The 72,089-nt window shown below is 40.4% G+C and overlaps 2 protein-coding genes across 2 annotated transcripts; one reads left to right on the top strand and one right to left on the bottom strand.

Annotated features, from left to right (window-relative positions):
• Positions 1-283: 283 nt before the first annotated feature.
• Positions 284-2,053, bottom strand: LOC128641640 (NADH-ubiquinone oxidoreductase chain 5-like). The gene has a single exon (XM_053694176.1). It carries the CDS (start codon positions 2,051-2,053, stop codon positions 284-286), a length of 1,770 nt encoding a protein of 589 aa, XP_053550151.1.
• Positions 2,054-23,843: 21,790 nt separating this feature from the next.
• On the top strand, positions 23,844-67,587 carry NFATC2IP (nuclear factor of activated T cells 2 interacting protein). The gene is made up of 9 exons (XM_053694295.1): positions 23,844-23,982; positions 25,630-25,737; positions 27,458-27,545; positions 30,280-30,394; positions 30,481-30,561; positions 37,711-37,870; positions 46,151-46,295; positions 48,054-48,169; positions 66,156-67,587. The coding sequence occupies exons 1-9, from the start codon at positions 23,914-23,916 to the stop codon at positions 66,315-66,317; spliced, it is 1,044 nt and encodes a 347-aa protein (XP_053550270.1). The 5' UTR covers positions 23,844-23,913; the 3' UTR covers positions 66,318-67,587.
• The last annotated feature ends 4,502 nt before the right edge of the window (positions 67,588-72,089 follow it).

Below are 72,089 nucleotides of genomic sequence, written 5' to 3'. Positions count from 1 at the left end.
GCATGTAGGGAAACAGAAGGATACAGATGGCACCTAGCATGTAGTAGAACAGAAGGATACAAATGCACCTGGCATGTAGTGGAACAGAAGGATACAGATGGCACCTAGCATGTAGTAGAACAGAAGGATACAAATGCACCTGGCATGTAGTGGAGCAGAAGGATACAGATGGCACCTAGCATGTAGTGGAACAGAAGGATACAGATGACACCTAGCATGTAGTGAAACAGAAGGATACAGATGACACCTAGCATGTAGGGAAACAGAAGGATACAGATGGCACCTAGCATGTAGTAGAACAGAAGGATACAAATGCACCTGGCATGCAGTGGAACAGAAGGATACAGATGGTACATAGCATGCAGTGGAACAGAGGGATACAAATGGCACCTAGCATGTAGTGGAACAGAAGGATACAGATTGTAACTAGCATGTAGTGGAACAGAGGGATACAGATGGCACCTAGCATGTAGTGGAACAGAAGGATAAAGATGACACCTAGCATGTAGTGGAACAGAGGGATACAGATGGCACCTAGCATGTAGTGGAACAGAAGGATAAAGATGACACCTAGCATGTAGTGGAACAGAGGGATACAGATGGCACCTAGCATGTAGTAGAACATAAGGATAAAGATGACACCTAGCATGTAGTAGAACAGAAGGATACAGATGACACCTAGCATGTAGTGGAACAGAGGGATACAGATGGCACCTAGCATGTAGTGGAACAGAAGGATACAGATGACACCTAGCATGTAGTAGAACAGAAGGATACAGATGACACCTAGCATGTAGTGGAACAGATGGATACAGATGGCACCTAGCATGTAGTAGAACAGAAGGATACAGATGACACCTAGCATGTAGTGGAACATAGGGATACAGATGGCACCTAGCATGTAGTGGAACAGAAGGATAAAGATGACACCTAGCATGTAGTAGAACAGGAGGATACAGATGGCACCTAGCATGTAGTAGAACAGAAGGATACAGATGGCAGCTAGCATGTAGTGGAACAGAAGGATAAAGATGACACCTAGCATGTAGTAGAAAAGAAGGATACAGATGGCACCTAGCATGTACTGGAACAGAGGGATACAGATGGCACCTAGCATGTAGTAGAACAGAAGGATACAGATGGTACCTAGCATGTAGTGGAACAGAGGGATACAGATGGAACCTAGCATGTAGTAGAACAGAAGGATACAGATGGTACCTAGCATGTAGTGGAACAGAAGGATACAGATGGCACCTAGCATGCAGTGGAACAGAAGGATAAAGATGACACCTAGCCTGTAGTGGAACATAAGGATAAAGATGACACCTAGCATGTAGTAGAACAGAAGGATACAGATGACACCTAGCATGTAGTGGAACAGAAGGATAAAGATGACACCTAGCATGTAGTAGAACATAAGGATAAAGATGACACCTAGCATGTAGTAGAACAGAAGGATACAGATGGCACCTAGCATGTAGTGGAACAGAAGGATAAAGATGACACCTAGCATGTAGTAGAACATAAGGATAAAGATGACACCTAGCATGTAGTGGAACAGAAGGATACAGATGGCACCTAGCATGTAGTAGAACAGAAGGATACTGATGGCACATAGCATGTAGTAGAACAGAAGGATACTGATGGCACATAGCATGTAGTAGAACAGAAGGATACAGATGGCACCTAGCATGTAGTAGAACAGAAGGATACTGATGGCACATAGCATGTAGTAGAACAGAAGGATACAGATGGCACCTAGCATGTAGTGGAACAGAGGGATACAGATGGCACCTAGCATGTAGTAGAACAGAAGGATAAAGATGGCACCTAGCATGTAGTGGAACAGAAGGATAAAGATGGCACCTAGCATGTAGTGGAACAGAAGGATACTGATGGCACATAGCATGTAGTAGAACAGAAGGATACAGATGGCACCTAGCATGTAGTGGAACAGAGGGATACAGATAGCACCTAGCATGTAGTAGAACAGAAGGATAAAGATGGCACCTAGCATGTAGTGGAACAGAAGGATAAAGATGGCATTTAACATGTACTGGATCAATGATCAGGATGACCTGAAGTTAGACTGCACCTAACATGTACTGGATCAGATAATCAGGCGACCTGCAGTTAGACTGCACCTTACATGTACTGGATCAGATGGTCAGGTGACCTGGAGTCAGACTGCACCTAACATGTACTGGATCAGATAATCAGGTGACATGGAGTCAGACTGCACCTTACATGTACTGGATCAGATGATCAGGTGACCTGGAGTCAGACTGCACCTAACATGTACTGGATCAGATAATCAGGTGACCTGCAGTTAGACTGCACCTTACATGTACTGGATCAGATGGTCAGGTGACCTGGAGTCAGACTGCACCTAACATGTACTGGATCAGATAATCAGGTGACATGGAGTCAGACTGCACCTTACATGTACTGGATCAGATAATCAGGTGACCTGGAGTCAGACTGCACCTTACATGTACTGGATCAGATGATCAGGTGACCTGGAGTCAGACTGCACCTAACATGTACTGGATCAGATAATCAGGCGACCTGCAGTTAGACTGCACCTTACATGTACTGGATCAGATGGTCAGGTGACCTGGAGTCAGACTGCACCTAACATGTACTGGATCAAATAATCAGGTGACATGGAGTCAGACTGCACCTTACATGTACTGGATCAGATGATTAGGTGACCTGGAGTCAGACTGCACCTAACATGTACTGGATCAGATAATCAGGTGACCTGGAGTCAGACTGCACCTTACATGTACTGGATCAGATGATCAGGTGACCTGGAGTCAGACTGCACCTAACATGTACTGGATCAGATAATCAGGTGACATGGAGTCAGACTGCACCTTACATGTACTGGATCAGATGATCAGGTGACATGGAGTCAGACTGCACCTTACATGTACTGGATCAGATGATCAGGTGACATGGAGTCAGACTGCACCTTACATGTACTGGATCAGATGGTCAGGTGACCTGGAGTCAGACTGCACCTTAGATGTACTGGTTCAGATTGTCAGGTGACCTGGAGTTAGACTGCACCTTACATGTACTGGTTCAGATTGTCAGGTGACCTGGAGTCAGACTGCACCTTACAAGTACTGTATCAGATGATCAGGCGACCTGGAGTTAGACTGCACCTTACATGTACTGGATCAGATGATCAGGTGACCTCGTGTTAGACTGCACCTTACATGTACTGGATCAGATGATCAGGTGACCTGGAGTCAGGCTGCACCTTACATGTACTGGATCAGATGATCAGGTGACCTGGAGTCAGACTGCACCTTACATGTACTGTATCAGATGATCAGGCAGCTGGAGTTAGACTGCACCTTACATGTACTGGTTCAGATGATCAGGTGACCTGGAGTCAGACTGCACCTTACAAGTACTGTATCAGATGATCAGGCGACCTGGAGTTAGACTGCACCTTACATGTACTGGATCAGATGATCAGGTGACCTCGTGTTAGACTGCACCTTACATGTACTGGATCAGATGATCAGGTGACCTGGAGTCAGGCTGCACCTTACATGTACTGGATCAGATGATCAGGTGACCTGGAGTCAGACTGCACCTTACATGTACTGTATCAGATGATCAGGCAACCTGGAGTTAGACTGCACCTTACATGTACTGGATCAGATGATCAGGTGACCTGGAGTCAGACTGCACCTTACATGTACTGGATCAGATGATCAGGTGACCTGGAGTTAGACTGCACCTTACATGTACTGGATCAGGTGACCTGGAGTCAGACTGCACCTTACATGTACTGGATCAGGTGATCAGGTGAACTGGTGTTAGACTGCACCTTACATGTACTGGATCAGATGACCTGGAGTCAGACTGCACCTTACATGTACTGGATCAGATGATCAGGCGACCTGGAGTTAGACTGCACCTTACATGTACTGGATCAGATGACCTGGAATCAGACTGCACCTTACATGTACTGGATCAGATGATCAGGCGACCTGGAGTTAGACTGCACCTAACATGTACTGGATCAGATGATCAGGCGACCTGGAGTTAGACTGCACCTTACATGTACTGGATCAGATGACCTGGAATCAGACTGCACCTTACATGTACTGGATCAGATGATCAGGCGACCTGGAGTTAGACTGCACCTTACATATACTGGATCAGATGATCAGGTGACCTGAAGTTAGACTGAATGCACTGAATCAAATTGGAAAGAATCAGCTGCTGTGTTTTTTGCCATTACAGGTGTTAATAGTAAATGCCTAATTAGCAGTCTTTGCTACCTCTATATAAAGGTTACTGTGGAATGTTTAGGGGCTTATGAAGGAGGCAAAATGGGTAAAAGAAAAAAGTGGAAATGTACAAGAAGGGTAAGTACAGAGTCTGACAGAGTAGGGTTATGTCTAGGCAATATGTGATTTATTCTGTTTATTAAAGAACAAGCCCATATATCCCCCTGTCAGGGAGCAGGACTGACTCTCCATACAATGTTGTACAAAGCTATGCTTTACATCTCTACTCCAGTACAATGAGTTGTTTATTGTGAAAGTGAAGCTGGATCCCACAGGAAATATTATTTATTATTATAAAACATAATCTGCGCAATTGGCAGCTTTCCTGGCTATTATTTATGATGAGATCTAAAATGTTAAGGCATTCTGGTGTAAACTATTCTGGGGGCTCTGCTAGGTTTGAATAGCAAATTTGCAATATATCTGCAGTTTAAAAAAAATAAAATATCTATATATATCTATATATATCTATATATATCTATATATATATATATATATCAGTTTAAACAATAAATCAAAACTCCAAGCTTGGCATTCACCAGGCAGCATCCACAGCCTTTGTGATTTGTGTATACGCTCCCACCACAAGCTTATATTCACAGTATTCATGGTGCATACAATGCTTTGAGATTGGCACTTCATGTGCCCACTACAGTGCCAATATTACAAACTCTTTGGGAGCTATGGAACCCGCATTAGTTTGTGCTGGACTGTCCCTTTAAAGGCTGGACCCTTTGGGTGTGATGCCACAGACATATTGTGTATATGACACCTGTGTACCAGAAACAATGCTTAAAATACTAATTCCAAATCATTTCTAATGTAGTAATCTACTTCTGTTTAAAGGGCTATGAAACACAAACTTATAATCTTCTGTGATTGAGACAGAACATACTATTTAAACGTTTCCAATCTTCTTCCATTATCAAATTTGTTTCATTCCCGTGATATTCTGTGTTGAAGAGATACCCAGGTAGGCATCTGGGGCACTACATGCAGGAAATAGCACTCTCCCTAGTGTTCTTGCAAATGGATAACTTTCTTTCAAAACTGCTGCCATACAGTGCACAAGAAATGGGCTGGCTCCTAAGCTTTACGTCCTTGCTTTTCAACCAAAGATACAAAGAGAGAGAAGAAATCTTGATGAAAGAAGTATATTAGGAAGTTGTTTAAAATTGCTGCTCTATCTGAATCATGAAAGAAACATTTTGGGTTTTATACCCCCTTAGCGTAAAACGTTGTTTTGATTACAAGTGGATCAGAAATTCATAAGCTTGTCCAGACGAAGATCTGGGGGGCACAATGCAGCCCCTTCTTCTGAATGAATTCTGTGCTATAGACAGTGACTGTGTTTATGCTGCCTGTGCAATACTGTTGCAGTCAATGTTGTCAAACTCCTGTTAACCCTTTGGATACCAGAAAGATGACAAACAGCCTTTTCTAGTGTGTAGGGGTTAAACCCAGCCGTAACTGGCAAAAATCACACAACCACAATGACAAATTGTCTGACCTTATTGCACCAAGATGCCGTGAGTGGGGATAACCTAGCTTCATACACCTGATTGTTGCTGGTGATCTCACTATATTAGAATTGTGTAGAATACCCAGGGATATCTAAGGCAGGAATTTTCAGTACTTTGGTTAAATGCCTCTGATCTAAGGGCTCGATTTATCAAGCCTCTACGGCTGCAAGTTCTCAAAAGAACTTGCTCGCCGTGATTTATCAAGCAACGGTCACCAGACCGCTTCTTCCCTAAGATCTTCGCCACCTCTATTGTGGCGAAATTCAATCTCCTCGCTCCAATCCGACCGAGGAGATTGACAGCTCCTGCCCGCGCGTGATTGGCTGTGCATGGGCAGGGGGCGGGATTGCACACGAGCGCAAAATTGCGCTCTTGTGCAAAGTCGAATACCTGCGGGTATTTTTGCCCCGCCACAGGCGAGCTGAGGCGTACAGGAGCACGTATACGCGCCCCTGTATGCCTCAGCTTTAATAAATCTAGCCCTAAGTTGGAAACTTCCAAAATGTCTTCAGTAAATGTATCCAATAGTTGCAACTTGCTTGTAATTAAAGGGATACGGAACCCATATTTTTTTTTTTCTTTCATGATTCAGATACAACATGCAATTTTAAGCAACTTTCTATTTTACTCCTATTATCAATTTTTCTTTCTTTTGGTATCTTTATTTGAAAAAGCAGGAATGTAAAGCTTACGAGCCGGCCCATTTGTGCTTGCTGATTGATGGATAAATGTGCCCACCAATTTGCAAGCGCTATCCAGGGTGCTGAACCAAAAATGAGCCGGCTTGTAAGCTTACATTCCTGCTTTTCAAATAAGGATACCAAGAGAATGAAGAAATTCATAATAGGAGTAAAATAGAAAGTTGCTTAAAATTGCATGCTCTATCTGAATCATGAAAGAAAAAAAATTGGGTTCAGTCTTTTACCTACAAGCAAGCTGCATCATTTGGATAGATTTATTGAAGATTTTTTGGAAGTTTCCTACTTAGATCAGAGGCATTTGAAGGTTTCGTTATTTACACAAGGACTTTATGTGCACACTTTATTTTAAGGTTTTGGGGGTTTTTTTGTTTATCATTTTAATTATAATATTTTTGTGAATATACACTGTGTGCCTTATCTTTTATATCACTGCTCATGATTATACATTTTATATTATGTTCCTTTTAACTGTTTGCATTCTTGATTGACCACTCCTTGTACAAAACCTTCTGTAAAGTTGTATAACTGCAGAACTATATTCAGCATCAGTGCATGATCATGTTAAAGCATTTTTTTTCTCCCCATTGTCCAGCATCTATTTCTTATGAATGCAGCAGTTTCTTTGAGTATTCAGTGCTTGCGTTCAGTAGGTCAGAAATGTGCACAGAATGTTTATATTAACACTGAGTGAATAACAATGTCTGTGCCAAGCTGTAAGTTATTTCTGAAGTGGTGCTGCCCCCATTTGGCTGCAAATGTTAAAATTACTCACTGAAATTCTAATTAAAGGGATATAGGTTTGCTAGCTATTGTTTATCAAATAAAAAGGCAAATGCTGTTTGCTTAGAAGCCAGTTGTGTATAGATATAGGCAAACTAATAAAAGCAATGCCAACCTGGTTAATGATTAAACTGTTACAGCTTTTACTAGATGTTTGTATTCTATTTTTTTGTCCCACATGAGACCCATCATTGCATGTACAAAACCATATATAAAGCTGTGCAGCTCTGCATTCATATTCAGCATCGGTGCATGATCATGTTAAAGGGACTCTAAACCCAAACATTTTCTTTCATGATTCAGGTCGAGAATACCATTTTAACCCAATATTCCAATTTACTTCTATTTAATTTGCTTTATTCTTCAGATATCCCTTGTTGAAGAAATGGCAATGCACATTGTGAGCCAATCACATGAAGCATATATGTGCAGCCACCAATCAGCAGCTACTGAGCCTATCTAGATATGCTTTTCAGCGAGGATATCAAGAGAATGACGCAAATTTGATAATAGAAGAAAATAAAAAGCTGTTTAAAATTGCTGCTCTTTTAAAATCATGAAAGAAAAAAGTTGGGTTTCATTTCCCTTTAAGCTTTTTTCTTTTCATCCCTTACAGTATCTATTTCCTATAAATGCAGTAATTTCTGGGAGTATTCAGTGCCTGGGTCCATTAGTTCACGGATGTGCACAGAAGGTTTCTATTAACAAACAGTGAGTGAATAATAATTTCTGTGCCCAGCTGTCATTTCTGTTGTGTTGCTGCCCCCATCTGGCTGAAAATGATAACATTACTGACTACTGTGCTGAAGTTGTATCATCGCCTTGGGTGTTTAAAGGGACATAGTGGTAGCTTGTTTGTTAAAGAAAAAGGTAGTTGGGCATAAAGCAAGTACTGGTTGTATGCTCTGTATTTAGGAGCCAGTTGTGTGAAGTTACATGAGAACTAATAAAAGCTATGCCAAGCTGGTAAATGATTTAACTGTCATATTATCTGTTTGTATTCAATGTATTTATTTGTTGGTCCCATATCATGAGACCACTCATTGCATGTACAAAACCATCTGTAAGGCTGTACAGCTCTGCACTCACATTCAGCTTTTTTTTTTTTTTTTTTGGGGGGGGGGGGGGGTGTTATATTAGTTTCCATTTCCCATAAATGCAGCCGGTTCTGGGAGTATTCAGTGCTTGAGTTCAGTAGGTCAGGGATGTGCACAGAAGGTTTCTATTAACACTGAATAATACTGTCTCTGTGCCAAGCTGAGAGTTGTTAGGTGTTGCTGCCCCCCTCTGGCTGCAAAGGGTAAAATTACTAGATCTTCAGTTTGTATGCTTTAAGAAACATACATTTAGTAACTTCTATTTATTAAAGGGACATGAAATGAGAAAAAAAAAATCAGGATTCAAATAAAAGAACGAAGCAAATTAGATAATAGGAGTAAATTGAAAATATACTTTGATATACTTTGTTGAAAAGAATACCTAGGTAGGCTCAGGCACTTGGAGCTAGCTGCTTATTGGTGGCTGCGCATATATACCTATTGGTTTACTGGTGTCTTCAATTAGCTCCCAGTAGAGAATGATCAAAAATTGTAATAGAAGTAAACGGTGAGGGGGTGTTTAAAATTGTATGCTCTATCTGAATCATTAAATAGACGTTTTTGGGTTTCATGTCCCTTAAAAGAAAGGGGAAAAAAAACTGTTAGGCAGAGACAAAATGAATGCAAGGGAAAGCTAGGAACCAAATAGATGCCTAACATAAGGGATCATTTTGTGCTTTTGGGAAGATAGGAGACATTATCCGTAGTGGTGCTTTGATGTCAGCAGAAGTAGAGGGGAGCATAAGGTTTATTAGTCGCTGCAGGAAGTAGGTCTCCTTGTTCGTTCTCTCCTATCCCCACACACCTTTTCTACTTTGCTGAGTTTTTATTTTACAGATGGTTCCTGGTCAGAGGTGATAGACATCATGTGCTGTGCTTTTTAGCTTCTTTGTCCTGGCTGAAGTGAATATTCATTCAGACCTTTAAGTCTGGGACTGTGGGACCTCCCTTTGGGACAAAACTGTCTTAGATTGAGGACTATAGATTTAGTAGTGTTGGTGTATGCTTTCCTTTTAGGCAAAAAGAGGTGTGGCAATTCTGGGGGTTTCTGCCTGGCCCGCCCTAGAGGAGAGGGACAGGTGGTGTATTATGACATCAGTTGCTGGAGGGCTGACGGTAGGTGGCATAAAACTATTTCCCCTGGCACTGGTCAAGTGGGCGAGAGGAGGGTGACCTTCTTACATATGGTGTTTTTCACACCCCATATAGTGTGTGTTTTGTAGGTCTAGGAGGTCTTGCCAGGCAGAGTTTAACTTACTTCAACATATATAGTGAAATTTAACTTCTGTGCAAACTTAAACTTAACTTTACATCCAAATAAAGTGGTTTGTGTTTATGTTTTGGGATATTATGGATCTTTGGTTTGTTTTCCAGCAGGAGGCAAGCTAAACAATGTATACTCTTATGCATATTTGTTAATATTCTGTGTTCTGTGCACAATCCATAACTTCCTGTCAGTATCAAACAAGCATACACAGGGAACACATGAGGCAGCCTTTATGTACTGCAAAACTGCATTCACAATGTTATATTGCCCCTTTGTTTAAAGTGCTCTGTAGTTAAATAAGTCAAGACAGACCTTAATCCAGAGCTCTAAGTAGTCAAGCTTTATATATAAATATAATTGTATCCATGTCAAATAGCAAATGTCTGGATCCTGTAGCATTTAGATCAGTGATTTTCAACCACTGTGCCGCCGCACACTAGTGTGCCGTGAGAGATCGTCAGGTGTGCCCCCGTGAATTGGTCCCTTCTTGCTTAAATGCACTCCCGAAGTGAAACAGAAGCCGGTTGCTGCTGCTAAATATATATATATATATATATATATATATATATATATATATATATATATATATATACCGCAAAATTTTTAATGTAAAAAAAAAAGGTTGAAAATCACTGATTTAGATGACCCTTCACTGGAACTAAAGGAGTCTAAACAGCCCAGACAACTATCCCTCCTCCACCAAAGTTTACAGCAGGAACTGGGCATTCTGACAATCGTACACAAAATTCCCAAACTCCAGCATGTGCTGCTGACTTCACTTCTGAAGCTTAGTTAAACAAGTCCTTGATGACTGTAAATGCCCTCCCGTAATGAGATCATTTAAATAAGCAAAAGGTAGGGGACAGCAGCCAAACAATTAGGCACAGGAGGCAGCCACCTCATCCACATCAAATGAAACTCCAAAAGAAAGGGTGCTCCAGCGGCCTGTATGCATGTAATGAGATCGTTGGCAGCTAGGTATACACATTAGAGAATAATCCCCTCTCACCGGATTATCACCGTCACTGTGCTCCAGTATATGCGGTCTGGGTCCCCGCTCCAATTAACCTTGTTCCAATTAGTTTGCCTTCTTGCTGCAAAGTTTGATTAGAAATTAGGATCTGAGCTACCTAGGTTTAGCTTTCAACTAAGAATAGCAAGAGAACAAAAGCAAATTTGATGATAAAATTAAATTAGAATGTTGTTTAAAATGTCATGTCCTATCTGAATCATGAAAGTTTAATTTGGACTTTACTTTCCCTTTAAGTGAATGCACAGTTGGTCAGAAAATTTCAAGAACTGACTTGTCAGGTCAGTGCAGTCCATTGCATTGCCAATGTGTTTCTATGGCGATTTTATGGTGTCTGAAACACTTTAACTCCATAATTACTAGTAGGGGTGTTACATAAGTTTTGCCATATAGTGTCATGTCCTTATTTCACTTATAGTATCTTAGTATTTTGTACTTGGGTGATAGTCTCTCATGTCACTATTCCTGTGCTCCGCAATTACTATTGTCCTGTATGCATGTGCTATACAATTGGTCCAAAGACTATGTTCACCAGGGCTTGCAAGCCATAAGTCACGTTTACACCCTTACCAAATAAAGAGGGGGCAGCAGAATACACCACGATTAAAGGGACAGTACAGTCAAAATTAAATTGTCACAAATCAGATGGGACGTGCAATTTTTTAACAACTTTCCATTTTACTTTTATCCTCAAATTAGTTTTGTTCTCTTGGTATTTGTTGAAAGTTAAACCTAGGTAGATGCATATGCTAATTTCTAAGCTTTTGAAGGTTGCCCCTTATTTTCGTGTATTTTAACAGTTTTTCGGGCTGTGCTAGATTATCTCTGCCATATAGGTAATATTATGCTCACTCCAGTGGAGTTATGATTCAGTACGGATTGGCTAAAATGAAAGTCTTTAAATATAACTGAAATAAGGGGCAGTTGCAAGGGCTTAGATATAAGGTAATCGGAGGTAAAAAGTATATTCATATAAGCAAAACTGGGGAATGGGTAATAAAGGGATTATCTATCTTTTTAAACAAACATTCCCAGGTACTGTCCCTTTAAGGCAGTGTTTTCATCTCTCACAGTATCTATTTCCTATAAATGCAGCCATTTCCGGGAGTGTTCAGTAGGTCAGGGAAATCGGAAGTGCACAGATTACGGTCTGTGCCAAACTGTAAATTTGTGGTTTCGCTGACCTCATCTGCCTGCAAAATGTAAAATTACTCGATCTGTGCTGAAGTTATAGAATGTGTTTTTTAAAGGGTGTGGGACGTGTTTGGTAGCTCCTGTTTATTAAAGGAAAAAATCATAATGTGCTCCTAAGGAATATTATGCTGTAACGGTGCTTACAATGTGTAATGTTTCCAATAGTGTACGTATGTATTCTCTTTACCTCTCTACCTCGCAACACTGAAAATAAAAATACTGTAGTAATCTGTATACAGATACTATAAGAGGCAACAACAGAAATCGGCCTCCCAACAGGGGTGGTAAAAGCCAGAGATAGCTATTCCAGACATCCCAACTCTCCCTGAAGTTCAGGGAGTCTCCCTGATTTTAATAGCGGCTCCCTGATGCCAGCAAATGGAGTGCAATCTCCCTGAAACTCTAAGTACCATGATCCAATGTGGTCCAAAAACGGAAAAGTGTTTCTTTAAGGAATGCCTTTAGTTGCTGGGACGTTATAGAACTCTCAAAGTATGCATCAGTAACCAAAAAGCCCCCCCGCCCCGATTTTAATAAAATAAAACACTAATACTACCTTATTTATTGCACGTAATTAAACTTCGGATCACTGGAAAATAGGTTTGTTGTATGTGATTGTGCAATAAAGCTACTTTTTATGTGACTTTATTGGGAAGGTACTTTAATGATGTCTCTATCTTATTTAGGGTTTCAAGGTGTCCAATATATAAGGGGGGGGCGCAGTAGCGGCTGAAGCCACCTCCCTGAAATGAGTTTTTGCAGGTTGGGATGTCTGGATATTCCCTTTTATTAAAGTTTAGTTTTTCACACCACACCCTCTTTTTCTAGTCCAGATCTTTTAAATAAATGTCATGTGCCGTACAACTGCTTTAGAATCTTGAATGAGACTTAATAGCACATGAAAGTCAAAATTACACTTTAATGGTTAGAGCGTGCAATTGTAAGACTTGTTAATGTACTTCTATTAAACCTTATTATCTGCTTATCCTTTGTTAAAAAGCATAACCAGTAGCAGCAATTCACTAGTGGGAGCTAGCTGGTGATTGGTGACTACACTTATGCTTCTTGTCATTGGTTCACCAAGTGTGCATAGCTAGCTCCCAGTGGTAAATAGCTGCTGGGAAGCACTTTAACTATGCATTTAACCCGTTTGCTTGCATATTATGTAGGTATTAAACCAATGAAATGATGCAATAGGAACATGCTCATATATTACATCTTATATTTTTATGTCCCTTAAAAGATCTTGAGTCTGCCTCTAAAGTGCTCCTCTAGACAGGGGAACCATTCTGTGGGTTAGAGGTTGCTTCTAGGATCAGTCTGAGGTTTCCATATATTGGCACTGGGGTAGTTGCACTCAGACACCACGTTCTGCAGTTTTACAGGGAACATACAGGTTATATCCCTAAACCATTAGATGATTATGTAGCACAGCTGTATCCACAGGAAATCTGCTTCACTTATCACAAGGTTTTCTTTATGTGGGGGATTTCCAGCCCTGTAAATGCAAGAACGGCTGATATGAATTGTGTAGATTAAAAAACAGCTCTTTTTTAAATTCCAAATAAAGATATAATACAGTGCTGGTGACTCTACATTTGTTGCTATATATTTGGGGAAATAGCAGTTTTTTACCCCAGTCTCTCGAGCACTTTGACAAAAGCAGCTGTGCTGATATTCTGTTTTTATTGAAGATGAATTCTGTAGATGTTACCGTCTCTACTGGGGGTCAGAATTTTATATAGCACAGTTTACCCCACCCCTTACCAACCCGCTGTGGGTAAGCTGGCACTGTGTGGGTAAGCTGGCACTATGTATGCTGTGGGTAAGCTAGCACTGTGAATGAGCTGACACTATATATGTTGTGGGTAAGCTGGCACTGTGAATGAGCTGGCACTATGTATGTTGTGGGTAAGCTGGCACTGTGTGGGTAAGCTGGCACTATGTATGCTTGTGGGTAAGCTAGCACTGTGAATGAGCTGACACTATATATGTTGTGGGTAAGCTGGCACTGTGAATGAGCTGGCACTATATATGTTGTGGGTAAGCTGGCACTGAATAAGCTGGCACTGTGTACGTTATGGGTAAGCCGGCACTGTGTGGGTAAGCTGGCACTGTGAATGAGCTGGCACTATGTATGTTGTGGGTAAGCTGGCACTGTGGGTAAGTTGGCGCTGTATACTGTCAACAAGTACTCAAACTGGGCAATTGCCTAAGCTTTTTTTTTTTTTTTTTTCTTCAGATCTCTGAACTAGTTTTCAACACAATTTAAAGGGACATTAAACACTTTGAGATGGTAATATAAAATGATACATTGTATATATAAAACAACTCTGCAATATACTTTCATTATTTATTTTGTCCCTGTTTCCTGTAATTCCATTCTGAAATTGTGAGCTTTTCAGTTCCTGTTAGAAATGAAAGTGCAGAACACTGTTAAATCCAGCACAACCATTGGCTGCACACTCTAATGACCTATGTATAACTGTCCCTAATTGGCCACAGCAGAGAAGGTAACACAAGTTACAACATGGCAGCTCCCAGTGTTTTATAGACACTAAAACTTTACTTATTTTGTCACTTTTTAAACAACTAATGAAACTTTAAAAAATACATCTACATGTTAGTCATGGACTGATCTTTTCTTTGCATGCATCATTCTATCTAGCATGTATTTAGTGTTTAATGTCCCTTTAATAGGACAGTAAAGAACAATGTCATGATTAAAGGGATATGAAACCCAAATGTTTTCTTTCTTGATTCAGAGAGCAGCAACTTTCTAACTTCTGTTATTAATTTGTCTTCATTCTCTTGGTTTTTTTTTTTGCTTGTTTTTTAAGCAGGAATGTAAGCTTAGGAGCCAGCCCACTTTTTTTGTTCAGCACTCTGGGTAAAGCTTACGAATTAATGGCAAAATGTAGCTTACATTCCTGCTTTTTGAAATAAAGATACCAAGAGAACGATGAAAAATTGATAATAGGAGTAAATTAGAAAGTTGCTTAAAATCTCAGCTCTATCTGAATCATGAGAGAAAAATTTGGGTTTCATATCCCTTTAAGAAAGCATGCAATTTTTAAACAACTTATCTTATTTGCTTTCTATTGGCATCCTTTGTGTGAAAGCATACCTAGGCAGGCTCAAGAGCTGCAGTGCACAACTGGGAGCTAGCTACTGATTGGTGGCTGCACATAGTTGCCTCTTGTCATTGACTCATGTTCAGCTAGCTCCCAGTAGTACACTGCTGCTCCTTCAGCTAAAGATACCAAGAGACTGAACAAAATTAGATAATAGAAGTAAATTGGAAAGAGGTTAAACTTGTATGTTCTATCTGAATCCTGAAAGAAAAATGTTGTTTCATGGCCCTTTAAGATCCCTTTAACAATTTGCATTAACTTTTTTTTTTTTTTTAGCCTCACTATAATTCTGCATCATTTGTAAAATGCTGTTTTAGTGCATTCTGATCCCAGTCAAGTCATCTGTTTTACATTAATGTTAGTTACACTGGAACAAGCTTGTTAAAAAGGTCAGGAACGTGAACACAAGTTTGTATTCAAACTGAGAAAAACATGGCTTTTTATTTCTGAAGTGTTGCTGCCCCCATCTGGTTGCAAATGGTAAAACAAATTAGATTAATTGTAAAGCAGAAGTGACATTATCACTATCAGTTTTTACTGTTACAATCTGGTAGCATCCTGTGTGCCATCTTATTTGTGATAGGTTTGTTTATAGACACCCTGTACCTTTGTTTTTAAAAAAAAAAAAAAAAGAAATCAAGAGAACGGATAAAAATTGATAGGTGTAAATTAAAGGGACACTGAACCCAAATTTTTTTTGTTTCATGATTCACATAGAGCATGCAATTTTAAGCAACTTTCTAATTTACTCCTATTAGCAATTTTTCTTTGTTCTCTTGCTATCTTTATTTGAAAAAGAAAGCATCGAAGTTTGTTTGTTTCAGTACTCTGGACAGCACTCTTTTATTGGTGGACGAATTTATCCACCAATCAGCAAGGACAACCCAGGTTGTTCACCAAAAATGGGCCGGCATCTAAACTTACATTTTTACAGTTCAAATAAAGATACCAAGAGAATGAAGAAAATTTGATAATAGGAGTAAATTAGAAAGTTGCTTAAAATGTCATGCTCTATCTGAATCACAAAAGAGAAAATTTGGGTACAGTGTCCCTTTAAGTTCTCAATTGTTGCTCTATGCGAATCATGAGGGAAAAAAATGTGGGTTTCATATCCTCTGTCTTTGCCTCTGTGTCTGTCTCATCTGTCAGTCTTGTATAAAGCAGATACGATTTAAAAAGTATTGTGATTTTTATAAATATTACACAGCAATTGGGGAATGAAGAATCCTTTTTATTTTACAATTCCTTATGAGGAACAATGATCTACTATTTGTAACAATGCCACTCCTGCTTTGTGATCAGATAACTATCTGACAACTCAAACATCAAGGTATCTACAGTTTTGTAAATAAATCAAAGGGACATTAAACATAATGTTATAATACTGCACTAGTACAGAATTTATATAACATTATCTTAGTGACAGCTTTCAAAATAGAAGTATTTTAGATGTCAAAGTTGCACTTACCGGTTCTCCTCTCCATAATCTTTTGATTGGGTCTTCTTTTTCGAAAGCACTACTGAACTGAATGTAGCGCACTTCCACTTCCAGAGCGTTTTACATTCAGTTTAATAGCCCGATCGGGCATGCTGTGATTAGACCTAATCAGAAGATCATGGAGAGCAACTTTGACAGCTAAAACAGCTTACGTATTATAACAAACACAAACTCTCACATAGTTATTCATACACTAACTCTCATACGCACGCATGTGCACTCTCAAACTTGTGCTCACACCACAGCTAAGCATCATGTAGGATCACTGACAAGAATAGTGCAACTACTATACACCTTAAATTTGCACCACATTTCCCACCAAACCTGGACATTTGCATGTCGGTGTGACTAAGCTTCAAACCTGGGACACGCAAATATCCAGGTTATTTTCGCACAGGTGACAAAACCCTAAGCTAGAATAAAAAAAGGGAACCTATTCGGGGTATATACAATATAATAGACTGTGGGTACAATAGAATTTGCAAGTGATGGGTATCCTGTAGGGATGGGCGAATGTGTTTATTTAAATTCGAATGTTAGAACGAATGTTATTGTAGAAATTCAATTTACATAATAGAATTTTGATAAGAATGAATATTCTTAAATTCTATTATCGAATGTTATTTAGTTTTCGAATGTCACATTCAAATTAGACTATTACATTTCTAAAACGCAGTATTAGACTAGAAATACTATTTCGAATTCGAATATTACATTTATTAAACCGTTTTAGACTAGAAATACTATTTTGAATATTACATTTCGAAATTGAATGCAATATCAAATACATAGCTAAGCATTCTATTCGAACGAATATTTACAAATGTTATTGAAAAATTCGAAAACGAAAATTTGAAAATAGAATATTAGAATGTTATATAAACATTCGCAATTCAATACGAACGAATATATCAAAATTAGTTTTAAATATCTATTTATTTTTTTATATTTTTTTTTCTTTTTAAGAAACATTAGCCCATCCCTATTGTGGCATTTTGTGAGCAATTTTAGACCCATTTCATTCATTCAAAACCCACCTAGTAGCCGCTTTATCACATGGTTATAAAACGTGTTAATGACGGTATTAATTAAAAATAAATATATAAGCATAGCTCAAAACTAAAGCTTGTGCAATAAAATTGCTAATGGACAAATTGAGAACAATGTTCCTTCAACGTTCAACAGTCAGTTATGTAAAAGGGACAGTAAACATCTTGATATTTTAATGTTTTATACATAGTAAAACAGCTTTGCAATATACTTTAAACCCTTATAACGTTCTAACCGCACTGGGCTTTAAAGCCTTTAGGACAGCATAGAACGTCATAGCCGTTTGGCTGTACTAAAGCCAAAGGCTCTTCCTAAATGGGATCGCGGGAGGGTGGGCCTAGCATCATAGGCACTTCCCACTGACCCAATCGCATTAATGATTGGGTGATTTTAATTTTTTTACTTTTAACATCAGAACTTTGATCCGATGTAGACTAATAAGTAAGGACAGGAGGTGGTTAATTTGTCCTCCATGTAATTTAGCTCTGAAAATTGTTTTGTTTTGGGTTTTTTTGTTTGTTTTTATTCTCAGACTTGAAAAATCACTTCTCAAGGCTAACCCTTCTACATACCTGCCTGACTAACAGATCACTGCAAAATAATGTACTTCATACTGATATTATGACCATGGTTAGCCTTGTTGTCCGCAAACTCAATCCTGGATTTGCTCCTCAAATTAACTCAAATGGTAGGTGGAGTTCAGCTATTAAAGGTACATGAAAACATTTATTTTTTCTTGATTCAGAGAGCGTGTGATTCTAAAGAACATTCAGCTTACTTCATTTTTGTTCTTTGTATAATTTATTTATGTAATACCTAGCTAGGCTCAGGGGCTGCTGATTGGTGGCTGCACATATATGGCTCACCCAATGCATTTAGCTATCTCCCAGTAGTCCATTGCTGCTTCTTTTACAAAGGATCCCAAGTAAATGAAGCAAATCGGATAATGTCATTTTAAACAACTTTTCAATGTGCTTCTATTATCTATCTGAATTCTGATAAAAAACATTTGGGTTTGATGTCCCTTTTAAACCTTGTTTCCTGCACTTGTTTTTTATTTTAAAACCTGTTTTAAACTTGGCTGATATTTTATAGGAAGAGAGCAAATATATTGTAATTACAAGGGGTTTACTCTACTTTAACTAACTTATTGGTAGCTGATTTTGCATGCTCTACAGGGGTTACAATAAAGATAAAACCAGTAAGGCAGGCTGGGACAGATGGATTATTGGTTATTTGTAGAGCGCCAACAGATTCCGCAGCGCTCTACTTGCCCGAGAGCTAACAATCTGAGTGATAGATGGAGACAAAAGGTGGGATATAAGGTTTATTTAGCAAACAAATGTTTTCTGTATAAACAGCGTTCGAGGAGAAGACAAAGAGCCCCTATCTGCCAAAATGTCGTCAAAGAAGAGACCGAGCAGCAGGCTGGAGAGAGTGCGCAGGTTAACACAAATGTGACAGCTGTTAACACATTTCCAGACTTTTTGGATGATGAACCAAAAGATGTTAATGAACCACAAACTGGACTACCTGACTCTTCTGACTCACCTTGTACTGAGCCCCAAACTGAATCCATTAGCCACGCAGACCAGACACCCTGCTCACCTCACAGGTATGAGTCGGTAGGTAATACATTCTGTTGCTTATGTGACTTGGCCAAACTGTATCCACCTAAACTGTAGACTACTATGCAAAGTGCTGAGAATAGATATACAGGAAAATAAGAAAAAAGCCATATATATCTATTTCTGAACAAAGGGGATCCTAGAGAAACTTTTACTATTTGTTTCATGATTGAACAAGCAGTATGTAAATAGTTTCTGTGAGGAACCCAAAGTTTGTGAAAAAAGTAATTTTTTTTTTTTTATTGAATTGCATTTGGCGGTGAGATGGTGGCATGAAATATACCAAAATGGGCCTAGATCAATACCTTGGGTTGTCTAATTAAAAAAAAAATAGTGTGTGTTTTGACAGAAAAATAAAAAACAATGCTCCATGTTTGGCATCACTCCATTTAAACAGAAATAATCTGGTATTTTGGGCAAGTTTTTGTCTGAAAGTCCCGGTAGTGAAGGGGTTAAGTAAATTGAATTTATTAAGCCTTTCGTAAGCATAAAAATGCCAGTTGCCACGTGGAATGCATTTTCAAGATTAATGTATACACCATGGGTAGGCTTGCCAAATGTCCATCACACAATACTGAACAACTAAACACTTGCAAAAAAAGTCATAACATAATTTTTTTCATAAAATCTGATTATCAGAGATGTGTATTCTGCTTAGGACAAACACAAATGTTGTCTGAATTTGTATTGATTCAGTCTTGACACAAACAACCAAATACAACACAAAGCAGCTGATTAGCCATGCCCTTCCTGCCTCTTTTTTTGGCACAGATGTATGGAGGTTCTGTCAATTCATGTGTCCATCGTCCCCTATCCAATCCTGCCATGTTATTAATACTAACTGAAGTTAGGAACAGCTAGTCAGGCACTAAATATTGTATTTTCAAAAAGAGAGAAGAGAAATAAAGATATCTCACACCAGCACTCTTGGTCCAATATGTTTTACTTAGTTTTAAGCAAATGTGAACTATCTTTTACTATCTACTGTGCACAGTTAACACAACTAATACTAAGGCAGGACTTTTGTAACAGGTATATACACCCTATTACCATTCAAAATAAATATTGAAACAGAAAAAGGAAATGATAAAAATAACATTAAATTCTGAGGAAACCACTCGCAAGTAGAGTAACTAACAAATGTGGATAAATAATAAAGTTCATAAGATGCAAAACAGCAAAAATATACTTATCGTTGGCCAACGTTAGTGCTGTATAGTTGCTGTCCTTAAAGTAACAAAGTATCACATGAACCGGTCATCAAAGATTTATCCGCGTGATTTGTAATCCGTCTGTGACTGTTCCTTAGGTGAAAAACAGGATATTCTCTGTAACAAAGTGATCCTGGAGGGAGCTGCGCTCCACAGCCGAAGGCCGGTTGATCCCAGCACACACAAGCCGTGGCGTGTAATGTCAACGTAGCGGTGATTCCTCCCTCTACACTTCGTTACTTGCTTACTTGCTGCTTGACAGGAAATCCTCCCAACGGAAATGTACACTGCTTTGTAACTTGACAGTTGTACAGGCTACTCTGGGCGTTCTCCTCACTGTCGCTCAGATCAAACTGAGCCGTTATAGCCGACGTACGTTTCACCAATTCTTTGGCTTCATCCGGGCAATTGTATGTTTGTATTTGGTGCCGTCCTCATTTAAAGGGATATTGAGTGCCATTACCTCCGGAAACATAGCTGGTGAATATTGGTTCCTATTCACTGGATTTCATTAATAAACATATCTTTAAAATGAAAACTCTTCTGTTTCAATATAATATTTGTAACCATTTACAAACAGCAACATAATAATTGCTGAGTGTCAACCATATTGGTGTGTATTAACATACTACTATTCACTTTATAGTTGACTACTTTGTGCAGAGGCAAATTCACTTACAGTAACAGCGACTTTCAATCAGATGCCACCTCAATTTCTAAATTTAACCTTAGGGCTACATCTTATATTTAAGACCTTTTCAATTCAACTCAAAATAATATACAGTCACAGACATTATTTATATACAATCATAGAAAATGACCTAAATTATTCTCTTCATTCAGACCTTGGGGCGTGAGGGTTCCCAGGTTGAAAATCCACTTACTTTCTCGCTGTAGCAATATTTTGTCTACATCCCCACCGCGAATACCTAAGTGGACCTTATCAATACCTATAAGCCTAAAGCAGTTAGGGGACGAATTATGATATTCTGTAAAATGTCTCGCCACACTTGAAGTTATGACATCTTGTTCTATGTCTCTTACATGTTCAAGTGTGCGATCTCGTAGAGCCCTTGTGGTTTTCCCCACATAATATTGGGGACAGTTGCATTTTGCTAGGTATACTAGGCCCTCCGTTCTACAAGTTATCTTAGAGTGAATCCTATAAATTTTACCTTTCCTATCAGAGAAAAAACGTATTTTTTCTATGTAGTTGCAGGCTTTGCATTTTTTACATGGATAACACCCTGGCTCCATACTCTTCCTGTCCAGCCAATTTCCATCCAATTGTGGCCGAACATAATGACTATGGACCAGGCTGTCACGTAAATTAGGAGCCCTACGTGTAGTCATTAGGGGTTCTGGAGTCAAAATTTCACATAGTTTAGTGTCCGTCATAAGAATATGCCAATATCTTCGCATTATTTTCCTCAAGTCCTCCCAACTTTCATTATATCTTGATATAAATCTTATTGGTCCACTCTGTCTTTTATTAGGTTTTTTAGCTGTAGCATTAAAGATACTCTCTTCCTGTGTTCGCTTATATTGACGTTGATATGCTGTACTTATCATTTTTTTGGGGTACCCCCTGTCTCTAAAACGTTTTGTCAGCTCCTGTGATTCTTTAATAAACTCCTCATCTGTTGTGCAGTTCCTTCGTGCCCTAAAAAACTGTGATACTGGAATGCCTTTTATTTGATGTTTAGGGTGAAAGCTGTCAGCCCTTAACAGGCTATTGGTGGAAGTTATTTTACGATAGACTTTTGTAGTCAGAATACCTTGATAGGCCATTACTGTCACATCCAAGAAATTGATAGTTAGAGTCACAAGTAAGTGTAAATTTCAAATTGAATGTCTCATTGTTCAAAGATTCAACATACGACTTCAATTGTAATTTTGTACCCCGCCACAGGAGGAACACGTTGTCTATGTAGCGAAGCCACATAGAGACGTGCTCACTCACTGTGGCAGAGTCCAAAACATACATATTTTCCCAAAAACCCAGATAGAGGCACGCATATGAGGGCGCAAATTTCGCCCCCATAGCCGTGCCTCGTATCTGCAGGAAATACCTGTCATCATACACAAAGAGGTTATTTGTAAGTGCAAATTCCAATAAGTCACAAACAAAGTTTGTGTGTCTCTGAAAAGCACTCCCCCTTTGCTGCAGAAAGAATCATGTAGCCTGCATTCCCTTTTCATGGGGAATGCTAGAATACAGCGACTCAACATCAATAGTTGCCAAAATTGTATCCTCTTCAATACTAATGCCACTGATCTTTCTTAGAAAGTCAGGGGTGTCCTGGACATAGGTTGTAAGATATTGGACAAATGGTAAATATTGTATTTTACTCATACAAGTTTATTGAATCAAGCCTTAAAGGGACAGTATACACCAATTTTCATTTAATCACATGTAATAGACACTACTCTAAAGAATAGTATGCACAGATACTGATATAAAAATTTAGTATAAAACTTTTTAAACTTAGAAGCTCCCAATTTAGCACTGTTGATTAGATTGGTCTGGAACACCCACTTAAAGGGGTTGAGAGCAGACCCTCCCCATATGAATAGACCCATTATACAAACAGAAGCAATGTGATGTCTGTAGACATCAGTATATATCTAAAATGCTGGGGCTTGGTTAGGAGTCTGAAAATCAGCACAATGTTATTTAGAAATAAGAAAGTGTACATTTTTACAAAAACACCTACAGATGGGCTATATATCATGGATCATCTACAACACATTTATGCAAAGAACAATCTAGTGTACAATTATTATCTATTTGTAAAGAGCCGCCAAATTCCGTAGCGCTGGGTACAATGATAGGGGTACACAATGACAAAGATACAATGTCCCTTTAACCTAGATTAGGGAGGTGTGAGATTAGGGGAAACAGACCTTTACCATGACTAGACCTATTGGAATATGCAATTGTGTGATTTCTGTAACCTAGCCACTGACTCAAATTCAGCCAAGTTGCTGAAATATGGCTTGGAACCGTTTAAATTTAAGCAGCAAAAAAGCTCAAAATCATTGGTGGGAAAGACTTGGCAGTTAATGTGTATCCTTTTTAGTGCAATTACTGATGTACACTACACATAAATATGTATACAGTGGAATAAATTGTTATGAACAAATGCACAAGTAAAAGCAAAAATCAGTATTGTTGCACAAATACACTTCAGAATATTCGCTAGTCACACCCTGTCTCATATTTCCCGCTTTTTACAGACGTTTTTCAAGCACTATTTTGTTTGCTTTTTGTTTCTTTCTATACTTTGTGGGAATGATCCCACTAGAAGAACCGCCTCTGCCCAGGTATTTATTTTATAGGCGGGGCTGGTGCAGGAACTAGTAATTAGGCCACGTGGGTTTAAAGACCTGAAAACTACAGCTCCCAGTGTCACTTGCGACAACATAGGCCTTGAGCTTAGTAATGCTGACCCGAATAGGAGCGTTGTGATTGGCGGTGGCGATGGCCGTTTGGCCAATGAGCATGGAGGGGTATTGTTATAAACTAAAAGGAAGAGAAATGGCGGAGATAGTAAGTGTGGTAAAAAAAAATATTGTGCAATGGTGCGTGCGGTGTCCGAGTCCGGCAAGGTAAAGTGAGCGGCACTGGTGTTATCTAACAGGCTACCTGCTAGATACACGCAGCGATGTCGGCGTATTCGGATACCCTTTACTTTGGGGATAACCTTTTGTGGTTACCAAATACCTGGGTATTTGGGTAGATTGTGCCTGCTACTGTGGGGTTGTGTAGTACCCACCTGTGTGCCTCACATGTGGTAATATAGTGCCTGGTGTTGTGGGGTTGTGTAGTACCCACCTGTGTGCCTCATATGTGGTTATATAGTGCCTGGTGTTGTGGGGTTGTGTAGTACCCACCTGTGTGCCTCATATGTGGTTATATAGTACCTGGTGCTGTGGGGTTGTGTAGTACCCACCTGTGTGCCTCACATGGGGTTATATAGTACCTGTGTGCCTCACATGTGGTTATATAGTACCTGTGTGCCTCACATGTGGTAATATAGTGCCTGGTGTTGTGGGGTTGTGTAGTACCCACCTGTGTGCCTCACATGTGGTTATATAGTGCCTGGGGTTGTGTAGTACCCACCTGTGTGCCTCACATGTGGTTATATAGTGCCTGGTGTTGTGGGGTTGTGTAGTACCCACCTGTGTGCCTCACATGTGGTTATATAGTGCCTGGTGTTGTGGGGTTGTGTAGTACCCACCTGTGTGCCTCACATGTGGTTATATAGTACCTGTGTGCCTCACATGGGGTTATATAGTGCCTGGTGCTGTGGGGTTGTGTAGTACCCACCTGTGTGCCTCACATGTGGTTATATAGTGCCTGGTGTTGTGGGGTTGTGTAGTACCCACCTGTGTGCCTCACATGTGGTAATATAGTGCCTGGTGCTGTGGGGTTGTGTAGTACCCACCTGTGTGCCTCACCTGGGGTTATATAGTACCTGTGTGCCTCACCTGGGGTTATATAGTACCTGTGTGCCTCACCTGGGGTTATATAGTACCTGTGTGCCTCACCTGGGGTTATATAGTACCTGTGTGCCTCACATGTGGTTATATAGTGCCTGGGGTTGTGTAGTACCCACCTGTGTGCCTCACATGTGGTTATATAGTACCTGGTGTTGTGGGGTTGTGTAGTACCCACCTGTGTGCCTCATGTGGTTATATAGTACCTGTGTGCCTCACATGTGGTTACATAGAAGCATAGATATTGACGGCAGATAAGCACCATAGTCTGCCCGACCTTATATAGTGCCTGGTGTTGTGTAGTACCCACCTGTGTGCCTCATATGGGGTTGTGTAGTACCCACCTGTGTGCCTCATATGGGGTTAGGTGGTGCCTGCTGCTGTGGTGGTTACATGGTTAGACAGCTTTAAATGTCTTTGTGTAACCAGAAGAGCCCCTTGAGGACTTGCATGCTGGAGTTCTGGATATCAGAACACAGGCAGCAGATCTGCAAGAGGCATGTTTAATATCTAACCTGCCGTAAAGCTACAGCTGAAGTGTATAAAATACAGGATGATGATTCTCCTCAGTCACTTGTCCTGATTCTCACCCTTTGTCATTTACTTTACTCTATCTGCTTAAAGTTACAATTCTTTATTTGTACATGGATATTTGTTTCTGTCACTCTAATCTGGTGACTCATGTTTTGTCCTACAGAGTGACAGCAGTGATAGTGATGTGGAGCTGATAAGACCCCGTTACGTGAAGCGAAGGAGGATCCTCCCTGCAACACTTCCAGTCACGGTCTCTGTCTACTCAAACAAGGTAGGTGTCATCCCTGTGAGATAGGTGTGTGTGTGTATATAGTAAACGGGATTCGGGCATACTTGCTTAGCTTGTCTGTCTAGCTAGATGTATAAGACTTACTATTAGATGTAACATTGTACATGTTCTACAGGTTAAATGTATCCCCAATGTTACATCCAATAGTAAATCTTTTTAGTTTTTCAAATCTCCCAAAACGGGCGAGAGTAAGGATTTTTTTACATGACAGAGCAAGTGGGAACAGCGTATCGGCAGAGGATATGCCAGGGTTTGCACTTGCTCTTTCACATAGGAAAATCCTTACTCTGCCCTGTTTTGGGACATTTGGGAGATGACAAACACTGCTAAAGGACTTCTGATCATCATGATTGCTAAGAAATGTTGCAGATTTGTCCTCGGTAAGTGAATCTTTAGTCTGACAAGTTCAAGCAATTATACTGTAGTACCGTGTCAGGAATGATGGCGACTAAGATGGCAATTACAGGAACCAATATGGCATCTTTATTTGGTGACAAGCCTTTGCTTAAAGGGACAGTCAACTCCAAAAAATGTTTGTTTAAAAAGTTAATCCCTTTATTACACATTTAATTAGTTTTACACAACCAACATTTTTATATTAATATGCTTTTTTTTTTACCTCTGATTACCTTGTATCTTAGTCATGTGATCAGGGGGCTGTCAGATGCTATTATCTATTGACTTGCATTTTAGCCAGTTAGTGCAGTGTCATCCACAACCCTCAGGCGTTGGCACAACTATCTATATGGCCCACATGAACTAAGTCTCTTGTGAAAAGCTAATAAAAAGCATGTGATAAGAGGAAATTTAGTGGTTTAAAGGTTAATAAAGTGTTTTAATATAACAATGTTAATTGTGCAAAGCAGGGGAATTGGTAGTAAAGGAGTTGTCTGTCTTTAACAATAACAATTCTGGAGTAGATTGTCGTTTGTTTTTAAAAAAAAAAAAAAAAAAATCAACGGAGTAGATTTGCATAATCAACAAATGCAAGATAAGACAATGCAGTAGCACTTAGTCTGTACTTCAAATGAGTTGTAGGTTTTTTGTTTTCTGACAATTTTAAGTGTTCTATTCCCACTCCCCCTGTACCATGTGACAGCCATCAGCCAATCACAAATGCATACATGTACCATGTGACAACCATCAGCCAATCACAAATGCATACTCTTATTCTGTGAATTTTTGCACATGCTCAGTAGGAGCTGGTGACTTAAAGTTTAGATATAAAGACTGTGTGCACATTTTGTTAAATTGGAAAGTCGTTTAAAATTACATGCTCTATCTGAATTGGGAAAGTTTTAATTTTGACTTGTGTCCCTTTAAGCTACTAGCTCTCCTGCTGACTCACTGAACATTTTAGTTAATTTGCTTATGAGCTCATTCTAAAGATCAGTCTTGGAACCTCCGGCATTGGCATTTACCTCTGTTCCCATCACAAGCCTTCTCCTTATGACTTTGGGTTTATAAGTAAGCAAGTAATTACTCTGATTTCATATTACAATTTCTTTAGCTTTATTCCATACTGGCAGTACTTGCCAAACTCTGTTCTGTATATTTGTGCAGTAAACCTCTGCTCTGGAAAAGACCGCATTTAGTATGCTTTATATAAATGGGTGTTCTGATTAGACCTTGCTTCTAGGATTGTGTCTCTTTAGCTATGCATTTATTCTGGTGCTGCTAGTGATTGTTTTCTCCTCTGCAGGTGAACAGCTGCCTTAAACTGCTCCCAAAGGACTCCAGTGAACTGGTTCAGTTGGCAGAGGAGCTGGAGAGGGTTAAAGACTCTGAAGGTGAGTGTAAACTAAATCCCTCCTTACCAATGAGCTGGAAATATAGGGCTCTTGCTGAGCAGAAAGAGGGGAAATGAGTGTAGTTAAATGAAACACACTGCACAAAGGATGTATAAAGTACACGTTTGAATATATTAGTAGTAAATAACAAATACAGAACAAGTCAGTCGTTTAGCAAATTTGCTTTTCCATGGATGGATCTAAATACCACTTTCTTAAAGGGGAAACTGAACCCAAATTTTTTTCTTTCATGATTCAGAGTATGAAATTTTAAGCTTTCTAATTTACTCCTATTAAGTTTTTCTTTGTTCTCTTGCTATCTTTATTTTAAAAGCAGGAATGTAAATCTTAGCAGCTAGCCCATTTTAGGTTCAGCACCATGGATAGCGCTTGCTTATTGGGGGCTTTCATTTACCCACCAATAAGCAAGCATAACCCAGGTTCTCAACCGAAAATGGGCCAGCTCCTATGCATCACATTTCTGCTTTTTAAATAGATGGCAAGAGAACTAAGAAAAATTAATAGGAGTAAATTAGAAAGTTGCTTAAAAGTGCTGCTCTATCTGAATCACAAGAGAAAAAAATTGGGTTAAGTGTCCCTTTAAGAACGCGACAAGGCCTTTGTAATCAAATTTAATGGCTTTTTTTTTTTTTTTTTTTAGGTTTTTGTTTAGGCATCAATCATAAGCTCACAAACACCAAGGAATAAAAAGGCATTAATAAAGGATAATTATAACCATTAAATGTCAAAGCAACATGTAAAGTAAAATTCCTTCAGAGCACTGGTTTACAAACCTGTCCTCGGCACCCCTAACAAGCCAGTTTGTCAGGATATCTGAACTAGAGCACAGGTGAAATCTATTAAACATGGTTATTAACCTGCTCTCATCCAAGTTAACCCTGAAAATCTGGCCTTTTAGAGACCTGAGGACAGGTTTAACAAAAATTGGGATGTCGGTTTTCAAAGGAACCTAAAACCCCAAATTTGTCATCAAGTTTACTGCATTCGCATTGTATTCTTTGTTGTAGCAATTAACTAGGTAGGTAGTTTTGATGGCAGCAGCGTTTCACAATGTATAACATTAAAAAAAAAAAAAAAAAATCATAAAAGAAAACATTAGGGTTTCATATCCCTTTAAACAACTTTCCAATCTTCTATTTTCAAATTGTTGTTCCTATGATATCCTCCGTTGAAAAGCATACCTAGGTATTCTCAGGAGCTGCTGATGGTGCTGCATATATGCCTCATGTTGCTGGCTCACCCAAAGTTCAACTCCCAATAGTGCATTCCTGCTTCAACAAAGGATACCAAGAGAATGAAGCACATTCGATAAAAATAAAATGGGGAAGTTATTTAAAGTTTTTTTTTTTTTTTTTTTTTTTTTTTTGGTCCCATTAACGCTGGGTTTGGTGGTGGTGATTAAAGGTGTAAATCTAAAACCCTTTTCTATCCATAATCTGGTCTAAGGATTTGCTGGATACTTTGAAAACGGTTCTATTGTGTCTCGGATTTTAAAATGTTTGGCAACTGGTGATGCTAGAAAATAAGTCTTCAAGGTTCTTGGTTTTGTCAGTATTTTGAATCCATCCTGATTGTGGATAAATGACAAATGTAGAATTGCAATTTCCCAGTAGGGCATAGCTGCTTCTGAACCTATGTATGTCTTTCAGCAAACAATGGCAAGAGAACAAAGCAAATTTTATAATCGAAGTAAATTGGAAAGTTGTTTTATGCTCTTTGGGTTTCATGACCCTTTAATCAAGTGATGGGAGAATAGAAGGGAAAATAACTAGTCAGACTGAGAACGCCATCCTTGATTTCTTCAGATATTTTTGAAATGGAACACAATGGGTAGAGGCTTTTTGTTTAAATTGGTAAAATGTGGAAAATTTGGTACTAGGATCAACAATTTTTAGTAAATCTGTTAGTTTTATAGAGATCAGATCATTCCATCATAAAAATCTGGAGCCATACAATACAGAAAGGATTCCAAGGAAGAATAGCTTGAGTCGGAATTAGATTGACCATTTATAAAGGACGTAAGACTGGGACATTACTTTAAAGGGACAGTCAACACCAGAATTTTTGTTTAAAAAGATAGATAACCCCTTTATTACCCATAGCATAACTTTTTTTTTTATATTAATACTTTTTTTACCTCTTATCTTGTATCTAAGCCTCTGCAGACTCACCCTTATTTTAGTTCTTTTGACAGACTTGCATTTTAGCCAATTTGTGCTTACTCCTAGGTAACTTCACGTGCATGAGCTCAATGTTATGTATATGGCACACATGAACTAACGTCCGCTAGCTGTGAGAAACTCTCAAAATGCTTTCAGATTAGAGGTGGCCTTCAAGGTCTAAGTTAAAAGCTAAACCTAGGTAGGCTCATATGCTAATTTCTAAGAATACCAAGAGAACAAAGTTAAATTGGAAAGTTGTTTAAAATTACATGCCCTGTTTGAATCATGAGTTTATTTTGGACATGACCTGTTCCTTTAACTGATTGTTAGGGATGGATATCTGAGCATGGGCTGAATCTGCATGTACTAGCTGCAGTGAGTTTTCTATAGCTGGTAGTTTCTATACAACCTTTATCTGAGCAAATAGCCACAAGTCATGGTATGATCAGGGAGAATCAGTCTAAGGCCCATAAATAGTGTAGAACCGCGATTATTCCACCTACTGCAGCTTTTCACATCAATATTGCCCCTATAACAAATTATCTTTGCAGATTTAGAAAATGAAGGCATGTTTGTTCCGCCGGCTGCACAACCGCAGAAGTCTCCGTTGTATGATCTGACAGATTCAGAAGGTGAAGGAGGGGAACCTGAAGCTGCACGTGAGAGGTAAACCTGGTATTGCCCTTTATTTTCACATTATGGATCTGTATTCTGTAACTGGATCTGAGTTCTGTAATGTTTATATCTTGCAGGCTTCGAGATGCTTCTCCTTCACCACCTCCAACGCCACAGACCCCAGTAAGAAAAAGGGGACGAGCGTATAATCAAATAAGGTAAACTGGCCCATGTTTAAACCATGAGAATTGTATCTTGTACTTCCTGTTCTACATACCTGTGCTTGTTCCTCTGCATAAGGCAGGCTAAAGGGTTACTTGTTAATACACAGTGAGGGCTAGATTTATCAAAGCTGAGGCATACAGGGGCACGTATATGCGTCCCTGTACGCCTCAGCTCGCCTGTGGCGGAGCAAAATTAACCGCAGGTAATCACCATTGCATACAAGCGCAGTTTTGTGCTCACGTGCAATCCTGCCCACGCACAGCCAATCACGCGCGGGCAGGAGCTGTCAATCTCCTTTGTCGGACTCGACTGCAGAGATTGAATTTCGCCACCTTAGAGGTGGCGAAGAGGTTAAGGAAACGGCGGTCTGGTGACCGCTGCATGATAAATTACGGCGAGCAAGTTCTTGTGAGAACTTGCAGCCGTAGGGCTTTGGTAAATCTAGCCATAAAGATTAGCAAAACCAAATGTCTTATGCCTTCAGTTTAGCATTTCTTCCGTCAAAAAATCTTTAAACAGGTTAGGACTTATTACCTAATTTACCTATTAACTTATTGTAGAATCGATACATTACAATGTTAGTAAGAACTCTGTTGAATCTAATATATGATTCAACACATCATACAATCCTTTATTATTTCTTCTCTTATGCATCACCTGTCACATCCATTTTAGTAAGGACACTTATGGACCGTAAATGACGCCTACGTTTTGAAACTTAAACAATACAGACAATATATAATCACAATAGACATAAGATTTGATCCAATAGCACTTATGAACACTTGACGTATTGGTAAACAAACATGAGCAATTTTGTACTAGTAAGCTAATATACCAAGACAAATCCATCTAACATCGATGGACTAAAACGGAAGTGACGTCAACAAATAACGCCACTTCCGGTTAGACGCAATTTCCGGTTCAGTCAGATTACCAGTCACTGTTGACAAACAGGAAGTGGGCAGGACTTAACAAGTTTTGGCACCCGAACACACCATTGACTGCAATTGAGGAAATCTATCATCCCCTATATAAGGCTACCAGGTACCTCCAGTTTTTAGTCTTGATAAAGGCCCATTTATGAGGGCCGAAGTGAGTTGACAATTATTGGTAAGCCTATTTCCAATATCCTATAAAGGAATCATAGCTGCTCTGCACTATTATCTTTACAAGACACTGACTTATACGATCCACTATTTAGGATCTATAGACACGAGTTTATCATTTTTGATATACTTTTTTTTTTTTTTTTTTTTTTTTTAATTTACTCCCTTTTTTTTATATATATATATATATATATATATATATATATATATATATATATATATATATATATATATATATATATATATATATATTCACCCCCCCCAACACATTTTTGATAGCTTCAACGTTTATCACTCTGAACCACCCACTTATAAGATTTCTCATACAAGGTGCACCTTATATAGACTCTAATAGAACATGTTATTTATCTGAGACTTTGTCATGTCATAAATTTTATCTACAGTATCTCACAAAAGTGAGTACACCCCTCACTTTTTTGTAAATATTTTATCTTTTCATGTGACAACACTGAAGAAATGACACTTTGCTACAATGTAAAGTAGTGAGTGTACAGCCTGTATAACAGTGTAAATTTGCTGTCCCCTCAAAATAACTCCACACAGCCAATAATGTCTAAACCATTGGCAAAAAAGTGAGTACACCCCTAAGTGGAAATGTCCAAATGGGGCCCAATTAGCCATTTTCCCTCCCTGGTGTCATGTGACTCGTTAGTGTTACAAGGTCTCAGGTGTGAATGGGGAGCAGGTGTTAAATTTGGTGTTATTGCTCACGCTTTCTGGTCACTGGAAGTTCCAACATGGCACCTCATGGCAAAGAACTCTGAGGATCTGAAAAAAAGAATTGTTCTACATAAAGATGGCCTAGGCTATAAGAAGATTGCCAAGATCCTGAAACTGAGCTGCGGCATGGTGGGCAAGACCATACAGCGGTTTCACAGGACAGGTTCCACTCAGAACAGGCCTCACCATGGTCGACCAAAGAAGTTGAGTGCACATGGTCGGCATCACATCCGGAGATTGTCTTTGGGAAATGGACGTATGAGTGCTGCCAGCATTGAAGGGGTGGGGGAGGGTCAGCCTGTCAGTGCTCAGACCATACACTGCATCAAATTGGTCTGCATTGCTATCGTCCCAGAAGGAAGGCTCTTAAGATGACGCACAAGAAAGCCAGCAAACAGTTTGCTGAAGACAAGCATACTAAGGGCATAAACTTTTTTGGTTCAGATGGTGTCAAGCGTGTGTGGTGGCAAACAGGTGAGGAGTACAAAGCCTACAGTCAAGCTTGAGTGCCGCTGTCACTGGGGAGCTACAGTTCATTGAGGGAACCATGAATGCCAACATGTACTGTGACATACTGAAGCAGTGACTGGGCAGCAGGGCAGTATTCCAACATAATGACCCCGAACACACCTCCAAGACGACCACTGCCTTGCTAAAGAAGCTGAGGGTAAAGATGATGGACTGGCCAAGCATGTCTCCATACCTAAACCCTATTGAGTCTGTGGGGCAGCGCAAGGTCTCTAACATTCACAAGCTCCGTGATCTTGTCATGGAGGAGTGTAAGAGGACTCCAGTGGCAACCTGTGAAGCTCTGGTGAACTCCATGCCCAAGAGGGTTAAGGCAGTGCTGGAAAATGGTGGCCACAAAAAATATTGACACTTTGAGCCCAATTTGGACATTTCCACTTGGGGTGTACTCACTTTTGTTGCCAACGGTTTTGTGAGATAATGTTTATTTGTTTTTATCTTTGTAATATTGTGTATACATTTGTTTTTATTCAGTAATTGCGTTACTCACATGGATCCATTATTTTACTATGTTTGATTGTAGTTTAGATTTATTTGCTTGATTTTATATTTTAGAGCAATCTACAATTTAGAGATCTATACTTCAATAAATGTATTCACTCCAGTCACCTTAGCCTTTCACTTGGGTGCTCTTTACATACCTTCCTTTCTCTTGTTCTTAAAGAGGCAGTAACCTAGAAAATGTTAGAACATTATCTTAGCCGAACGTTATTCAATATAATATTGCTGGTGAAATTTGATTTAAAAAAGGGTTTTTCAGACAACCGCTCTTGCTCTGAGTGGGTCTGGTTTTTCCCCTGAGCGCATCTGGGCAGCTGTCTAGTCACAGCCCGGCCCGATCGCGCCATTACACTCAATGCAGCTCGCTCCTGCTCTGTCTGATAGGGACTAGACAGCTGCCCAGATGCGCTCAGGGGGAAAACCCAGACTTGCTCAGTAGAGCAAGAGCGGTGGCCTGAAATGTATTTATATTTTTTTTTATTCAAATTTCACTGGCAATATTATGTTGAATAAAGTTTGGCTAAGATAATGTTATAGAATTCTACAAAATTATTTTCTAGGTTTACTGCCCCTTTAAGGTTTGCTAGGAAAACCATCCGTAAAGAGCTAGGTGCTTTCTCCTATCACTTTATTTTGATTCACTATTTTCTTTTTACTCTTTCCTGAAATTTCTGATCAGAGCGTTCTGTCCAACCTATCAGTGCTGTTTAATTTTTTTTAGGTGGAGTGTAGGGTTCATTGGGGGGGGGGGGGGGGATTTAGTCTTAGGGAGGAGTTTTAAAATTTAATGGGACAGTCGACCACAGAATTTTTGTTGGTTTAAAAGCTAAAACCCAGTTTTGCATAACCAACACTTATATTAATACACTTTTTACCTCTTAACTTGTATCTAAGCATTTTCTGACAGCCCCCTGATCACATGACATTTTATTTATTTTTTATTTTAGCCAATTAGTGCGGTGTCTGCCACAATCGACGTGCGTGATCACAATGTTATCTATATGGTTTACATGAACTAGCTCTCCCCTGTTGTGAAAAGCAAATAAAAAAGCATGTGATAAGAGGCTGCCTTCAAGGGCTTATAAATTATCATATGAGCCTTCCTAGGTTTGCTTTCAACTAAGAATACCAAGAGTACAATGCAAAATTGGTGATAAAGTAAATTGGAAAGTTGTTTAAAAATACATGCCCCATCTGAATCATGAGTTGTGTTTTTTTTTTGTTTTTTATTATTTTGGACTTGACTGTCCCTTTAACCCCTTCATTGCTGTTTACACCTGGTCACAGCTTTGGACAGTCAACACAAGAATGTTTAAGATAGATAATTCCTTAATTACCCATTCCCCAGTTTTGCATAACAGTTATATTAATACAAGTTTTACCTCTGTAATTACCTTGTATCTAAGCCGCCGCAGACTGCCCCCTTATTTCAGTTCTTTTGACAGACATATTTTAGCCAATCAGTGCTCACTCCTCGGTAAATTCACGTGCATGAGCTCAATGTTATCTATATAAAACACATGAATTAACACCCTCTAGTGGTGAAAAACTGTCAAAATGCATTAAGATTAGTGGCATCCTTCAAGGTATAAGAAACTGGCATATGAACCGCCTAGGTTTAGCTTTCAACCAATACCAAGAGAACAAAGCAAAATTGGTGATAAAAGTAAATTGGAAAGTTTGTTTGACATCACATGCCCTATTTAAAAAAAAATAATAATTTAATGTCCCTTAACCTCTTGAGTGCTAGTGACGGCTCTGAGCCATCGCAAATTTTCTCAGTCAGGTGCTAATGACGGCTCAGAGCTGTCACTAGCACTCTTACACTTTGAGGGAGATCTGGGGGCTCCCACCGGCTCCCACCCCGGCGATCGGGCCTGCATAGTGACAGGCATCACCAGGGCTTCACATTACGTGCGGTGACGTCACGCGCAACTTTATTTAACATTAACAATGTTAAATACAGGGAGTGCAGAATTATTAGGCAAGTTGTATTTTTGAGGATTAATTTTATTATTGAACAACAACCATGTTCTCAATGAACCCAAAAAACTCATTAATATCAAAGCTGAATATTTTTGGAAGTAGTTTTTAGTTTGTTTTTAGTTATAGCTATTTTAGGGGGATATCTGTGTGTGCAGGTGACTATTACTGTGCATAATTATTAGGCAACTTAACAAAAAACAAATATATACCCATTTCAATTATTTATTTTTACTAGTGAAACCAATATAACATCTCAACATTCACAAATATACATTTCTGACATTCAAAAACAAATCAGTGACCAATATAGCCACCTTTCTTTGCAAGGACACTCAAAAGCCTGCCATCCATGGATTCTGTTAGTGTTTTGATCTGTTCACCATCAACATTGCGTGCAGCAGCAACCACAGCCTCCCAGACACTGTTCAGAGAGGTGTACTGTTTTCCCTCCTTGTAAATCTCACATTTGATGATGGACCACAGGTTCTCAATGGGGTTCAGATCAGGTGAACAAGGAGGCCATGTCATTAGATTTTCTTCTTTTATACCCTTTCTTGCCAGCCACGCTGTGGAGTACTTGGACGCGTGTGATGGAGCATTGTCCTGCATGAAAATCATGTTTTTCTTGAAGGATGCAGGCTTCTTCCTGTACCACTGCTTGAAGAAGGTGTCTTCCAGAAACTGGCAGTAGGACTGGGAGTTGAACTTGACTCCATCCTCAACCCGAAAAGGCCCCACAAGTTCATCTTTGATACCAGCCCAAACCAGTACTCCACCTCCACCTTGCTGGCGGGAGTCGGACTGGAGCTCTCTGCCCTTTACCAATCCAGCCATGGGCCCATCCATCTGGCCCATCAAGACTCACTCTCATTTCATCAGTCCATAAAACCTTAGAAAAATCAGTCTTGAGATATTTCTTGGCCCAGTCTTGACGTTTCAGCTTGTGTGTCTTGTTCAGTGGTGGTCGTCTTTCAGCCTTTCTTACCTTGGCCATGTCTCTGAGTATTGCACACCTTGTGCTTTTTGGGCACTCCAGTGATGTTGCAGCTCTGAAATATGGCCAAACTGGTGGCAAGTGGCATCTTGGCAGCTGCACGCTTGACTTTTCTCAGTTCATGGGCAGTTATTTTGCGCCTTGGTTTTTCCACACGCTTCTTTCGACCCTGTTGACTATTTTGAATGAAACGCTTGATTGTTCGATCACGCTTCAGAAGCTTTGCAATTTTAAGAGTGTTGCATCCCTCTGCAAGATATCTCACTATTTTTTACTTTTCTGAGCCTGTCAAGTCCTTCTTTTGACCCATTTTGCCAAAGGAAAGGAAGTTGCCTAATAATTATGCACACCTGATATAGGGTGTTGATGTCATTAGACCACACCCCTTCTCATTACAGAGATGCACATCACCTAATATGCTTAATTGGTAGTAGGCTTTCGAGCCTATACAGCTTGGAGTAAGACAACATGCATAAAGAGGATGATGTGGTCAAAATACTCATTTGCCTAATAATTCTGCACACAGTGTATAGGAGCAGGGGTCGTGCTGCTTAAAAGCCTGTATCTCAGGCATCTAAGCAGCTACAGACCCCCAATACCCACCATTGGAAAGGTAATCGTCTTACCTTTCCAACAGTGTAAGTCTTGGGGCTCTGAAATAATAAAAAAAAAAAGTTAAAAAAAGTTTATAAAATAAAAAAAACGTTAAAAAAAAAAACTTAGCACTCAAAGGGTTAAGTTTGGTTGTGGTTTTTTTTTTTTTTTTTTTTTTTTTTTTTTTTTTTTTTTTTTTTTTTTAGTGTTGGGGATTGGGTACCCCTGGAATACCCCCATTTCCAGCAACCAGCATATGTTTGAGCCATTTTTTTTTTTTTTTACCTGTACTAGTGGGTTTTTCTTTAATTGCAGTGTTTGGAAAAAATAAGTTCTTAATTTCTCACTTGGTAAATCTGGTCTTAACAACATAAAACCTAGTTTTTATAAAACTTTTCAATTTACTTAACCATTCTCTTGATATCCTTTTATTGAAGTGGTGAAATGCACTACTGGTAGCTAGCTGAATGCATTGGTATGTCAATGAGGCATATTGTGCAGCTAGCTCCTGAGCCTACCTAGGTATGCTTTTTAATAAAGGATACCAAAGGAACAAAACAAAATAGATCATTTTAACAACTTTCCAGTGTATTTCTATCGGAATCATAAAATAAACACAAGTCCTTAGGGCTTATGCTGATCTATAGATCTGTGGATCAGGTGCTTGTAACATTCCCGTTTTACTTTAGAGATTTGGATGCCCAGCTAAAGGATCTTGGGACAGACCTCTCCCCATCACACAGGTCTGTCACCGAAAATGATTTAATCCTCGTTGGAAGCAGCCCTGCTCCGGAGTTGACCGTAAAAGTGCGGAGGGGAGGAGAGCTCTTTAGGATAAACATTCGGATGGTAAGTCTAATATTACCTATATTCTGCGTCTTATCTCTCGTGTATTCAGTAGGTATAAACCAGTAGCGGGAGATTAGAACTGTGTTCTAGCATTTATTTGGCCTTTAAAGGGACAGTCAACACCAGAATATTTATAGTTTAAAAAGACTTTTCTTTATGCAATTTTTGTAATAGTTGACTTATCAATGCTGTAACATGAAATACCTCAATAAAAAAAAAACTTTGAAGAAAAAAAGATCCCTTTTTTATTACCCATTCCCCTGTTTTGCATAGCCAACAGTTATAATACATTTTACCTCTTACCTTGTATCTAAGCCTCAGCAGACTGTGTCCCTTATTTCAGTTCTTTTGATAGACTTGCATTTTAGCCAATCAGTGCTCCCTCCTCTAACTTCACGTGTGTGACCTAAATTTTATCTATATGAAACACATGAACTAATGCCCTCTAGTGGTGAAAAACTGTCAAAATGCATTTAGATTAGAGGTGACCTTCAAGGTCTAAAATTAGTATATGAAGCTCCTGGTTTAGCTTTCAACTAAGAATACCAAGAGAACAAAGTAAAATTGGTGATAAACTTAGATTGGAAAGTTGTTTAAATTTACATTCCCTATTTGAATCATGAAAGTTGTTTTGTGTTTGTTTTTTGACTGTCCCTTTAAGTGAATATTAGCCTGATAAACTGCAGATATGGTCTATATTAAAAAAATGTGTGGTTCTGATATTGAGGAAAGTTGTTGGGGTGGGTTTTTTTTTTTTTTGTCCATAAAGTAATAAGCATGGACTTGTTTTTACCTTCTCACTTTAAAAGCCTGTTACCTCCTCTACTGAGGCCACGTAGAGACACTTACATAAGCTATTAATGTAACAATCTGTATATAATGTTCATTTAAGTAATTTGGTAACATGGCTTTTAAATAAAGTGCCACTTACAGACTAGAATGTAATATCCCACCACAATCATCTCTGAATGGCTGGAACTAAATGTCTGAACTTTTTTTTTTGCACATGATTTTCATTTCAGAAATGTTACAAATACAATACAAAAAAATACACCCATAGGTCTGATCATACAGATGTTCTAAAAATATGGTTGTGTGGGGATTTTTGCTCCGCCTGTACAGTAGGACTTTATGTCCTTTTCGTGTGTATTCATATTGGAACCCTATTAAAAGGACCCAATACATTTCATGCACCTCCCTCTAATCATGGGTGCTGCCATTTTGGAATTTAGGTTACACTGCAGGTATCTGGAGAGTTGCTGCACATGTGCAAAAATGTCAGCACTTGAACGTAGTGTGAATAGACTTGAACATGGCAGCACCAATAACTAGAGGCCCCCGCATGAATACTATGCATAAAAACAAAATTTATGCTTACCTGATAAATTTCTTTCTTGACACTGAGTCCACGGATCATCAGTAATTACTGTTGGGAATATCACTCCTGGCCAGCAGGAGGAGGCAAAGAGCACCACAGCAAAGCTCAAGTATTGCTTCCCTACCCACAACCCCCAGTCATTCAACCAAAGGGAAAAGAGATAAAGGAAGCAACACAAGGTGCAGAGGTGCCTGAGGTTTATATAACAAAAAACTGTCTGAAAAAAACAAGGTAAGCATTAATTTTGTTTTCTTTTTAATGACAGTGAGTCCACGAATCATCAGTTATTACTGTTGGGAACCAATACCCAAGCTAGAGAATACAGATAAGGGAGGGACAAGACAGATAACCTAAACAGAAGGCACCACTACTTGAAGAACCTTTCTCCCAAAGGAAGCCTCAGCCGAGGCAAACGTATCCAATATATAAAATTTTGAAAGTGTGAAGAGGACCAAGTCGCAGCCTTGCAAATTTGTTCCACAGAAGCTTCATTTTTGAAGGCCCAGGAAGAAGAAACGGCCCTTGTGGAATGAGCCGTGGTTCCCTCAGGAGGCTGCTGTCCAGCAGTTTCATAGGCCAAGCGAATTACACTCTTCAGAAAGAAAGAAGTAGCCGTAGCTTTCTGGCCCTTGTGTTTCAGCGAGGGGGAAAAAAAGACAAAGCAGAAGACTGGCAAAAATCCTTAGTTGCCTGCAAATAGAATTTCAACGCACGCACCACATCTAGGTTGTGCAAACGCTCCTTATGAGAAGGATTAGGACACAAAGAAGAAACAACTATTTTCTGATTAATATTCCTATCCGAAACCACTTTAGGAAGGAAACCTAACTTAGTACGTAGAACTACCTTATCAGAATGAAAAATAAGATAAGGGGAATCGTACTGCAATGCCGAGAGTTCCGAGACTCTCAGAGCAGAAGAAATGGCAACAAACAAAACTTGGTTAAGACTCCAGGGAGGAGTAACAGGTTTAAACACAGGCCTGATTCTGACCAAGGCCTGACAAAAAGATTGCACATCTGCCAGACGCTTATGTAACAAAATAGGCAAAGCAAATATTTGACCCTTCAGAGTACTTGCTGACAAACCTTTCTTCAGACCCTCCTGGAGAAAGACAGAATCCTGACTACTCCACGAGAAACCTTTGGATTCACACCAGTACAGATATTTACACCATATTTTATGGTAAATCTTTCTAGTCACAGGCTTACAAGCCTGGATCAAGGTCTCAATGACAGACTCCGAGAACCCGTGCTTAGATAAAATTAAGCGTTCAATCTCCAAGCAGATAAATCATTTTGGCCATCTGTCATGGCCAAGGAACTCAGAGTTCCTCGGCCATCTGTCATGGCCAAGGAACTCAGAGTTCCTCCCTGGTGGTTGATGTAGGCCACCGAAGTTATGTTGTCTGGCTGAAGCTAATTGAGGCCAGGCCAGTAGAGCATTGAATATCGCCCTCAGCTCTAGGATGTTTATGGGAAGAACCGAGTCCATAGACCCTGCGCCTTCTAAAAGCCCCAGGCTGCTCCCCATCTCAGCAAGCTGGCATCCGTGGCCACAATCACCCAGGTAGGTCTGCGGAAGCAGGTTCCCTGGGAGAGGTGTTTCTGAGACAACCAACACGAAAGAGATTCTCTTGTCGCCTGATCCAGATCTATTCTGAGACATATCTGCATAGTCCCCATTCCATTGCCTGAGCATGCATAACTGCAGGGGTCTGAGATGGAGCCGAGCAAACTGAATGATGTCCATGGCAGCTACCATCAGACCAATTACCCCTGAAAGAAAAAAATAAACATGGCACTTAACTGAATCAGTCTGTCCGGCAGCAGGACAGCTCACCTGGTTTGAGAGGTTGATACTCCTCACATGGACCTGTGGAATAGGAAAGACATTAGTAAACTTACTCAGGCTTTTAGATTAGGGCAGCAAAATTGATTAAGAAAGCACAGTGAGGATTGTACTTCACAAGTTCCCAATTGCTTAAAAGCCACCTCTGCCCTACTGAAGAGACTGACGTGGACCAGGCTAGACGCCAGCAAGAACAGAGCAAACCTACTGTTTTTAAAATAATAAGTTACTACTATCAAGTTTTTATTATCAGACACCGAAAACTTTACCACCTCCTTGCAATGCAGGCAAAGAGAATGACTGGTGGTTGTGGGTATGCTTTGCTGTGGTGCTCTTTGCCTCCTCCTGCTGGCCAGGAGTGATATTCCCAACAGTAATTACTGATGATCCGTGGACTCACTGTCATTAGAAAGAAATGTTTTTAGTGTTAAATGTCCCTTTAAACAGTAACTGTGTTTGTAAGACATCACTTTTCTGTGGGTCTAGCTGTAGCCTCCAGCAACACCTGAAATGTGTGCCTACACTAAGGGCACACAATCAGGATCCCAGAAGACGGCATTAGTACTGCAATAAAACCTCCTCAACACTTCAAGTTCTATGTGCTTATCAGCCACTCGGATTCGTCTTCACTTCTCCTTTTCTAAGGTGCACAACACCAGAGTAACATTACTTGGTATTAAATTTGTAATACAACTAAATATTTTAGTATGCATTGTCCTGCTTGGAAACTAGGTAGTTGATCCACAAATTATTTAAAGTGAATGTAAATTTTAATGCTAAATTGCCCGGTTTTTAAAAATTCAATTAAAAACAGGGGCACTTTAATTCATCAATTTACATTTAACGCGTGTTGTGAAAACTTATCCTTTTAATCTTCACAGCAGCTCCAGCTTCCTCCGGTCGTTGCAAGCCATTTCTGATGTCAGAAAGTATGGATAGGTCATTCTCCAGTCACGGCTTCCCCCCCGGGGGAATTGGTGTCTGATTCAACGCCGTGATTGGAGGAAGCCGGATTCCTCATTTTAGACCCAGGAAGAGGCTTTGCGACGGGCGGAGGAAACTGGAGCTGCTGTAAAGATTAAAAGGTGTTTGTTTTTTTCTCAACAGGAGTGAAATGTAAATTTTGATGAATTAAGGTGCCCCTGTTTTTTAATCAAATTTTTAAAAACCGGACACTTTAGCATCAAAATTGACATTCACATTATAAGGGCAATAATATCAATTCCCAAGCTCAACAAATGTCAATGTTTTTACACTTGTGATGACGTTGGGAGAGGAATGAAATGGCTGTTAGAGCTTGCAATTTGTGACCCTAGATAACTGTTTAGTGTTCATGTTTACAAAGGAGTTAGACATTCGTTGCAAGGCTTGCAGCTCAGGGCAGAAAAATGCCAGTGATTTGGTAGCGTAATGTGGCATCTGATTTTTATAGGCTGGCTCCCAAGCGGGACTTTACCTATATATAAAGTCTTTGTAGAGGTTTAACGTGGCTTTCTAGAGTGAGTAATATACATCAAGTGGTCTGAGTGGAGCATTCCATTTATTGCATAAGGATATCCTTTTAAACCACCTATTAAAGGGATATTGTAGTAGTCCACTTATTGGGTTCTGTTAAAATAAAAAAAGTGCTGTTCAAAATGTCTTTTACATACATGAACAAAGTCAGGCATACAGGGCATTAAACATTCATTAGCTGGCATTTTCTTGTCTAAATCCAAAATATATCTAAATTCCGGCGAGTGGAGGATTGTACAAATACCTGAGATCTAAAGTTAAACAAAGAGCAAAATAATGCTTTAGGAAAGAAAAATGCAAAGGTTAAACGCACGGACACCGTACTGGCTGTTACTACAGAGAAACAAGACTGGGGGATAAATATCCGATGATATGGAATTTGGTTAACAATGTAGTATTGCAGTGAGTAAGGCCGGTAGAATGCTTGGTTGTATAGATACAGCCATTGGCAGCATTAACAGTAAGGTTCTTATGCCATTTTACAGATCATTAGGCTTCATCTTGAGTACGGTGTGCAGTTCTAAAGGGCATTTCTCCAGGTATAAATAAACTGTAATATGTATCAAGATTGGCTACTTAAATAGTACATGGTCTGAAAAAAATAACTTGCTAGAAAAGCCTCAATGACCTAAATATGTTTAGCTTAAAGGACAGAAGTGATGTAATGGAAACTTTCAAGTGTATTAAGGGGCTTAATAAATCTGAGGCTTTAAATGGACAGTTTAATTATATTTTTGTTTTAAAATAGATATCCCTTTTATTACCCATTCCCCAGTTTTGCATAACCAACCGTTATATTAATACTTTTTACCTCTGATTACCTTGTATCCAAGTCTCTGCAGACTGCCCCTTATCCCAGTTATTTCGACCCTTGCATTTTAGTCAATCAGTGCTGACTCATAAATAAATCAGACAGCAGTGAACAAGCGTGTGGACACACGCGAAACATGTCTGCAGTCAGTTACGCTGTAGCCTTTTTTCCTGTTTAATGGAGACTTGTCTCCAACTTTGTTTTTATCCACTCCAATAAAGATCCTGTTTTAAGTTTACTGACCGGTGTGTGTTCTCCCTTTATGGATGTCCCTGGACCGAGAGGTTGGTGAAGATTTGTGGAGTCTCCTTTCTGTTAGCCAGGTTCCTTTGTTTTGTATATACTGACTCATAAATAACTCTATGGGAGTCAGCACATTATCTGTCGCACATAAACTAGTGCTGTCTAACTGTGAAAAGCGAAGAGAGGACATTTTATGAAGTAAATTGGAAAGTTGCTTTAAATTGCATGCCCTATCTGAATTCATTTTGACTAGACTGTCCCTTTAAGTATTTTTCCCAAATATAGCAACACCAGAACAAGAGGTCATGAAATCAGATTGAAGGATAGCAGGTTCAGGAGTAATTTGTGGAATCCTTTTACAGCAAAGGTGATTTGATTTGTGGAATAAACTTCCATTAGATGTGGTAATGACAAACACTGTGGTGCACTTTAAGAATGCCTGGGATAAGTTTAAAGAAACAGTCAACACAGTAGATTTGCATAATCAACAAATGCAGGATAACAAGACTTTTTTTAAGTCTGAACTTAAGAGTAGTAGATTTTGATTTTTTTAATTTTTTTTTTTTCTGACCATTTTAAGTTTGTCTTTTTTCACGCCCCCTGTACCATGTGACAGCCATCAGCCAATCACAAATGCATACACACTTATTCTTGCACATGCTCAGTAGCAGCTGGTGACTCAAAATGTTTAAATATAAAAAGACTGTGCACATTTTGTTAATGGAAGTAAATTGGAAAGTGGTTTAAAATGGCTGCTCTATCTAAATAATGAAAGCTTAATTTTGATTGTGTCCCTTTAAAAAGAGACAATCCCTTTATTACCCATTGTATTAATTACCTTGTATCTAAGCATCTGCAGACATCCCCTTATAATATTGCTTTTTAGCCAGTTAGTGCTGGTTTATGCAGAGCTTCACGGGAGTAAGTACAATCTTATATATGGCACACATGAACTAGCACTATCTGGCTGTGAAAGCTAATAAAATGCCCTGAGATAAAAGGCGATCTGTAAGGGCTTAGAGATGGGCAACTATTTAGAGGTTATAAAGTATATTAATATAACAATGTTGACTGTTGAAAGATGGGGAATGGGTAGTAAAGGTTTTTCAAACAATAAAAAGTAGACTGTCCCTTTAAGGCTATCCAATGTACAAATTAATGCCTGGGATAAGCATAGGGCTGTGCTACACACTCATTGGTGCCTGGGATAAGCATAGGGCTTTGCTACTCATTAGTGCCTGGGATAAGCATAGGGCTGTGCTACACACTAATTAGTGCCTGGGATAAGCATAGGGCTGTGCTACACACTAATTAGTGCCTGGGATAAGCATAGGGCTGTGCTACACACTTCTGGGATAAGCATAGGGCTGTGCTACACACTTCTGGGATAAGCATAGGGCTGTGCTACACACTTCTGGGATAAGCATAGGGCTGTGCTACACACTTCTGGGATAAGCATAGGGCTGTGCTACACACTTCTGGGATAAGCATAGGGCTGTGCTACACACTAGTGCCTGGGATAAGCATAGGGCTGTGCTACACACTAGTGCCTGGGATAAGCATAGGGCTGTGCTGCACACTCATTAGTGCCTGGGATAAACATAGGGCTGTGCTGCACACTCATTAGTGCCTGGGATAAACATAGGGCTGTGCTGCACACTCATTAGTGCCTGGGATAAACATAGGGCTGTGCTGCACACTCATTAGTGCCTGGGATAAACATAGGGCTGTGCTGCACACTCATTAGTGCCTGGGATAAACATAGGGCTGTGCTGCACACTCATTAGTGCCTGGGATAAACATAGGGCTGTGCTGCACACTTCTGGGACAACCATAGGGCTGTGCTACACACTAATTAGTGCCTGGGACAACCATAGGGCTGTGCTGCACACTAATTAGTGCCTGGGATAAGCATAGGGCTGTGCTACACACTTCTGGGACAACCATAGGGCTGTGCTACACACAAATTAGTGCCTGGGACAACCATAGGGCTGTGCTACATACTAATGCCTGGGATAAGCATAGGGCTGTGCTACACACTAAGCTTACACTTTATAGGTAATTTGGGCAGACTTAAAAGTGACACTGAACACTTTTTTTTTTCTCTTTCATGATTTATGTAGAGAATACAATTTTAAACATTCCAATTTACTTCTATTATCTAATTTTGCTTAATTATTTAGATATCCTTTGTTGAAGAAATAGCAATGTACATGGGTGAGCCAATTACACGAGGCATCTGTGCTGCCACCAATCTACAGCTACTGAGCCTATCCTAGATCTGGATATCAAGAGAATGAAGCAAATTAGATAATAGAAGTAAATTAGAAAGTTATTTAAAATTGCTGCTCTTTCAAAATCCTAAAAGAAAAAAATTGGGTTTCATGTCCCTTGACCCTATGTTTCTATAACCCTGTAACATATCTACACCAATGCTCTGCATTGATGCTGGTTTAATAAACTGAACTGTTTTTGGCTGCAGCTGGATCCCCTGCAAAACCTGGCACAGTCGGTAGCCTCCAAGCTTGGTGTTGAAGCATCACAGATCCTCCTGCTTCTGAGAGACGAGGAGCTTGCACTTACCCAGACGGCACAGTCCTTGAGCCTCACTGTGGCAGATATCATTGGTAAGAACAATATGACCATCACCTTATATAGGGATACAGGGTGACAGCTCTCATTTGTTGTAGTAAAAGCTCATTCACTATGGAGGTAGTAAATGCCAATACCTAGATACATTTGAAAATGGTTTAGATGCATTTCTGGCTAGAAGCAGAATTCAGTGATATGATTGTTTGCATTACATGGGTCACATTTTTAATGGTATTTAAGCTCGGAGCTTGTATTGTAAGTATATTAATTCTGCTAAGCCAGTCACCACTTACAAGGTGTCCTATAAAGACTGGTCCTAACACTAACCAGTTTCCACACTGCAGCAAGTCATGTCTACACAGTGTGAAGCTTTCTAGCTTATTAAGTATATTTATCTGGAACACACCTGGGCTGGGTGGCGTGCATTAACCAAAGGGGAGGGATTTGGTCAGCTCTTGTCCCTTTAAGAACAATTCAGCTTTCCCTATACTTTGTATTGTAAATTTTTAATAAAGTTGTGTGGTGACGTAATTGTGTGTGTGTGTGTGTGTGATGTCACCACGCAAAACGTGAAGCCCCAGCGATGCCTGTCTCTATGCAGGCCCGATCGGGGTGGGAGCCCCCAGATCTCCATCAAGGTGGGAGTGCTAGCAACAGCTGAGCCGTCTTTGGCACCAGAGTGGGAAACTGACGGCTCAGAGCCGCCGTTGGCACTCAAGGGGTTAAGACATTTATGTTCTATAGCAACACACAGAAAGCCTTAGTCTATTTAAAATTTATAGTAAACCTGATAAATGTATTTTAAAAATATTAACTCCACTAAGTATTTGCTTTGGAAGAGCCAATCTTTGCTTTAGTCTGCAGACAACAAGACGAGTCACTGTCATAAAGTTAGTATAAAGCACTGGTTTTAAAACCTGTCCTCAAGCCTCCCCGACAGGCCAGGTTTTCAGGATTACCTTGGATGAGAGCAGATAAAATCATGGTTATTAATCAGGTGATTGTTTCACCTGTGCTCCAGTTCAGATATCCTCAAAATGTGTACTGTTAGGGAAGTCTGAGGACAGGTTTGAAAAACGTGGTATAAAGTGAATTGTTTTGCAGGTATTTGATAAACATAGTTATGGAGAAATATGTAGCAGTTAGCCTTGGGTGTGTTCAAGGATCAAGAGTAAGAAATTGGTTTAATTGTTTGTTTTGCCCACTCTTCATGTAATTTAGCACTGAGAACAGAGCAAAGATATTAAATTATAACTAAACATTTTATATAAAAATCTAAAGGTGTTTACTGTCCCATTAAAAGTGTACTATGTATCTAATTTGTTTCCCACACAATATAGTGGTGGTCTAGCTCTGTTTTTTATTTTACATAGGTTTGTAATGCAAACTGTAATTTTGTTGGCACAATTTTAACGCACTCTTGAAAACCCTCTAAAAGGGACATTGTACTTTAATGTGTTCCCAATGATAGGTTTTACCTGCTGTAGCGTTTTAACAAAGATAATGTACTCTTTATTTTGTCATAATAAATAGCTGGGGTTTTCTGACTGTTGAAACCAGTGATAGCTGCAGAAATCAACCAGTGGGGATGGGTAGGAGAGCACAGACCATGTGAAAGGGTGTTCAGGCATCAGCTTTGGATAAAATTTACTTATCTGCTTCTTCTTTGTACTTTGTTCTTTATTAAATGCAATTAGATCTATTGAAATTAATTTACCCAAGTTTGCTCTGTACTTGAAAATCTCATCTTACATAAGTTTTTAAACGTCTCTCTATTGATATGGTCCTTACAGACTGTGTGGTCCTCTCCACGTCGTCCGAGCAGGCGGATATTCAGAGTGATGATACGATTTGTCTGCAAGTTCAGGGGAAGGAGAAGCAGTCCCATCTCAGCATCACGGTTGGGAAAGTAAGTGCTCTTTTTCCTATACTACTACCCTTAAACTCTAGAGTGGTTTTTATTAAAGTAATAAGGTAACTAACCTTGTATATAAACTTGTCTGCTAAAATAATTTTGAGAAAATGCTCAGGTTTATAGAGAAAATGGATTACATTTTATTAAAGGGACACTGAACCCAAATTTTTTCTTTCATGATTTAAATAGAAAATGCAATTTTAAGCAACTTTCTAATTTAATCCTACTAAATTTTCTTCGTTCTCTTGCTATCTTTATTTGAAAAAGGCATCTAAGTTTTTTTTTTCTTTTACAAGATACGATGAGTCCACGAATTTCATCCTTGTGGGATATCACCTCCTCGTCAGCAGGAGGAGGCAAAGAGCATCACAGCAGAGCTGCATATATAGCTTCTTCCCACTCCAGTCATTCTCTTTGCCTGTGTTAGTAATAGGAAGAGGTAAAGTGAGGTGTTTAGATTCTTCAATCAAGAGTTTTATTTTTAAAATGGTGCCAAAAGTGTGCTATTTAATTAGGGTGTAGCCGTATTCCTTGTCAGCCTCTAGAGTAGAGCTACAGGTGGCTTTAAGGCAATGGGAACTGGTGGGGTTTTAGCCTCACTGCGCCTCCCATACTTGTGCTGCCCTTCTGTTGATAGTCTTGGAGAATTTTAACTAAGACCCTTCTGTCTTCACAGGACCCCAGGAGGAAGAGTGGACCTCTTGATACTGTGAGACTTTTGTGCTTTTCCTCAGAATAGAGGTAAGTGCAGTCTTTTATTTCTGGGGCTCTGCAGCATATCTCAGAATTCTGTACTCTGCCTTTCTGTTGGGGGCTATGGGCTCTGGTAAGGGCTTCCCTTTGACAGTGTGTGGGTTATTATGATAAAGAGAATGGGAACAGACATATTACTTAATTTTTCTCAAGACCTTCTGGCATTAAGACACTAAGCCCGAAACGCTGTGATCTTTATTTAAGGGTTCAGTTACTCTGAACTTATAACGGACGATTCTCTATTACTCATTCAATATAGAGTATGGGGCTGACGCTGAGAGTGGTGACAGAGTCGGACTAATGGACTCCGGTGCATGGCGGTGTATAAATTTTTTTGCCGGGTTGTGGTGTTTACCACCCACGAAGGGCGGTGCTTCGCGTTTGCGCACTTAGCTGCGCAGTTGTTCCTCTGATGGTGGTCTGATCGGCAGCGTTTCCTTACGGCCCCTAAGTCCGCTTGTTGCTGTTACCTTACAAGCAATCTTAGGCACACCGCTCTCGAGGGGATAGTCTTGGTTACGTGGAAGGTAGGAGCAGCAGCGGAGCTGTGGCAAGGTGACTGAATATTATCCGGTGTGCCAGTGTTTCTTTTCGTTAAGACAGTGTCCCTTGCAGGGAGTGCGGGGTATAGTAAAACCGCAGTTACTTTCTGTTTATCAAGTATTGGGCTTTAAAAACATGAGCCAGTTTGTTTTTTTTAAAGGCACAGTGCACCCTTTTTTTTTTTTTGTTTTTTTTTTTTGTTATATTAGGCTGATTATCTGTTGGGATTTTTATCCATAATTAGTGCCACAACCAAGCTAGCTTTTGCTTACTGTTATCATGGATGACATTGAACACAGTACATGTCCTATGTGTTTAGATGCCATTGTGGAACCCCCTGTTATGTGTTGTCCCTCATGCATTGAGAGGGCATTAGTGTAGAGCAGATTTATTTTTTATTTTTTTAATAAAAGTATGTCTAAGGATATTTCTCAGACTGATGAGATTCAGGGTATGCCGCATCTTTCTCCCCAAGCGTCACAGCCTTTAACGCCCGCTCAGGCGACGCCGTGTTCTTCAACTGCGTCTGCTACATTCACCCTGCAGGATATGGCTGCAGTTATGTCATCCACTTTCAGAGGTGTTATCTACTTTGCCAGTGCTACAAGGTAAACGCAGGAGGAAAGAGGCCCATGTGGTCCATGCGACTTCTGATGCTTTGGCGATTTCCGATGTACCCTACCAGGGCTCTGAATTGGGGGGGTATGGAGACTCTGTCTGAGGGGGAACTTTCTGACTCAGGAAGTGTATTGCCCCCGCTAGATTCGGTCGTGATGTCTTTCAGATTTAAGCTTGAACACCTCCGCCTGTTACTCAGGGAGGTTTTGGTGACTCTGGATGACTGATTCTATTGCGGTCCCTCCAGAAAAATTGAGTAAGATGGACAAATATTTAGAGGTCCCTTCTTATTCTGATGTTTTCCCTGTTCCTAAGAGAACTTCTGTAATTATTGCTAAGGAATGGGAGAGGCCGGGGATTCCGTTCTCCCCTTCTCCTGTTTTCAAGAAAATGTACCCTATAGCCGACGCCATTCGGGATTCTTGGCAGACGATCCCTAAGGTGGAGGGAGCATTTCCACCCTGGCTAAACGAGCTACTATTCCTATCAAGTATAGTTGTGCCTTCAAAGACCCTATGGATAAGAAGCTGGAGGGTCTCCTCAAAAAGATCTATGGTCATCAAGGATTTCTATTGCAACCGGCAGCCTGCACTGCTAGTCACGACTGCGGCTGCTTTTTGGTTTGATGCCTTAGAGTCTCTTAAAACTGAGACTTCATTGGAAGAAATATTGGATAGAATTAAAGCTCTTAAGTTGGCTAATTCTTTTATTACAGATGCTTCCTTTCAGATAACCAAATTGGTGGCTAAGAGTTAAGGATTTTCCATCTTAGCATGCAGAGCCTTATGGTTAAAATCTTGGTCTGCGGATGTCATCTAAATCTAAGCTTTTGGCTATTCCTTACAAGGGGAAGACCCTGTTCGGGCCTGACTTGAAGGAGATTATTTCAGAGGAAGAAAGCAGAGGCAGCACTCTTGATATCTTGAAAAAACGGATGTTTAATCCAGCAGGTACATGACAGTAAACAAACACACAAGTGCAATGGAGGAGATAGGGGGCGTGGCCTACTTATTTCAGACATCACGGGAGGCAAGGGTCACCTCCTCCCTCAAGATAAAGCGTCCAAACAGAGGGGGCGACAGAGTAATTTTCGTTCCTTTTGAAATTTCAAGGGAGTTCCCTCTTCCTCTAAACGGGAAGGGAATTATTCTCAAGCCAAGTCCACATGGAAACCCAACCAATCATAGAACAAGGGTAAACAATCCAAGAAGCCAGCTGCTGCTACCAAGTCAGCATGAAGGGTCGGCCCCCGATCCAGGACCAGATCTAGTAGGGGGCAGACTTTCTCACTTTGTCCAGGCTTGGATAAGAGATGTTCAGGATCCTTGGACACTAGAAATCGTGTCTCCAGGGTATCAGTTGGAGTTCAAAAATTCTTCCCCCAGAGGAAGGTTCCTTCTTTCTCTGTCAACCAGATAAAGAGGCATTCTTACGTTGTGTAGGAGACCTCTTTTTCCATGGGAGTAAAATGTCCCGTTCCAATACTGGAACGGGGTCAAGGGTTTTATTCCAATCTGTTTGTAGTTCCCAAAAAGGAGGAAACGTTCCAGCCTATTTTAGACCTCAAAAGTCTAAACCAGTTTCTCAGAGTTCCATCTTTCAAGATGGAAACTATTCGGACCATTCTTCCTTTGATCCAGGAGGGTCAATTTATGACTACCGTGGATCTAAAGGATGCATATCTTCATGTTCCTAACCACAGAGATCATGACAAGTTCCTAGGATTTGCCTTTCGGTCTGGCCACGGCACCCAGAATTTTCACAAAGGTTCTGGGGTCTCTGCTGGCAGTTCTCAGCCCGCGGGGCATTGCAGTGGCGCCTTATCTGGATGATATTCTGATCCAGACGTCTTAACTGGCAAGGGGTCTCATACAGACATTGTTCTGTCCTTTTTTTTTCTGAGGACTCACGGATGGAAAGTAAATCTGGAAAAGAGTTCGCTAGTTCCTCAGACAAGGGTTCCTTTCTTGGGAACTCTAATCGACTCTCTATCCATGAAAATCTTTTTGACGGAGGTCAGAAAGTTAAAGATTCTGAATACATGCCGAACCCTTCTGTCCAATCCTCGGCCATCAGTGGCTCAGTGCATGGAGGCAATTGGTTTGATGGTAGCGGCAATGGACATCATTCAGTTTGCTCGGTTTCATCTCAGACCTCTACAACTGAGCATGCTCAGACAATGGAATGGAGATTATACAAATCTGTCTCCTCAAATACAGCTAGATCGGGAGACGAGGGATTCTTTTCTATGGTGGTTGTCGCTGGATCATCTGTCCCAGGGGACATGCTTCCGCAGACCCTCATGGGTGATAGTAACAGACGCCAGTCTGATAGGATGGGGAGCAGTCTGGAACTCCCTGAGGGCTCAGGGTGTATGAACTCGATCGGAGTCTCTACTTCCCATCAGTATCCTAGAGTTGAGAGCAATATTCAATGCGCTTCAGGCTTGGCCTCAGTTGGCTTCGGCCAAATTCATCAGATTCCAGTCGGACAGCATTATGACTGTAGCTTACATCAATCATCAGGGAGGAACAAGGAGTTCCTTGGCGATGACAGAAGTATCCAAGATTATTCAATGGGCAGAGGCTCACGCTTGTTGTATGTCAGCGATCCACATCCCCAGGTGTGGAAAACTGGGAAGCGGATTTTCTAAGCAGACAGACTTTTTCATCCGGGGGAATGGGAACTTCATCCGGAGGTTTTTGCCAACCTGCTTCTCAGATGGGGCAGACCGGAGTTGGATCTTATGGCATCTCGTCAGAATGCCAAACTTCCGAGATACGGGTCCAGGGATCCCCAGGCAGAGCTGATGGATGCCTTAGCAGTGCCTTGGTCGTTCAGTCTAGCTTACGTGCCCCCCCCCCCATTTGCTCTCCTTCCTCGGGTGATTGCTAGAGTCAAACAGTAGAGGGCTTCAGTGATCCTTATTGCTCCTGTGTGGCCTCGCAGAACTTGGTATGCCGATCTGGTGGAAATGTCATCTCAGCCACCGTGGAAGCTTCCCTTGAGGAAGGACCTTCTCATTCAGGGACCCTTCCATCATCCGAATCTAGTTTCTCTGCAGCTAACTGCTTGGAGATGGAATGCTTGATTTTATCATTGATACCTTGATTCAGGCTTGTAAGCCTGTTACTAGAAAGATTTACCATAAGATATGGCGTAAATATCTTTATTGGTGCGAATCCAAGGGCTACTCATGGAGTCGGGTCAGGATTCCCAGAATTTCTTTTCTCCAAGATGGATTGGAGAAAGGGTTGTCAGCAAGTTCCTTAAAGGGACAGATTTCTGCTTTATCTATTTTGCTACACAAGCGTCTTTCAGATGTTCAATGCTTTTTGTCAGGCTCTGACTAGGATCAGGCCTGTGTTTAGACCAATTACTCCTCCTTGGAGTTTGAATTTAGTTCTTAATATCTACGGAATACATAGGTTCAAACGGAACCCCTTGAAGAACATTAAGTTATTATCTTGGAAAGTTTTTATTTTTGGTTGCTATTGCTTCTTCTCGCAGAGTTTCTGAGCTTTCGGCATTACAATATGATTCTCCTTATCTTATTTTCCATTCTGATAAGGTGGTATTACGTACCAAACCTGGTTGTTTCTAACAAAAATATTAATCAGGAAATTGTTGTTCCTCCTTTATGTAACAGTCACTCCTTCTTGGAAGGATTAGGACACAATTTAGATGTGGTCCGTGCTTTGAAGTTCTACTTGCAGGCGACTAAGGATTTTCGTCAGTTGTCTTCCCTGTTTGTTGTGTTTTCTGGGAAGCGTAGGGGTCAGAAAGCTACGGCTACCTCTTTCTCTTTGGCTGAAGAGTATCATCCGTTTTGCATATGAGACTGCTGGACAGCAGCCTCCTGAACGTATTACGGCTCATTCCACTAGGGCAGTGGCTTCCTCATGGGCATTCAAAAATGATGCTTCTGTTGAACAAATTTGCAAGGCTGCAACTTGGTCGTCTCTGCACACTTTTTTCCAAATTTTACAAATTTGATACTTTTGCCTCGTCTGAGGCTGTTTTTGGGAGCAAAGTTCTTCAAGCAGTGGTGCCTTCTGTTTAGGTTCACTGTGTTGTCCCTCCCTTTCATCCGTGTACTATAGCTTTGGTATTGTATCCCACAAGTAAGGATGAAATCCGTGGACTCATCGTATCTTGTAAAAGAAAAGGAAATTTATTCTTACCTGATAAATTTGATTTTCTTTTACGATACGATGAGTCCACGGCCCACCCTGTTTTTTCACCTCTGCACCTTGGCTTTTCCTTTCTCTTCCTAACTTCGGTCGAATGACTGGAGTAGGAGGGAAGGGAGGAGCTATATATGCAGCTCTGCTTTGGTGCTCTTTGCCTCCTACTGCTGACCAGGAGGCGATATCCCACATGTAAGGATGAAATCTGTGGACTCATCGTATTGTAAAAGAAATCAATTTATCAGGTAAGAATAAATTTCCTTTTTTTTTTTTTTCATTACTCTAGACAGCACTTTTTTATTGGTGGATGAATGTATCCACCAATCAGCAAGGACAACCCAGGTTGTTCACCAAAAATGGGCCGGCATCTAAACTTTCTTGCATTTCAAATAAAGATACCAAGAGAATGAAGAAAATTTGATAATAGGAGTAAATTAGAAAGTTGCATAAAATGTCATGCTCTATCTGATTCACAATAGAGAAAATTTGGGTTCAGTGTCCCTTTAAGCCTAGTTGATTGTTTATAGAACTTGATTGGCTGAACACATTTGGCAGATGACTACTTGCTGTCACTGAATAGATTTATAGGATGTGACAAAACTGTGCTCCACTTGTCTTCACAAATTTTGCAGGGCGATCTCATAGGATACTTTAAAGCTCTAGAATTGATATTGAAGATGGTGATGTGTACACTTTGTTTTTTTTGTTTGTTTTTTTGTTTTTTTTCTCTGCTACATACGTTGTGAAGGTGCCCCTTGATTTGAGATGTTAAGCATACATTCTGATGCAGGTCTTTGTAAGGGAAAGTCACTTGCATAGAGACCTCATATGAATTAATTTCACCTCTTTAATTCACTGTGATATCATTGATTTAATAAAAACTATAAAAGTTATTCAAAGATCCTTCGTAGGGTTCCACAGGTTAAAATCCCATGTGGCACATGTCATGTGAGTTATCTTGAGCTAGGATTTTAGCAAGTCCTAATCCTAAAACCGCTATACATAGACGCTGTCAATCTTCTACAGTCAGTTCTCTTTGTTACATAAAGCTGCCATATTTTCTGGGAAGCATCCCCCAAATATAATATAGCCATAAATTTGCATGAGTGATTAAAAATTGTTTATAATTAGATTCCAACACAAGTTTTAGCATGACAGAACCTTTATTTCTATATAATCATGGGCACAAAATTTCCATTTAAGTTTGCAATCTTTTTTTAAAGAGACATGAAAACTTTCTTCTATAAGGTACGACAAGTCCACGGATTCATCCTTTACTTGTGGGATATTATCCTCCTGCTAACAGGAAGTGACAAAGAGCACCACAGCAGAGCTGTCTATATAGCTCCTCCCTTAGCTCCACCCCCAGTCATTCTCTTTGCCTACTCTAAGTACTAGGAAGGGTAAAGTGAAAGAGGTGATAAAATATTAGTCTTTAATTTCTTCAAGCTAGAGTTTTTTTGTTTTAAATGGTACCGGTGTGTACTATTTACTCAGGCAGCAGATGGATGCAGACTTCTGCCTGGAGGATGATGATCTTAGCATTTGTAACTAAGATCCAGTGCTGTTCCCACAGAGGCTGAGGAGTACAGGAAACTTCAGTATGAGGAACGTTTTCATGCTATATAGCAGTGAGGTATGTTCAGTCATTTTTTCTGTAGAGACTGTATTTCAGAAAGGCTGACAGTATCCCCATAAGGGTAAGCAGTAATCCTAAGAGCTATAGAAGGGCATTACTAAGCTTGCATAAGGGGCTAATTAAAAAATGGTTGACACTGAGTTTTGAATGTTTGTGGGCAACTTTGAGGGTACGCTTGGCTTTTTTTTGGGTGTCGGAACCCACATGGCTAGTTTAAAACCGCTCGTGTGCGGTTCTTTGAGGCTGTAGAGACATCGAGTGAGATAGGCGGGGCCTATTTTCGCGCCTCAGATGCGCAGTTTTCACTCAGCAAGCTCCAACTCCTGAGGGCCCTTGTGGATGTTTTGGGCCAAATCGAAGCTTTAACCCCATATTTACTATCCCTGAGGGCAGGTAGGCGCCACAGCAGGGCTGTGGCAAGGTGCTGGGGGTGTTTTTTTCCGGATTTAGGCCTTAATTCAATCCGGTTTGCACAATAAAGGGTTAAATGTTAAATTTTCTTGTGGGGCAAACTTAACTACACATATAGTCTGCTATCAAAAATTTGAAAAATTTGGTGCATTTTAAAGCAGTTTTGCAGAACGTGTATGCTTTTTTTTTCTCTTAAAGGCACAGTACCGTTTTTTAAGATTTATTTTTTCACTAAATAGTGTTTATTATGCTTGCTTGTAGTCATTACTAGCCTGTTCAACATGTCTGACATTGAGGAAAGTCATTGTTCAATATGTTTAGAAGCCATTGTGGAACCCCCACTTGAATGTGTCCCTCATGCACTGATAGGTCAATAAATTGCAAAGAACATATTTTAGCTTCTAAAAGTATGTCGCAGGATGATTCTCAGTCCGAAGGGAATCGGGTTATGCCATCTAATTCTCCCCAAGTGTCACAACCATTAACGGCCGCACAAGCGACGCCAAGTACTTCTAGTGCGTCTAATTCTTTCACCCTGCAAGATATGGCCGCAGTTATGAATACTACCCTCACAGAGGTTTTATCTAAGCTGCCTGGGTTGCAGGGGAAGCGCAGTAGGTGTGGTGTGAGAACAAATGCTGAGCCCTCTGACGCTTTATTAGCCATATCCGATGTACCCTCACAATGTTCTGAGTTGGGGGTGAGGGATTTGCTGTCTGAGGGAGAGATTTCTGATTCAGGAAAAATGTTCCCTCAGACTCAGATATGACAGCTTTTAAATTTAAACTAGAACACCTCAGCTTGTTGCTCAGGGAGGTTTTAGCGACTCTGGATGATTGTGACCCTATTGTAGTTCCAGAGAAATTGTGTAAAATGGACAGATTTCTAGAGGTTCCTGCCTACACTGATGTTTTTCCGGTCCCTAAGAGGATTTCGGACATTGTTACTAAGGAGTGGGATAGACCAGGTTATCCGTTCGCTTCCCCTCCTACTTTTAAGAAAATGTTTCCTTTATTGGACACCATGCGGGACTCATGGCAGACTGTCCCTAAGGTGGAGGGAGCTATTTCTACCCTGGCTAAGCGTACAACTATACCTTTTGAGGACAGTTGTGCTTTCAAAGATCCTATGGATAAAAGAATTAGAGGGTCTCCTTAAGAAAATTTTTGTTCATCAGGGTTTTCTTCTCCAACCTATAGCGTGCATTGTTTACATAACTACTGCAGCTGCTTTTTGGTTCGAGGCTCTTCAGGTTGAGACCCCATTAGATGATATTCTGGATAGAATTAGGGCTCTCAAGCTAACTAATTCTTTCATTACAGATGCCGCTTTTCAACTGGCTAAATTAGTGGCAAAGAAATCGGGTTTTGCCATTTTAGAGCGTTATGGCTCAAGTCCTGGTCTGCTGATGTGTCATCAAAATCTAAGCTTTTAGCCATCCCTTTCAAGGGTAAGACCCTATTCGGGCCTGAACTGATAGAGATCATTTCAGACATCACTGGAGGGAAAGGCCATGCCTTTCCTCAGGATAAGACAAATAAGATGAGGACCAAACAAAATAATTTTCGTTCCTTTCGAAACTTCAAAGGTGGTCCCTCTACCTCTTCCCCTGCTGCAAAGCAAGAGGGGAATTTTGCTCAATCCAAGTCAGTCTGGAGACCTAACCAGACTTGGAACAAAGGTAAACGGGCCAAGAAGCCCGCTGCTGCCACCAAGACGGCGTGAAGGGGTAGCCCCCGATTCGGGACCGGATCTAGTAGGGGGCAGACTTTCTCTCTTTGCTCAGGCAAGAGACATTCAGGACTCCTGGGCTTTAGAAATCGTTACCCAGGGGGGTATCTTCTAGATTTCAAAGATTCTCCTCCAAGGGGGAGATTCCATCTTTCTCAATTGTCTGTGTAGAAGACCTATATACCATGGGAGTGATCTGCCCAGTTCCGAAAACAGAACAGGGGCAGGGGTTCTACTCCAATCTATTTGTGGTTTCCAAAAAAGAGGGAACCTTCAGACCAATTTTAGATCTCAAGATCCTAAAACAAATTCCTCAGAGTCCCATCTTTCAAGATGGAGACCATTCGGACTATTTTACCAATGATCCAGGAGGGTCAATATATGACCACCGTGGACTTATCTACACATCCCTATCCACAAAGATCACCAGTTCCTCAGGTTCGCCTTTCTGGATAAGCATTACCAGTTTGTGGCTCTTCCCTTCGGGTTGGCCACAGCTCCCAGAATTTTCACAAAGGTGCTAGGGTCCCTTCTAGCGGTTTTAAGGCCGCGGGGCATAGCAGTGGCGCCTTATCTGGAGTATGGAGGTAATCGGACTAATGGTAGCGGCAATGGATACAGTTCAGTTTGCTCGCTTGCATCTCAGACCACTGCAACTATGCATGCTCAAACAGTGGAATGGGGATTATGCAGATTTATCTCCTCAGATAAATCTGGATCAAGAGACCAGAGACTCTTCTTTGGTGGTTGTCACAGGATCATCTGTCCCAGGGAATGTGTTTCCGCAGGCCAGCATGGGTCATAGTGACGACGGACGTAAGCCTATTGGGCTGGGGTGCAGTCTGGAATTCCCTGAAAGCACAGGGTTTGTGGACTCAGGAGGCTCTCCTCCCGATAAATATCCTAGAACTGAGCGATATTCAACACGCTTCAGGCGTGGCCTCAGCTGGCTTCGGCCAGATTCATAAGATTCCAGTCGGACAATATCACGACTGTAGCATATATCAATCATCAGGGGGAACAAAGCGTTCTCTAGCGATGATAGAGGTTACCAAAATAATTCGATGGGCAGAGACTCACTCTTGCCATCTATCAGCAATCTATATCCCAGGAGTGGAGAACTGGGAAGCGGATTTTCTAAGTCGTCAGACTTTTCATCCGGGGGAGTGGGAACTCCATCCGGAGGTGTTTGCACAATTGATTCAGCAATGGGGCACACCAGAATTGGATCTGATGGCGTCTCGTCAGAACGCCAAACTTCCTCGTTACGGGTCCAGGTCAAGGGATCCTCTGATTCAAGGTCCGTTCCAGCATCCAAATCTAGTTTCTCTGCGGCTGACTGCTTGGAGATTGAACGCTTGATTTTATCCAAGCGGGGTTTCTCTGAGTCGGTCATAGATACCTTGATTCAGGCTCGAAAGCCTGTCACTAGGAAAATTTATCATAAAATATGGCGTAAATATCTTTATTGGTGCGAATCCAAAGGCTACTCATGGAGTAAGATCAGGATTCCTTGGATTTTGTCCTTTCTCCAAGAAGGATTGGAGAAGGGGCTATCGGCTAGTTCCTTAAAGGGACAGATATCTGCTTTATCAATGCTACTGCACAAGCGTCTGGCAGATGTTCCAGACGTTCTGTCGGGCTTTAGTTAGAATCAAGCCTGTGTTTAAACCTGTTGCTCCACCATGTAGTCTGAATTTAGTTCTTAAAGTTCTTCAAGGGGTTCCGTTTGAACCTATGCATTCCATAGATATTAAGCTTCTATCTTGGAAAGTTCTGTTTTTAGTTGCTATCTCTTCGGCTCGAAGAGTTTCTGAAGTATCTGTGTTGCAATGCGACTCGCCTTATCTTGTTTTCCATAAGGTGATTTTGCGTACCAAACCTGGATTCCTTCCTAAGGTTGTTACTCATAGGAATATCAATCAGGAAATAGTTGGTTGTTCTGTGTCCTAATCCTTCCTCTAAGAAGGAGCGTCTGTTGCACAACTTGGACGTGGTTTGTGCTTTGAAGTTTTTCTTGCAAGCAACCAAGGATTTCCGTCAAACATCTTCTTTGTTTGTTGTCTATTCTGGAAAACGTAGAGGTCAAAAAGCTACAGCTACCTCTTCTTTTTTTGGCTGAAAAGCATTATCCGTTTGGCATACGAGACTGCTGGACAGCAGCCCCCTGAAAGGATTACAGCTCACTCTACTAGAGCGGTGGCTTCCACATGGGCTTTTAAAAATGATGCTTGTGTTGAACAGATTTGTAAGGCTGCGACTTGGTCTTGGCTTCATACCTTTTCCAAATTTTACAAATTTGATACTTTTGCTTCTTCGGAGGCTATTTTTGGGAGAAAAGTTCTTCAAGCAGTGGTGCCTCCTGTTTAACCATCTGTCTTGTCCCTCCCGTTCATCCGTGTCCTGTAGCTTTGGTATTGTATCCCACAAGTAAAGGATGAATCCGTGGACTCGTCGTACCTTATAGAAGAGAAGTAAATTTATGCTTACCTGATAAATTAATTTCTTCTATGGTACGACGAGTCCACGGCCCGCCCTCATTTTAAGACAGATTATATTTTTTTATTTTAAATTTCAGTCACCTCTGAACCTTTTAGTTTCTCCTTTTTCTTCCTGTACCTTCGGTCGAATGACTGGGGGGTGGAGCTAAAGGAGGAGCTATATAGACAGCTCTGCTGTGGTGCTCTTTGCCACTTCCTGTTTACTTGTGGGATCCATGGACTTGTCGTACCATAGAAGAAATTAATTTATCAGGTAAGCATAAATTTACTTTTTCTCTTGTGATTCAGATGGCATACAATTTAGCTTTGTGTTTGTGGTCTTTGTTGAAGAGGATACATAGGGAAGGTAGCATGCCTGTGTAATGCACTGTATGGCAGCAAATACTTATTCCATCTGGGGCCCTTGTGGCTGTGTAACATAGGGCATCATTTTAGCCATATAATGCTGCAGACGTGCACTCATAAACTTCAATAGACAATATATTGTACGTGGCTCAGCTCAGTCTTTTTTTTTTTTCTGAGGGAATATTTTTACCAGGAAACTTTGCAGCACAACTTACATCGGCTGTTTCTGCTGCGCTGAGTTCCTTACTTATTGCAGGTAAGAGACTAAAAGTAGCAAAGGGCCGCTCCAAACTCAGCAGCAGCATTCGATCCTGGTCTCTCACTAGTGACGTCAGACATCACAATAGAAATACGGAAGCAAATAAAAAATGCACGTAAGCAGGGTGCAATGCCGGTTCCCAAGCAGTGAACCAACTGCAGATCAAACTTAGTAAAGTTCTCCAGCAGCACAGCAGTGTATTAAAAAGATAGATACTGTCTTTATTAGCCAACAAAAATTAAGTTGACTGTCCCTTTAACATTGCCCAGTTTTGCATAACCAACACTGTTATATTAATATACTTTTTACCTCTGATTACCTTGTATCTAAGCATCTTCTGACAGCCCCCTGATCACATTTTATTTATTGACTTTCTTTTTAGCCAATTAGTGCAGTGTCTGCCACAAGCGTGCTCACAATGTTATCTATATGGCTTACATGAACTAGCTCTCCCCTGTTGTGAAAAACAAAGCATGTGATAAGCGGTGGCCTTCAAAGGCTTAGAAATTATCACATGAGCTTTCCAAGGTTTAGCTTTCAATTAAGAATACCAAGAGAACAAAGCAAATTTAGTGATAAAAGTAAATTGGAAAGTTGTTTAAAATTACATACCCTATTTGAAACATGAGGGGTTTTTGTTTACTCTGTCCATTTTAAAGAAAAAAAGCTTTATTTCAACATATTTAAAATGGTTGGTACAAAGCATAGTCTGAGTAAGCGCCACTAGGGGGTACAACGCGTCAAGATGTTTTGTCCTTGTTTATTTCAACATATTTTAAAATGGTTGGTACAAAGCATTTAGTTTAATACACTGCTGTTCTGCTGGATATTTTTTTTTTTTTTTTTTTTAATATACTATGAGACTAAGATGAGTTTCCTGATTCAGAGGAAACCTGCTAACACCAAGGCTGCTTTATTCTGTTTATCTCAAATATCTGAGAATGGCCATACCTCAGCGGTCTCTGAAGGTGAGATCTGATTCGGACTTGGCTTTGGACAGTCCAGTAGAATCAGAGGTTATTAGGTTTAAGATTGAACACCTCAGTTTATTACTTAAGGAGGTAATAGCTATATTGGATGTCTCAAAGCCCACAACAACAGACTCCTAAAGTTACTAAGCTGGACAGGGTTTTTGATGTCAAACCTAAGTCTCTACGTTATTCCAGTTCTGGCTCGTATGTGACATTTGTAAGGAATGGGAGAAGCCGGGTAAACCTTTTCCATCTCCTATTTTAAAAAAGAGGTTTCCAGTCTGACTCTGTTTTCGAGCTATAGTGTGTACCATTCCTAAGGTGGGTGGAGCTATCTCCACCCTAGCCAAGAGAACTACTATCCCTCTGGAGGATAGTACCTCATTGATTGATCCCATGGATAAAATATTGGAGGGGTATTTAAATAAAAATGTCCTCCATCAAAGTCTATTATGGCAGGCATAGCGGCAGTTGCTGGAGCGGCTTCGTATTGGTGTGACTTCTGATCTGATTCTGGAGGAGACTCCCTTGGAGGAGATCCAGGACAGGATTAAGACCTTAAAATTTGCAAATAACTTTATTTGCAATGCCAGTATGCAGGTCTGTCAGAGTGCGAAGACCTCAGGTCTTGTGGCTGAAGTCCTGGTCAGCAGACATGGTTTTCAAATCTAGACTGCTTTCCTTACCTTTTAAGGGAAAGTCTCTTTATTTGGTCCAGGATTTTATTTCATTATCTCCACTGACTGGAGGGAAGGGGGCCTTCCTTCCTCAGAATAAGAAGTCTAGGCCAAAGGGTAGTCGGGCTTCTAATTTTCATTCCTTTCCCAATTTCAAGGGACAGAAGTCCTTGGCCTCCTCCAAGTCAGTCTGACCAGACCAAGAGTTCCAGGAAGCCTAACCAGCCATGGAACAAGAACAAACAGTCCAAGAAGCCTGCCTCTGAAAACAAGATAGCATGAAGGGGCGGCTTGATCCGGGACTTTCCTCCTTTCAGGATGCCTGGATTTGGTCTCCCAAGGAAGATCGATTTCAAATCTTGTCTGCCAAGAGGCAGATTTCTCCTATCAAGACTATCCTCAATGCCAGTAAAAAGAAAGCCTTCAATGTGTAAGGGACCTTTCTTCTCTGGGAGTGATTGTTCCGGTTCCTCCGGCAGAGCAGGGCTTGGGGTTTTATTCCAACCTTTTTGTTGTTCCCAAGAAAGAGGGGAAACTTCTGCTGTATTTTAGGTCTAAAGTGCCTCCACAGATTCCTCAAGGTTCCATTCTTCAAGATGGAGACTAGCCAATCCATTCTTCCTTTGGTCCAGGAGGGTCAGTTCATGGCCACTATAGACCTTAAGGACGCATACCTCCATGTTCCTATAGACAGAACACCTGGACGATATCTTGGTTCAGGCTCCCTATTTTCATTTGGCAAGATCTCACACAGACGGTCTGTTGTCTGTCCTTCGCTCTCACGGGTGGAAGATGAATCTGGACAAAAGTTCCCTGGTTCCAAATACCAGGGTCTGTTTTCTAGGGACAATCATAGATTTGGTCTCCATGAAGATCTTCCTGACAGAGGTGACAGTCCAAACTTCTCTCTGCCTTTCTTTCCCTTCAGTCCTTTGCATGTCCCTCAGTAGCACAGCGCATGGAAGTACTTTGTCTCATGGTGGCCTCCATGGACATTTTAGTAATTTTGCTTGCTTCCATCTGAGACCTCCAACTATGTATGCTCCGACAATGGAACGGCGTTCATTTGGACCTATCTCGGATCGTCCTAGACAACCTCACAAGAGAATATTAGTGGCCCTTGTTGGGATCATCTGGCTCAAGGCATGTGCTTTTTGAGACCATCTTGGTTGATTGCGACTATGGGTGCCAGCCTCTCGGGCTGGGGAGCAGTTTGGGGTCCCTTAAGAGGTCAGGCATCCTGATCACTGAAGGAGTCTGCTCTTAACTCCAGAATATTTATTGGAAGGACAATCTAAAATGCTCTGGTAGTGTGGCCTCCACGGAGTTCTGTCCAGTTTATCAGATTTAAATCTGACAACATAACTTATGTGGTTTATATCAACCACCAGGGAGGTACAAGGAGCTCTTTAGTAGGGCTGCACCATTAATCGCCACGGTTTAAAAACTGCGAGAGTATGCAATTTTTAGTCCCGCCCAGAAGTGACATCAGTCGCTGCTAAGCTTGTTCACATGGGGCGAGTGAAGAGAAGATCCTGAGCGCACATGTGACAGGTCTCTCTCTCCCTCTGAGCAGTCGATGGTCCTGGGGAGGAGGGGCGGGACATAGACTGGGAAGGAGGTGTCTAGCAGATTGGTGGACTGGTTACTGTAGCATGAGTGGCCCATTGGAATTTTGCACCAACATGACACTAGCTTTTACATTACAGGCGGTGCTGTGGGATCATGATACTTCCTGTTCTGTCACTACAGTTCCTGTGAGCTTCACGTATGAGGGAAAATATTAACTTGTTCTAATGTTTAAAATGCACTGAGGTCCCTGGGAGGCAGCTGAGAGGCAAATAAAGTACCGCTTTATTATGCACTGTTTTAATTTGAAATAGACTTTTCTAAGCTGCCTCCCAGGGACCTGAGTGCATTTTAAACATTAGAACAAGTTAATATTTTCCCTCTGATGTGAAGAGGTGGGGCTCACAGGAACTGTAGTGACAGAACAGGAAGTATCATGATCCCACAGCACCACCTGTAATTGAAAAGCCGGTGTCGTGTCGGTGCTAAATTCCGATGGGCCACTCTCATGCTACAGTAACACCAATCACCTGCTAGACATCTCCTCCCCGAGGCCATCCCAGGAACGCTGACTGCTCAGAGGGAGAGACCAGTCACGTGTGCAAAATTAAGGTGTTATAGTAATTTTATTAAAAAAATCAGGATTTTTTTTTTAAGGCAGCACCTTCAGGCACCTATATACCCCTAGTGTCCCTCTTTCTCTTCCTTATTCCCTCGGCTGAATGACTGGGAGTATGGGAAGTGGGAGGGGTACTTAAGCTTTGCTGGGGTGTCTTTGTCTCCTCCTGGTGGCCAGGAGTTGAATTCCCAACAGTAACTGAATGGAATTGTGGACTCTCCATGCAAGGAAAGAAAATAATTTATCAGGTAAACATACATTTTGCTTACTTAAAGCATGTAGAGAGTTCAGCCCCTGTGATGTCTGCACTATCTTTTCTTATAAAAAGCTGGAGAATCTTTGATCAGGGCCATTGTTTAGCTCCTAAAACCATGCATCAGAAAAGCCTTTTAAGTGTATCTGAAATAAAACCACTGATTTTAGTCTCTCTTTAAAGGTTACTGAAATCCAGGAACTGGACCAAACTTGAATTGGGTATTCATGTGAAATGGTTTTATTTAGAACAGTCTGGTCATTTGCCTGGTGATGACATTTTATTCTCAGATGCTGAGGGGACAATTTCTATAAAATGTAAATGCTACAGAGGGGAATAATGGGTCTCAGGTTGGTTCTAGAGCCCCTAACCATCTTCTTAAAGGAGTACTTCAACGTTTCACCCTCTACTTGCAGAGGCAAAACCTAGTTGAGGCTAGCAGGGAGAGGAGCAAAGCTTAGGAATGTTAGGGTTGTTTTGCTGCCTTCTGGTGGACAGGCGTTGTATTCTCATGTGCAATTTTTTTATTTATTATTGTGGACTCTCCTATGTTATTAGTAGTTGTAGTATTTATAAAAAAAAATCTAAATTTATGTAGTGTAGCAATCTAAATTGTGCCTTTCATTTGTTTTTTTATAAATTTGTGGTTTTTCATTCCTGCCACGGTCCTTTTGAGATTCCCATTAAAGCTACTTAGGCACAACCATCCCACAGTATTGCAGTATCTTGCACATGCTTAGTGCCTGCACGGGACAACTGATTCATTTTGCCCAAGCAAAGTAAAATCTGTCTCGTGCATGAACCTACATTTTACTTTATTGAATTGGTGTTGACACTTCATGTAGCATTTTTAACCACATCACTTTGATCCCACTAAATTGTACTATTTTTTATTTTGCAGACTGAGCCTCTCCAGTCCCTAATCGATCAGTATCATGCTGCAACGGGTTTGCCCAAGAGAGGAAAAGTCTCCTTTATGTTTGAAGGAAAAAAGCTACAAGGGAAAAGCACGGCAGAAGAACTGGGTTTAGAGACTGATGATATTATTGAGGTTTGGCTCTGAGCTCCATCCCTCATCCTGATCAGTTTTTTTTTTAACCTCTTGCAAGAAGCTCTTAATCCATCTGCCTGGTCCCTGAAAGTCAGGATTACTGCATGTGTGAACTTTGAGTCTGGTGCACAAAATAAATCTCAGGATTGCGACCATAGGAACACAGACTTAATTTTATGGTCTCTCCAGGTTCTAGGCAATATTTTGTTCCAAATTTATATTTTTGTCCTCTGACTGTTCCAGATTTGTCTTTAAACAAAAGTATCAACTTATCCAGCCTTCTAGTGTGTGGATCACACTTGCTTAGCTAATTGCTATAGGATAAATTAAATTGGGCTCTTGTGCAATAATATAAGGTCTATAAAACTTCCTCTTAAAGTGACTATCAATAGCAATTTATATTAGTTTTGTCTTTTTGTACAATATAATTTTTATTTTTTTCCCTCTACCCAGTTCTTATTGTTGTAAATAGAAATTCCAAGTCGTGTTTAGGGTCCTCAATAAAATGTTCTTGTTTTTATTTTGTATAATAAAATTCCAGGGTGTATCCTGGCCCTCTCTTTTCACCCAATTGGGTGTATCTGTACTAACTGTAGCCCACTAAGCTGTAATTTAGAAGTGCCAGCAATGTTAGAAGATAGTTGTCCCTAAATAGTTCAAAGCAGCTTGGGGGTGGCAGGAAAAACACTTGCATGCAGGGCAGGGATTTAAAATGAGTTGTTTTAAGCCAAGTGCAATTGGCATTAACTTGCTTGTGTTCATGAAACCTTGTATGTTAGGCAACTTTTACCTCTCATGAACAGGACTTGAACATTCTTTAAATTCTGCATAACTGGTTTTGATTGACGCTTGGGTTCTTGAGAAGGAAGTACAGTCATGTGTAGAATGTGCCTAATTTGCCATCTATCTTTGGGTTGCTCAAACTTCAGTTTGCCCTGACAGTCAGTCACTATAGAAGTTGTGCTATGTCCACACGTCTATATCAAACTGTTAGCAGAGAGAACATGGGGTGTGTGTGTGTGTGTGTGTGTGTAGAGAGGCTTCCATGATGCATGAAGGCAAATTTATTTCTGTAAACTCATTATGTATTTACTTCACTCATCTGCAGTTAATTGTCTAGTGTCCAAATCTAGTTATGGTGATCCATACAGACTATTACACAGGTAAAGTTTCCATATGTATTTGTGGGGGGGTTCCCTCTATTCTGGAATAGAACTATTACATTGCAGCAGTTATTTTAAATAAAGTGGTTAAAAACAGGGATGAATGACAAACCATCACACCCCTGTCTCAGGTGCTTTTTTTTTTTAAATCTGTTTCAGACCTGAAACATCTGCAGGGCTTCTACTAGAAATTTTGGGGTCCCTTACTTAACCATTGATCAGGGCACTGCCACCCACCTTTGACATTTATGTCATTTTTGACCAAGTGACTAAAACATGTATATATGCACTTTATTACTAAGTGTAGTCAAACTTGTAAAGGTAGTAAAACACAGACACACTCACACACATAAGGATTCACATATAGACACTCTACCAGCCACGCAAAAAAAACAACACAAACGCACTCAGCACTTGTTTACATTGACCTGTCAAGAAATGAGGTAGGCTACAGTTTTGTTAAAAAAAGAGATTTACAAAATATGGCGTTCTGATAATCTTTTTGGCAAGGAAGATGCTAACAGCATGCAGTGGGCTGAAAGGAAGGTCCCTGAACTGATTAAAGAATAATTTAAAGGTTTAGTGGTGGATTGGTAACTTCCGGAAAGGTCTCATAGTCTGTAGAAAGATGTGAATAATCAGTAGTAAGGTCAAAATGTCCTAAAAAGGAACAGACAATGGACACACAAACTCTCTTGCACATACACACATATACAGAAACACCCAAAGACATACACACAAAAAATGCATAAAGACATACCTACACCCACCCTCACTGAGACACCCACCCTCACTGAGACACCCACATAAAACACACAGATACACACCCACCCTCAGAGGCATCCACAGGAAGTATGCAGACATACACTCCCTCACAGAGAGAGCCACAGAAAATGCACAAAGACATTTGCACACTCCCTCACAGAGAGAGCCACAGAAAATGCACAAAGACATTTGCACACTCCCTCACAGAGAGAGCCACAGAAAATGCACAAAGACATTTGCACACTCCCTCACAGAGAGAGCCACAGAAAATGCACAAAGACATTTGCACACTCCCTCACAGAGAGAGCCACAGAAAATGCACAAAGACATTTGCACACTCCCTCACAGAGAGAGCCACAGAAAATGCACAAAGACATTTGCACACTCCCTCACACTCAGACATAAACAGACACTCACAGGAGGTAAAATTTCTGCGCATTTCCATCCTGTAAATCAACAGTGTGTGACATGCATGATGATAAAAAATAGCAGAAATTAAGAGATCACTTTTTAAAGAATCTTATTGGCAAATGTGCAAACAAAATTACTTCTGTGACTTCAAAATTGTACATTAATGATATATCAGAATGGATAGATGAAGAAAAGTACCACTTCAAACATGGTGTGCAAATGTTCTCATCTGTCAGCTGTGCTCTCTATGGTCTTGGTGGAACCATAAGCTGTGTTACTCAGTCTTATACCATTAGATCTGTTTAAATGCAGGATTTAGGCTTGTTTGTATATATTTCAAAATTAAGTCAGCTGTAGTGTAAACTGAACAGTGTTAATTTAACCTGTCTCATTTCAAACACTGACCAATCTTGGCCTGAGAGTATAACATTGTATGCAGTTGTAAAAATATTAGATATAATACCTCCTGGGATCTGGAAAGTCCTTGCATAAAGGGGCAGTAGACTGGAATGTAATTAAAATATATAAAAAAAAATGCATCATATCTGCCAAAAGGGCACCTACCATTTTTGTGTATTGAGGAGGAAACATTTCTGCATGGTTTTAAATATAGAATTTCTACAGCATTGTCAAATTATAAATACACTGCTGCATATTGCTAAAGTAGTTGTGTTTTTTTATGGACTCCTGGCCCCACCATACAACTACCACACTGAAGTTACAATCTGAAATTGCACAAATAAACATTTACTAAGTCCTACCTCCTATGCAAAGGAAAGTGATCTACCCTCTGACTCGGGCATACACTGTACAAACAAGTGCCAAGTCTGTCGCACAATGTGCATAGTGGTTTAGTGCACACTCTGAAATCCTCTGAAATGCTAATGCTTTACTCCTTGTAATGACATGTCCCACACTCAATAGCACTCTGTTGTAGCGCCCTCTGGTGGCTACCAAAATGTAAAAAAAAATTATATATATTTTTTTTAATAATAGTTGTGCTTGCCTCATGGGGCACCTGACAGGAGTCACCCCTTGATGGCGGCTCTGCACATCTGTGATTCATATATAACAAAAAAGTTAGCAATTTACTTCCATCTACCTATGTCAGGTAGGCAGGCTTAGAAGTGTGCGTGTGGCTGCCATATATTTCACCAGAAACATGCACTCTACCTGCCTAGGTATTTTTTTTTTTTTTTTTAAAACGGAGAATACTATGGGACTGAAGTAAATTTGATGAAGCACGTCACTATGAATAATGAAAGCAAACCTTTGGATTTCATGTCCCTTAAAGCTACTGGAGAATTGCAGACCAATGGCATTTGTTTCTTAAAGGGTCATGACACATTTTTGGTGATTCAGAAAGAAAATGCTAATTTATTTTTTTTTAATTTTTTTTTTTTTAATTTTTTTTTTTAATTTTTTTTTTTATTCAGCATGATGAAATTTAAACAAATAGTTTACGCCATACAAGGCCAGTAATAAATATGGTCATGAAAAACAGAACATAGTATAACATTAACATAGTTAAATTGCAACTTGACTAGTTTAAATAGTTAACAAAAACGACCTTGAATTTCTATTTTAAACTGCTGAATCATTTTATATCCTATAATACCTTTTAGCCAATACAACAACAACAACAACAACCAGTGGAGGCTCCTCCAATTGTGCACACCCGCACGTGCCCCCCGCCCACAAGAAGAAGAAAAAAATCTGAATAAAATATAATTTTTCCAATAGCCCCCCTATTGGAAAAATTATATTTAATTTGTAGTACTACGTGCGGTAGCTAACATATGCCAGTGTCTATGCGCCTCATTAAATTTGCCTGCAGGCGCAGCTCCCAGCCTCCACCCATCCCCATACTCTCTTGATCACACACTTCAGCCTGTGGGAGGTGTTTACCGATCAGGCAGGCTGTGACAGTATAAGTTATCGCTCAGTCACGTGAGTCCGGATAGTCATCACTGAAGTCACGTGATGATGCTTTGCAAGGCTCCTCCCCTCAACAGCACGCGAAAAATTATTGCACAGAACTGAAGCCATTGAGCTGAGAGGAGCTCATCTATTTGTAGCGCCCTCTTATTCTTTCTATCTTCATCTATTTGTAGCTCAGAGCCTCAGGCACGGAACTACTGACCGACCCCATAAGGGGGGCCCCATCTTCAGAAATATTTTTTTTTATGTTTCTTTTAAACTTTTTTTTTATATTTTTTTTCCCAAAAATGTCTTGACTTGGGGCCCCCCCTCCTTCTTCTGCTGTGTCTTCTACTACTTAGAGCGTTGCCGTGGGTTACCATGGCAACGCTCAAACATTTTCTCCTGCTTAGAAGAGGGAGCTGTGTTACAGGCAGGAGACATGCATGATGCAGAGCTGCAGCTGACACAACACCAAGCAAGCAGTCACCACATTGCCCAGCTTTACTGGTAAGTGACACTTACACTAGATAACGCACACCATATGCAGCGTTGCTCCTATAAAGCTCAAAATCTTAAGAGGAATTAGTGAATTGAAAATGCACTTTATAAAGGAACTTGCTGATTCATTAATTTTGCATTGTTTTATAGCTTTATCACAAGTGAATTAAAATGGTAGTTTCTTGGATTAAAGGGTTAGAAATTGATTACCATTTGAACCTAATTAAAGTATATTAATATAAAGACTACTATAAATGCAATCAAATAAAACAGTTTTGTTTTTTTAATGAAGCTTTCACATACCTTAATTTTAAAGATTAAATTATCATAAAAATGAGCAGTAACGACCGCCCATAAAATGAGGCATGGCTCATGTAAATCTAGCATCTGCCCCCATCCAATGGTGAAGCGGCTGGGCCCCTTAATTTTAATAATACATTTAGTGTTAAAGAAAAGCACAGCAAAGTAAAAAACATCGCGCTTGGAGGGGCAGCTTCACACAGGAAACTGAGAGGAGACAGGGAACAATATAAGCCACACGCCAGGCTGCAAGTTTACCAACAGAAACAGTGGTCTGGAGCAGAGTGAACGAACGTTGGCTGGGAGCTGTGCGAGACTTCACAGCTGCTTCTGTCCCACTTCAGCCCTGCACTAAGGAGAGCAGCGTGTATGTTACAATTCTTCAGACGTTGAATACAGCAGTGAGTAAAAAGTCGGGCTCATCTCCCCCCTCCTTCTTGCTGTCTTTGCTTGATTAGTGACTTTGAGGGCTCCGATTCCACATGAAAGTAAACACAGCAAGAGGGAGGGGGGAGATGAGCCTGACAGCTTAAATAAACAAAGCTCTCACACTCACCGCTGTATTCAATGTCTAAAGTACGGATGCACTTTATCACAGGCAAGGAAGAAATGTAGCATGAACCCTGCTCTCCTAAAATGTCTCCTCCTCCGTTTTCTTTGTGACGCTGCCCCTTCAAGCAGTAATCATGGAAAGATTTATTATTTTTCACTCCCTGAGTGTCTT

The sequence above is a fragment of the Bombina bombina genome, chromosome 11 (assembly GCF_027579735.1).
Source record: "Bombina bombina isolate aBomBom1 chromosome 11, aBomBom1.pri, whole genome shotgun sequence".
NCBI lineage: Eukaryota > Metazoa > Chordata > Amphibia > Anura > Bombinatoridae > Bombina > Bombina bombina.
Note: the sequence above shows the minus strand (reverse complement) of the source record. Positions and strands in the feature narration are given on the sequence as shown.

Coding starts and splice junctions, on each gene's coding strand:
- LOC128641640 (XM_053694176.1), bottom strand. CDS start 2,053: ATGTTAAATGCCATCTTTATCCTTCTGTTCCACTACATGCTAGGTGCC.
- NFATC2IP (XM_053694295.1), top strand. CDS start 23,914: ATGGCCGTTTGGCCAATGAGCATGGAGGGGTATTGTTATAAACTAAAA. Junction 25,738..27,457: donor TCTCTGTCTACTCAAACAAG/GTAGGTGTCATC, acceptor TCTCCTCTGCAG/GTGAACAGCTGCCTTAAACT. Junction 27,546..30,279: donor GAGGGTTAAAGACTCTGAAG/GTGAGTGTAAAC, acceptor TTATCTTTGCAG/ATTTAGAAAATGAAGGCATG.